The sequence below is a fragment of the Pelecanus crispus genome, chromosome 9 (assembly GCF_030463565.1).
Source record: "Pelecanus crispus isolate bPelCri1 chromosome 9, bPelCri1.pri, whole genome shotgun sequence".
Taxonomy (NCBI): Eukaryota; Metazoa; Chordata; class Aves; order Pelecaniformes; family Pelecanidae; genus Pelecanus; species Pelecanus crispus.
In genome coordinates this window covers 30,604,150-30,671,563 of record NC_134651.1, presented here as the reverse complement: position 1 = coordinate 30,671,563, position 67,414 = coordinate 30,604,150, and the positions used below count along the sequence as shown (strand labels likewise).

Sequence of the window (67,414 nt, the reverse complement as noted above, 5' to 3'; positions counted from 1 at the left end):
GCTGGTGGTGGGGCAGCTCACCCAGGTGCAGGGACAGCCCACGCTCGTGGCTGCCCATGCCGGCGGCAGCGGTGGCTGGCAGGAGCTTGTCTGGAGGCAGCCGTGAGTCACCACTCCGATCCCCCCACCCTGCTAGGAGCTGCTGCCACATAATTAAGACATTGACCGGCGGGGGCTCTGTGGGACGGGATCAGCAGCTTAAGTTTGCAAAGCAAAGGTATCAAGATGCCAGGAACCCGCCGAGTTTGGAAGGTCACCGCCACCACACTGGGGACCGGACCAGCAAGGTGCGGCTCTGCAGCTTGGGAAACCAGGGAGGGCTTGTCACTGCCTGTGTCCCCTGTGGAGCTCCAGCCAAACTCACCTGGCAACTGAGGGCTGAGCAGGGACCCGGAGGATATCTTTGAAGAGCCCGAGGAGTTGTGAGCAGAAGGGGTGCCTGTGGTGGACTTCTGGGAGGATGACCTGGACCAGCTGGGGGAGGCGTTGGGGACTGATGCTGGGGTGAGGGACGCTGGCTGTGGCTCAGCCACGCTGGTGTGGCAGCTCCTGGGCTCAGGAGTGTGTCGTCCCAGGGCACTTAGGAGAGTTTTCCCATTGATCCCTGCAAAGCAAACATATGCCCATGGGTAGTGTGATAGCAGGGTGCCTGTGCCTGGCAAACCCCTTCCTCCAGGACCCCCACCTGGGTGCTAGTCGCTCATTCTGGGTCCTCTTTGCTAGCCCAAAAGCAGGCTGGCATCCCGGCCCCAGGACTTTCCGAGGGGCGCTGTGGGCAGCCCCTCACCCTCCTGCCTGGCCCAGTGGCTCCCAGCAGCACTCCAGTCCCCAAGGGCTGGCTGCCACAGTGCTCGGGACCAGGTGGGGAGGACACGGTCCCCCGCCACCATGCCCCAATGCTGCAGCCGAGTGCCCAGGGAGGGTTCTCCCTTTACTTTTGCAGTTTATAGTCCTTTCAGCAGATGTCTCCACACGCTGTGAATCCACGCAGGCAGGGGCTGGGGGAGGCAGAAGCTTACCAAGGGTGTTGAGCTGCAAGACGCTGGGGCTCTGGCGCTGGGTCTCGGGGGAGGCTTGGCATATCTTACGCTTGAAGGAGGTGAAGAGGTGTTGGCAAAGCTCTTCGGGCACATCCGCCTCCAGGTAGGTCTTCATAAAGAGGCAAAAGCCCTCGTAGTCTATGGGCTGGGGAGGGAACAGAGGAGGGTGATGGAGGTGCTCCAGGCACGCCATGGGGGTGCAGAGCTGCCAACAGGGATGGTCCCATGCCCTGGGTCCCCCTCACCAGGCACATCAGCTGCAGAGCCCTCCCCAAAACCACTGGTTTCCCAAATCCCAGTGGTGGGATATAACCCAAAGGGACCCAGAGGCAGCAGGGCCAGAAATCCCCATTGCCAGCTGGCTGCTGGGGGCCAGCATGGCTGAGACAGGCCAGTGGCATCGCGAGCAGGGATGGGAGCCGCGGCAGCTGGGGTAGGAGCTGGGGGAGCGGCAGGGAAGGGCAGAGCTGCAGTGGGACAGCACTTGTGGCAGTGGGGCAGCAGCCAGCTTGCCTGCTGGGGGGTCTGCAGCTGGAGCACCCCCACAGATGGCAGGCAGCTCGCTGGAGGGGCAGGAGGCTCTTACAGTGCTGGGTGCTCAGCCCCTGGCAAATGATTGAGGAACTAAATACAGACGTTCTGGCACAGCCAAAGGAGGCTGGGGGTGTTAGAGGCAGAGGGGTGTAACAAGCTGTGCTCTGAAAGCCTCCCGCTCCCCAGAGCAGCAGGACCCTCCAGCCTGCCCCCAGCCCCTAGGGACTATTGTCCTCCCAAGGTCTCCTCGCCTCCTCCTTCCCTGCTGGGCATCCCCCATCACATCGGGACACTGCCTTCCCGATGGCTTTTGCAGCCCCAGCTGGAACGAGGGTCCCATCGTGCCCTTGAATAGCGGGGTAGTTTTGCTGCCCCTCCTCACCATGTTCAGCCCACTGATTTTTTTTTCGTGTTTCGCCTCATTTCTAGTGATTATGGTCCCCATGAAAGCCTCTGTCCTGCTGGCACACTAATAGGTCTCTCTGCAAGCACCACTTGGAAAAAATAACCCCAGCCTTCCCCAGGCAAGAGCAAGAAGGCACAGGGCCTTCCCCTGTCCCCACGCTGGCAACAGCAAAGTCATTTGCTTTGGGTGGAAGAGAAAGTAAATCTCTCCCAGCTTCTGTCTGGCAAGGAGACGCCCCAAAACGCTCTCAGCAAGGTAGCCTGCAGCCAGCACAGGATGGCAGTGTGGCTGTGGGGTCCCTGCAGCATCAGTGGGATGGGGTGGGATGGCCACGCAGCAAGCCTGGTCCCCGGAATGGCTGGGGGGATGTGGCTGCAGGCTGGGAAAGATGCTCCCCATCTGTGGGAGCATCTTTCCCAGTCTTGGGAGCACAACCATGGGGAGAGGCGGAGGGGTGGACAGACAGACCTGCCTTCTCCCGGCTGCTTTTAGCTGCGGGAGCTGGGCTGGGGGAGCCAGCGGGGGGCCGGGAGCTGCCAGCAGCATGGGGGGAAGCTCAAGGGGACAGGGCCATACCTGTTCAGGGTTGTACCTCGAGAGGACGCCATCACCGTGGAACTCCTCCAGGACATCCTTGAGCTTCTTGGTAGAGTCTGGGGAAACAAAGGCATTGCACTGAGCACAGTGCTGGTGAGCTCCCATTGCTGTTAGACCACCATTCAGGATGGTAGAGACAAGTTTATCTGCTGGATATACAATTTCTGGTCCCCTCCATGCCTGGGAAGGGGCCACCCATGCCCTGCTTCCCCCCCCACACACACACTTTGGAGTGCAGGGTATATATGTTGCTGGCAGGGACGGGTCCTCTTCCTCCTACCTATATGAAAATAAACGCAGACCCAGAGCAAAGCTGTGGCACTGGGCAAGGAAAGCCTAGACCACTCCTGGGTCCTGGCTGCTCCGGGGGCAATGCTGAGCACAAAGCTTGGCCGTCCCTGCCCCGGCCCCTCCACACAGGCTTTGGGTGGCTGCCCCTGCGCTGGGAGCTGGTGTCTGCTGGCACCCCCTCAGCAGCCCAAGCCATCCCCAGAGCCTGCCCTGGGCTGCCCATCAGCATCTCCAGGAGGTGCCAGGAGGGAGAAATAGAAAGGTATTGCTCTGTACAAACTTCCACACAAACAGTAAATGGCCTGTGAGTTTCCCTGGCTGGATGCCCTCAGGGCTGGAGTGTCTGGAGGGACATCAGTCCTTCCAAAATTGAGAAACAAGGGAAAAACAGAAAAAAAAGATCAAGGGGAGGGAACGTTAAGCCCTAACCTTCAGACACATATCTCTGGGCATGTCGATTTAAAAGGCTCTTGGACACGCCAGCCCTGTTAATTACTGTGAAATTGTGAAATCCTCTCTCCAAGTGGGGGGTTGTGCTGGCTCCTGCTACCCCCAGCCCTCCACTGGGGATGCTGGGGATGGAGCTTGGTTGCTGGACCACAACTGTCTGGGATGCCTGGGGCAGGCCTGGGGGTCACAGAGCACAACCAGGGGCCAGCACGCGCTCGAGGAGGGCACTCCTGGACCCAGGACTGGGGAGGACCTGTGGGAGGGCCCCCAAGCCCTGCTCCCTGGCCGAGTGCCAGTCCACCCTCCGGGGAGGAGGCAGCTGCCCGCGCTGCAGCCTTGCTTGCCAAATTTTGATTAATGAAACGAAGGTGCTGTACGTGTTCTGAGCTCAGCATTACAGATGGTGTTTTGTGGTCTGTGATTCAAGAAAGCAGAGCCCAGTCTGCAGAGAGGCAGGATGAGATGCAGACAGTGATGCCATGCACAAACCTCTGCCCGCAGCCTTGCCTACCCCTACCTGGGATGTCTGGCAGGCAGGCACGGGGCTGGGGGCAGCTTGCACCAGGCTGTCTGGATTGGAAGATTGTGCCTCCCCATGCTGGCAGCCCTGACCCAGTTCACCTCACCACTACAATGTGCAGCAACCCTGAGGACACTGCCGGGGGCTCATGGGGTCCCCTTTGCTCCCAGTCCTCTCCCGTGCAGCCGCAGGAGCCTGCTTACCCTGGGGCTGTGCCATCCCTGCAAAGCAATGCCCCTGAGATTTTACAGCCCTTCTTCCCATGGTCCTGACTGGGCTTTTCTGCCCACCCTGCCCCACTCTCAGCACGTCCCCAGGCTGCACCACCTCTCCATTGCCCGCCACAAGGAGCATGCCCACACGCTGGCTTTCTGGCAGGCAGGACCTCAAGGACCTGGTTTCGGACCCCTGGGCTTTGCCCAGGCTCCCTCCCCAGCTGCTTGCAGCCCCAGGACCCCATGGCACTGCCACCAACCTCCTCTCCTCAGCAGGAGCTGCAGGAGAGGGTTACTCTGCAGAAGCACCAAGTAAAATTACCGCAGAGGGTTGGCAACTCGAGGCGAGCTGTGGAGCAGCTCCACGTGTTTAGGAAAAGCCAGTCTGCTTTCCTCGCTGGCATTTCACTTTGCTAACGAATGTGGGAGCCAGCCGCCTTCAGAGGGACCAAGCTGTGCTCACATGTGCGTCCCCCAAAGCAAGGGGGGGGGGGAAGCTCATGCTCAGCTAAATCCTCCTGGGTGCACAGGCATGGGGACTCCTCTGCCACACCCCACCAGCCAGTGCTGGGGGTTGGGGACATTCCCAGCCTCCCCACCCAAAACCTAAGAAGTCATCTAGTTCTCCAGGAGGACACCAAGGATGCGTAGGATACCAGTCTGGCACAGATCAACAGGACTTTTAAAATGCCTCTCCCTGTCCCAGGGGGCGGGATGCACTGAGTGCGCAGGGTACTCACAGTCCGTGTACTGCTGGAGCTGGGCAAACTCGGTAGGGCTGAGCGAGATCCACCCGCCATCACTCATCTTTGGGTGGCAGGGCCCACTTGGGGGGGCCACGAGCTGCTGCGCTGCCTGTGCTGGGCTCGGTGCCACAGGTCCCAGCCGGCCGCTCAGTCACATCAGCACCATGAGAGGTGCAGGGGGCTCTTGGCTGGCTGGCATCATCCCGCTGAGCCCGTGGGCAGCAAACCCCAGAACCAGGTCAGCACCTTGTTCCCTAGAGCGGGGATAGAAGGAGAGGAGGGGGTCAGCGGTGCCCTACCTGCAGCAGGCAGAGGCTGGCTCCTGCCTGCACATGCTGCCCTGCCACAGCTTCCCCCAGGAGAGAGTTGCCTGCTGTAGCAGTGGTCACTCGGGCTGGAACAGGGGGTGTGTGAGCTTGGAAATGGGGTGCAAGGGTGCTTTCCCAGCTGGGGAGGGCCTCCTGACGCAGACGTGGGGGACCCCTGCTCCAGGCGCCCCACAGGAATGGAGAGGGGAATGCATTGGCCACAGCAGGGGGGGCTGGCAGAAAGGGGCGGTGAGCGCAAGGAGGAACATGGAGCACGTCACTGTGTGACCATCCCCAGGGCTCCGCGTCCCCAGGGGAGCCCCTCTGCCATGGAGCCGATGCAGTACCACCCACAACAGCCACAGCTCTCGGCAGCTGGAGGATGTGGCTTGACAGAAGCAAGTCAAACGCTGCGGGCAGGGAAAGGAGCTTGTCGCCGTATTTACCCCCAACAATTTCCAGGGGAACCCAGCATGATAGGAACAGAAGGAAGGACACAAATAATTAAGGAAGACACAGTGCCTGGGGGCAGGGGATCTGAATGAGTGGAAACTCCCAGCTCGCACCTTCATCTCCAAAGCTGGTGGTGATCTTTAGCTGGCTCCGCCACTGAGAATTATTGTAAATTAAAATCTACGTCCAAAATTGGGTGAGAGGGAACCTTCTCGGGCTGGAAAAACCTGTGCTGCAGAGGAAAATGTCAGACGGCCTCCAACCAAGCAGCTCTCTCCAGCCCATCCATTTGTGGGCTTCAAAATTGATTAGCTTCTTCACTTAACCAAATCGGTCATGGGGTAAAGGGAGTTTCCTGAGGAGGTGGTTGTTCTTCAAGGAGCGGATGAGAGCAATTTGATCTCGATTTTAGGCCCATCTCCTTGCTAAATGTTGGCTCCCGGTTTCCATCAGTCTGAGCTGACGGACTAGAGAAAGCAGAGCATGGGCGAGCTGGGAAAGGCCGTGCAACTTGGGGCGATGCTCAGGGAGCACCCACACCCTCCATGGCTGGCTGGGCTGCCCACAGCCCCTCTTTACTAGCAGGAAAAGGCATTTGATTAAGGCGAGAGAGTCATTTTGGGGAGCTGCCAGGTCCCATGTTCCACACCATCCCCAGCCTGTGTCCCTAGGGATGGTCGCACATGGGGGGCGGCAGGGCCAGGCACTTAACCCCTCATCCTCAGGACTTTTCCCCCACAGCCTGTCTCTGGGATAGACCTTCTCCTACACCCCAGCATTGGCAAGGAGATGTGACCACCTTCACGGGGCCTTTGGGATGTGATCAGGGAAGCATTGCTGCTTGGTCCCCAGAGAAATCAATTTTCTTTACTAACGTTATTTTGGCTTTAAATCCAGCAGCTGCAAGTACTCCAGGGTGCGACATGGCCCAAGGGCAAAGTCCTGTGTTGGCGGAGCAGGGAGTGCTGCAAACTCCTCCTTGGGGCTACAGGGGGGATGGTGACCCCTGAGTGAGCAGCACAGGGCTGAGCATCCACCCAGATGGCTGCTGAGGGTTCTCCCTCGTCACTGCCTGGGAGCTGCTCCAGCCCTGTGCTGTGCGGAGCTGTCCGGCAGGCAGGGGGGATTTGCCTTGTGGCGAATTTTGCTGGGTATGAAGCCATGCTCTGCCACGGATGCTGCTGCCCAAGGATGCTCTTTGAGAGCTGAGCAGATGCTGCTGCCCAGAAAAACTCCTGCCCCTCTCCCCCATGGCTCCCCCTTCCCTCTGCTAGCAGGAGACAGCCCTGCGGGGCACAGCTTGCTGGGGCTCTTGTCCTCGGCAATCCTGTCCCATGGCCTGGGGTTTCTTGGCTGCAGCACAACATGACTCTGAGGCTGCAGGGAGCGCAGCGGGGGCTAAGCTGGCAGAGGCTTGGGGACCCCCCAAGATGCTTCTGCTGCTCCTGCCCAGGGCAGTGGGGGGGACAGCTGCCCCAGGGCTGGGGGTGACGATGCCATGTGCTTGCACTGCTCTGCCCTTGGGGCACTTGTGTGGGGACAACACACAACCCAGAGGGAAATGTCACCTCCCCACCCTCACCAGGGCCCTGCCAGCCCCATGGCAACTTGCCTTCAGCCTACAGCCGTCCCAGCTCATCCCAGCAGCTCTTTGTCTCCATGCCACCAACTGGGGACAAGCTGGACACAACAGTTTTAGGGCTAGAAAAAAAATATCCAATATCTTCCCACACTGGCATTGGTTTTCTGGGGATCTTCATCTCAAGGAAAGGACAAGCAGGAATACCGTGTTTGCACCTTTTCAGGATGAAGGGTTTCTCCCAAGGTACCTCTGAGGCTGGTCCAGAAGAACTCAGTCTGTAAGAAACCCCCCAGGAGTGCACACAGCCTTTCTGTTTCCTGGCAAATGAGCTGTTTGGTTTGACTAGAACCTATTTTTTATCCTAAATTTGTACAAGGAGAGGCTAAGAGAGCAGAGCTAGCTCAGCCTGCAGAAGAAAAGGCAAAAAAAAAAAAAAAAAAGGCAGCTTTGCCAGCTGCCCAAAGGATTTCGGGTGCACTGAGCCCTCCTGCAACGGATGGCAGCAAAAATATCCCTTGCTTCTTTCAACAGCAGGTTATGAGGTGGCACAAAGCAATAGAAGGAAAGCAAAGCAGAGCTAATTGGGCCATCCCAAGGGGCTTTCCCCCAGCAATTGCTGGAATAACAAATGACACTTCTGGCATGTAAGCCTTGGATTTCAGGAAGGGCAGAAAAAAGCCTCCTTAGGAATCCAGCTGCTGCTCGTTTGGCCATCCTCCGAATTGTCAGCGGCAAATTATGTTCTATTAAATCAAATTTGCCTCTCTCTAAAAATAGCTCCCCTACTAGTGTTACAAATAACACCGGATTACCCTGCCTGAAAGCGCTTACCGGGACACGGCCCCTCTCCCCCTCCTTGCTCCATGCCCGCCAGCCACATGCGTTAGCTTTGCCATTCTGCCGGCACCGGTGGCGCAATGTGACTCAGTGCAGCTGAAGTGGCTGGGGGAGGATGGAGAGGGGGGAGCTGAGAGGGCTCCATGTGCCTCCCAAACCCCCCTGAGGGATTAGATGGTGCTGGAGCCCTCAGGAAGCCCCCACAAGGAGCATCCTGCCAGCCCCGGGGCCAGGTGAGGGAGCTCAGGGCTGGGTGAGAGGTAATGAAGGAGGCACCGTGGGGAGCATCGCTGGGCGCGGGCAGCTTGGTGGGAGCCAGGCCATGGCCATGTAGGGCCTGAAACGCTCACATCAACACAGGAGATGCCAGGCTGAAGCTGGCAATGGGCCAGGCCCCACCAGCGAGCAGGGCCCAGGCAGGCAGTGGCAGGGCCAAGCCATGGGCAGTGGGCATGTCTCAGTATCCATGAGAAGGGGCTGCCCATGGGCACCCCCACTGTCCAGGGCTGGGGGGGTTCCTAGGAACAGCAATGGCAGGGCAGAGGAGCTGTTTTTCCAACCAGCCATCCCTGCCCACGAGCCTCCCAGCCATCCCCTGGCCACCCGGTGCTGCCGAGGACAGAGGACCCAGCTCCTGGGCTGCTCCCCTGGCATGCAGCACAGTGCCATGGGACTCGCTGTGGGTTTGGGAGGGCTTGTTCCACCAGTACCCGCCTGCCCTCCCTGGGACTGGAGCTAGTGATGGAGACCTAATTCTGCGCAAGCTGGGGCAGAGCAACTGCGGGCAGTGGGACAGCAGCCTCCAGGTGCCAGCAGAAGAGCGGCCGCTCTCGCAGAGCCTCCAGCCTTTAACTGTCTCCACAGGGACATGCAGATGGGGCTGCAAGCGCATGCCCTGCCCGCAGGAGATTTCTGCTTCAGGTGCCCTTTGGGAAGGAAAAACATCAACTCCTAGAGCTTCTGGAGAGGTGTGAGGACGGAAAGCTCCTGCTGTGCATATGCACACTTGCACATGCAGAGGCTGTAGCTCTCCGACAGCAGCAGGGTATGGCACCACCTGAAGCCGGGCTCTTCCCTGCATCCCTGGCTGGGCCCACAGAAAGCCACAGTCACTCACAACATCTTCCCCCAGGGCAGAAGCACGGTGGGTCCCTGCAGGAATGGCATTTTCCAGCCCGCCTGCCCCATCTTTTGGAAAGATCAGCCTATTTTTGTGCTGCTCGGGGAGAGGCCCCTGAGGTGGTGGGTGGAGTGTAAATCCCTCCTGTCCCACTGCAGCAAACAAACCCTAACCAAGTCACGCTCAAACTATTTTCTGCAATGACAGGAGAATGAACTTTTCTGCATTTTGCCAGCCCAAGAGGACACTGGGGATCTGCTTTTTCCATTCTCCCTCCCTGCTGCTCTCTACACATTCCCTCAGTCCTTTGCCCATCCACCCACCCACACAGAGCCAGGCATGCTGTCCAGGCATCTTGCACCAACTTTGCTTTGGGTGCCGAGCACCCTCGCAGCACTCCAGCAATGAAATGTGCTGGCAGGGGTGCCTGGAGCACCCAGGCAGGCAGCTGCCCATAAGCCCCTGCCTGCCAGCCCCGAGCACCTCTCATGGGAGGAGAGGTGCTCCTTCCCACCTGGAGTAGCTGCTTTGAGGTGTGTGGTGCTGGCTGCCTGCTCCTCTGCCTTTGGCAGCAGTCCAGCAAACACAGAGACAGTTGTTGGTGCACAACCCGAAACCCTGCATGCACACATCTGCCACGAGCACCTTGCTGGGCCTCTGCCCCCGCTCCTGGCTGCAGGGCATCCTCCCCCGGCAGCTTTTAAGCAAGCAAACAGCGTTCTGCTAAGAGATGCTTCCCTCTCCTCGACCGCTGTGTCGAGGACCAGCAAAGAGGGAGAGAAGAGACATCTGCCACCACCGTGACCAGCTCTTGCGTGGCACATGCTCTCTCCCACACAACCAGGCAGTGACACAGGAAGAGGAGGGTGGCCGTGGCCAGCCCTCTGGCCGTGGAGTTGGGCTGCAGATGTACCAACTCCCACCTGGGAGCTGGGAGAGCTTGGCTCAGCCCAGCCGCGTGGGGACAGCGGGGACCCAGCACGGCCCCCCTGGAGCTCACCCCCCCGTCAGCTCACCAGGGCCAGGCCAGCTTGGCTTACACCCTAGGGACAGCAACAACTTCCCAACTTACTATGGTTGCCTTTTTAGAGAATAATTTTGCTGGCTAAGTTCAGAGCAGACTGGATCAGAGCTAGGATGCCTTCTGAGTGAGATCTGTCCCCCTCACCACCTCTCCTGCAGGTCCCAGCCAACCCAGAGCTTGTCTTGCAGAAAGGCCCCCTCCCATGGCAGACAGGGGAGGCAGTGGCTGGCCCTGCAGCCTGGGAGCTGGGATCCTCCCCAGGCTCCAAGCTCCATCGCCTTGCACCTACAAATCCTGGGCTTCCTGCTGCCGGCACAGGGAAGCCCCGGCTCTCCCCCCATGCGAATCCTGCAGCAGTGAGTCCCATGGGTTAACTGCACCTTGCGTGGGATAACACTGCTTTCCAGTAGCTTTGAAATATGTGCTTCTCCCCTTTCATCCCCCAAAACAACCAGAGCAACAAGTTGCAGACAGCCTCCTCCCACAGGCCAGGCATGCTGAACACCTCCTTGGTCCTCCTGCCCTCCAAAGCAAACAGCCCCAGCAATTTTTACCCAAGGAGAAAGACACTAACGAGCTTTTCTGGCCTGGCAATGCAGGGGAATGGCTGACTCGGGCTGTTTCTCTGCCCGTCAAAAGGGTGTGTGGTTTCATAGCAAAGCTGAGAACGAACACATGCTGAGACACCAGTGAAGATTGCGTAGCCTCCCCAGGCTGTGTTAAAGGCTCGGTGGCAGCCATCTTCTCCACCCTGGGGGACAAGGGCATGCTGCCCCGTCCTTCCCGACCCTTAGGGCAGATTTCCCCCCTCCCTGGGCACCCGGGGACCCCAGCTCCCATGCCCCAGCGCTGCCCCGCTCCTTGAATGCGTGTCCCCGCTCCCCAAACTGCTACAAAGCCGGCCCAAAGACCTCGGGACGGGGTCGGGACCGGCCCCAGGGGCGTCGCGGGCTCCGAGGGCACCGTGCGGGGCGCGGGGAGCCGGGCGGGGGCGAGCGGGGCGAGCGCCGCCGAGTCGGTCCCGGCCGGGGCAGGAGGTCGCGGCTGGGCGAGCGGCGGTCCACGCGGGGGTCGGGGCATTTTCCCACGGCTGGAAATGGGCCAGCCCACGGCGGGTCCCCGGTCCCCCCCCCTTGCCGCAGCCCCGCGTGCCCCCGCCACTGTCCCCTTACTTGGAGGCGGCAGCGCGGTGCCATCGGCGGCGGCCAGCGGAGCGCCGGCGGAACGGCGGGGCTGGGCCAGGTCGCTCCGGCGGCGGCGGCTCCGGGGCTGCCGGTTGCCGGCCTCGCTGGGCAGCCCGGCAGCTCCCCGCTCCCTCGGCGAGGCGGAGCCGGGCGGGCGGCGCGGGGGGATGCGAGCGGGCCCAGCCCGCGCCGCTCCGCTCCGCCCGCCTCCGCCGGCACCGGCGGGCGGCCGGGGGGGAGGGGGGGAGGAGGGGGAGGAGGGGGAGGAGGAGGAGGAGGAGGAGGAGGAGGAGTTGGAGGGAAGAGCCCGGCGGTCCCCACCGCGCCCCCGCCCCTCCCCGGGCCCGGGGCAGCGCCGGGAGGCGCCGTGGCGGGCAGCAGCCGACCTGCGGGGAGGGCCGGGAGCCGCGTTTCCATGATAAAACTCATTTATGATGAATTCCCACCCCCCGCACCCCTCACAGCGGCCGGACTTTCCCCACCTCCCACCGGCCCCGCACCGTGCCCCGCAGCCCCGCCGCTCCTCGTCCCCATCCCCGTCCCGCTCTCTTCCCCGGGGCTTTTTACCCCCCCTGCACCTCGGTCTCTTCTGCTTTTGAGCGGTTTCACCCATAGCAAAGGTTGCTCTTTCCTGAGGAACGGAAAAAAAACGCCAAAACCAACCAAACAAAAAAATGCCAAAACGGATAAAAAGCATTTTTATTTTCTTTCCATGACGCGTACACTTGCCTGCTCGGGGGTGACACTATTTCAGGCATGTCTATTATTTATGTTTCGCTATATTTATATTAATTAGAGATGCCATCCTTGTACATAGTTCTCCAACTTCAAAAAAAGCAGAAGGGGACTGACAACTGAGATTGAACTTTCTCGAGAGAAACAGACAAAAGAGCAGAGTACACAGCTATAGCTGAACTGTGCGTGAGAGTCCTATATGACATTCCTTGTCTGTGTCTGGGATCTCTCCAGTCCCAGCCCCGCTTTCCTTCCCTCCCTCCTGGCAGGGTCCCTGGAGACGTGGTCGGGGCTCCTGGCTTCCCAGGATGACTGAGTCCCCAGTCATGCCAGTTTTAGGGGAGATGGTGGCACTCATGTCATTTGTTCCTGGGCAGGAGGAGCATCCCTTCAAAGCACCCACCAGCCCATGGTGATGGGCTGTGGCAAAGCACAGAGGACTCACCTTGCAGAGCAGTGGAAAGAGAGCCCTGAGCTGCCCTGCTCCCGACCATGCTGGCTGTCTCCCTTAGAGGTTGTAACCTGTGCTGATGCACCTACCCAAGGCAGGTGACCTCTCCTCTCCCCTGAGATGAGCATCCCAGCCCTGTCCTTGTCCTGACTCTCCACAAGGATGTGGCGGTTTGCCAAACGTGGGTGAGAGGAGGAGGAGAATGGGGAAAGCCCCGGCAAGACACCTGCTGCTGCCTTTGCCCAGGGTACCAGGGCACACTGGCTCCGGGCTGAGCAGGCAGACCCAGCCAGAGCTGGTGAAATACCTGGTGCTGGCAGACACGGAATCCTTTTCCCAGAAAGAAACCTTGCACCAGATGAAACCTTGCCCAGCTCAGGGCTCACCCTGACCCTTGTGGGAGCAACACACTCGGGATGTACTATTACTTCCAGCAATGCTCTCTGGCTGGCAATGGCCCCCCAGGGCTTTCCAGATGGCTAGGAGCTCCTGCAGCTTTTGTCAGGGGTTGGAAATGGCCCTGCATGAGTAGTGCATGAACATTTTTTTCAGGCAAGGAGTCCAGCTCAACCATGAGAAGCCAATGGTCCAGCCGAGATGCTGTACTCCCCCACTCTGCATTGGGTTTGCTAATGCTCTGCCCAGACTACTGGTGAAACACTCCCAGCACACCCAGATGAAAGAGTTTCATTTTTTCCCCGCATCCAAGTAGGTATTCCTTTGAGGTATCAATTAGTAAATTAAAAAGGGAGAAAGACAAAATTATTATGAGTAAGCACAAGCCCTGGTGATGATGTCTCTCTCTCTTACAGATCTGCATGCTACATCCCAGCACATTCCCACCTCCCTTGAAGAGCTGTGGGCAGCAGATTCACCCCCTGCATTGATTCCTTTAGTGGAAAAGACACTGGGGTGAGGGTTTGGACAGATGAGAGCTACCTATGGGTGCCTTAAACACTGATCCTCAGGCCCGAAAGCCCTGACCATGCTGCCTGCTGGGGCAGCAGTGACTGTAGTCTGGGGCTGCTGGCAGCAGCTGCGAAGCCTCTGAGCGCTGCCTCTGCGTATGCTGGAGGAGGAAAAGCCCAGTCTGGAGAATTGGGAAGGGCAATGTGCCAGCGTGGCGATTCTGCCCTGTTTCATAATCTACCTCCCTGGGGATTCGTAGCTTCTCCCCGGTCCCCATCAGTTTACGAATACTCTCCTTGCCGTGCAGATGGCTCCCTGCTGCGGATTGCTGATGACCCACCACCCGCCAGAGACCCTGCAGCCACAGCTGCCCATGCCTCCTCAGCAAAGTGCTCCTGCCAAGCCCTGCGCCTCGAGGCCGGGGCTGGCTGAGCTTTGCTCTCCAGATTAATGCAAGCAATGTGCTGAAAGCTGGACTGATTAGAGCTGCAGCCCTGTTTTCTAGTCCCATCCAAAAAAGCCACCACATTTTGCCTGGCAAAAATTGTCCTTCTTAAACCTGAGTCACTTACAATTCCTTGTTCTGATGGTCAGTAATTTTTTTTTTTTCACTGGTTCCCCCTGGCAGGGCCCAAACCCCAGCAGCGATCAGCAGGCAAAAGGGTGGGCAAAGCCGTAGGGCAGAAAGCACAGGTCCCTGTGGCTTTGGGGACTTCCCTGCCTGCTCTGCCCAGCACCCATGGGACTTGGGTGCCCAGGCTCCCAAGGAGATAGTTGCTCTGCAAAGCCATTGCCCTCCAGGGGGGCACTGACAGGCAGCCCTCACTGCTCCTGGAGGCGTGGGCAGAGGCACAGAAGCAGGGCAAGCCTCGTTTTGGGGCCACCCAAAGGGAAGAGGATGCTTTTCTCAGTGCAACAAGCAAAGGAGAAGTTAAAAGTGTCTTTACATTGTCTGGGCAGATTTGGGGGATTTTTATCAGCTCTCTTCTTGCTTTAACTCTGGTTAATTGGCTCTTGAAATGTTGACCCAAGGCAATGTTGAGGTTTGCTGCTAACTCAGTTGTAGTGCCACCTCCTCTACCTGGGCTCTGTTATGTAGGGAAGAAGGAGTCCCTAGCAATTATAACTTGATTATTTTATTGAATGTGTGATTACAAATGGGAACCGCAGAGCCCATTAGGGGTCTGAGTAATGAGCACCATAGCACCAAGACATAATTAAATGAGCCCAGGCTCCCCCGGCCCCAGCTCTTGCTCCAAAGACAAGCAGGCTGCTTGCAAAGACATTTGCCTGCCCTTCGCACCCCCCCCACCCACTCCACCCCGAGTTATTTCTCAGTGACCAGAGGAAAGATGATAAATTTCAAAGGGGAAAATAAACCCCCAAAAGACACTTAAAAAATTTCCAGGCTGATTTTTTTTTTTTTTTACAGTTTTCATTCTGCTCTGTGGCAGTACCCTGGGGACAGGCAGGGAGAAGGATGAGCTATCCTGCTCCTGCCCGCGGGTGGTCGCCAGCCTTATATTAAGTCGCGGTGAGCCTGGAGAGTGGCAGATTAGGCTGGATATTAGAAAACACGGCAGGGGTGGGATGTCCCCTGAAACGGACTCAGCCGCTGAGCCAGGAGACACCAGTGTGACTGAACTGGTCCCTTCCCAGCTGCTGGTCATGGTGATGTGGGGTGTCCTGGAGCATCATGCTGGGTCTCCTGCGCCCAGCGAGCTGAGCCCACGGCAGGGCAGGACGGACAGCCACTCAGCCACTTGCCCACTTTCATTACTGTGTGTTTTCCCAAAGAACCTGGTGTCATCCCAGCGGGCTTTTCCCAGCCTCTTGCCTGGGGGTGCTGCACATCGGGCCAGGGGGAATCAACAACATCTCTGCTGCTGGCTGCCGGCTGACTCCATCCCTGCCTCCTGCACCTGGAAGCCAAACTGCCCGGCTCTCCCTTAGAGCACAATTTTTAGTCAGGATGACATTCTGGAGGGTGAAATATTTCTGATTTTGGGATCTATGGGGCTGGCATGTCACATGGGCTGGCAGCCAGTAAGTGAGATCTGCAGCGATGCAGTCAGAGGGAAGATGCACAGCAGTGCCAGCAGCAGCTCTCCAAGGCTGTGCAGCTCTTGCCCAAGCCCAGCTTCTGCATGGAGCCAGCCTGCTGTTGGGGAAAGATGGTGTGAGTCAGAGATTTGGGTGAAGCAACGTTCTCCCCAAGGCTGGAGGAGGACCCCGTGCTGAGATGGTGACCGACAGCATGGAGCCTGCAAGCCACCGGCTCCCTCTGAGCCCAGGATCTCAGTACAGGCTGGGGAAATCCAGGTAGGAAGGAGCTGGGCGACCAACAGCAGTGCTATGGGATGAGTCAGAGCACCCATGGGTGCTCTGCTAAACATCAACCCTGCTCTGTTTCCTCTTGAGTGACCTTGAGTCTGCAGAAGACAATGACCACAGTGACAATGCAACAGCTTGGAAAGGGATGGCATCATAGCATCTTGGCATCAGAAGCTGTCAGAAGAGAGCCCCAGTGATGGCCGCACAGCTGAAATGCAGGGTGCAACATCGCACCTTCCCATCCAAGTCTGAACCACATTACTCCCCAATATTACTTCTTGGCAGTGTAAATGCAGAGCAAAGACATAAGGGATGCTTCAGCACAGCCGTGCAGGAGGTGCTCTGCCTGTGCCTCCTAATGCTGGTGTGATATTATTATTATTATTAAATACATTATTAAAATGTGTAGGAAACTGTGCTGTAGACTGCCATATCTATGCTCCCAGCGGATATTTTAACTCAAGTAAATAGCATAGTGGAAAAATAACACATTCAACCAAACATATGGAAAAACTCTCTTCTATACAGATATCAATGTATCATCTGCAACCTCAGGTGGCTGATGCTGTGGGTGACAATTCATTGTACACACCTGCATGCAGCTGGGTGCCTCCAGCAAAAGGGAGGTGGAAGGAGGAGGGCAGGTGAGGAACATGAAGCAAATCTGGGGTGTGGGAGCCCATGCTGAGGAAGAGCCCTGGCCCCGTGCCCTTGGGGCAGGCATGGGAACAGCAGGCTCCTGCCTCCCCTTGGTTCTCAGCTCAAGCTGCTGCCTTGCTCAGAGCACACGGAGCAAAGCAGGGAAATGAGTCAAAGAGCTGTCAGGTGTTGTTAGCGGTGTGACATCTCTTAATAAGGCCCGTCTGGTTGGAAGGCACCAGATCCGGCAGGATTTCTGCAGACCTGATGGCAAATGCTTTTGCCAAGGTTTTACAATCAGCATCAATAAATATGCTGGGGCGGCGTTTGGCACCGTGAGCTCAAACTTCACAGGCTGAGACTGAGAAAAAACAGAATTACAGCAAAAAATCCTTGCTGCACAGCACAGCTCCTGGGCGACTCATTCCACCTTCTGGGATGTGCAGATCCCGCACAGCCTGCAAACACCCACGCAGCTGCGGGTCACTTCTGGTGGGGTAGCTGGTTCCCACGGACGCCTCACCTTGCTGGGAGTGCGTGCACGGATCCTGCATTCTTAACCAAACAGCTGGCTGGGCTGTCCAGGTTTTCTACCAGCCTTTCATCCCCGAAGAGCCACTGGACCACAGTAGAATCTCCATCCTTCTCATCCTGCATCACTGCACCACAAAGGACACAGGTGGCTGCGTGGGGTGACAACCACAGCGTGGAAATGTCTGTCTTCCAGGAAGAGGGCTTGTGGGGACACTGTGTGGATCAAACCTGTGTCTCACCTAAAGGCAGCACATGTCATGCCGGCAGCGGGCACTTTTAAAGCAGGATGGCACTATATAGAAAGTGTCTGGGCGGGAACAGCTGGACCCGTAGGTGTGTAACAGTGGCAGAAAAAGCCCATGTGATTTAGGGAAATGCCACATTGGGGAAGATGAAAGGGTAGAGCTGAACTGAGTGGCTGTCGATGAATCACAGGGCCTGAGGGAACATGCTAATGGGTGTTTAAACTACTCTGGGGCCTTGGACCTGCTGGGGAAGCACGGAGGAGACGGCTGCTACTGCATGGGGTCAGAAGGAGCTGGCTGTTCTTCGTTTGTGCTCATTAACACGAGTTGCCGTCTTTTCTGCTCCTGTCTGTGCCTGCCAGACCTCCAGTCCCAGCATGCTGCAGCGGCGCTTAAGGTACAAGGAAGGCGAGGAGCAGCAAGGCTGGGGTGGTGTGAGACACCAGTACCCCCAAGGCACCCTGGCACCCCCGAGGCATCCCTCTGCTCCTGCCCACACCTGGCTGGGGGCTTGGCCACCCCCAGTTCCTGGGCCCTGCAGAGCCCTGAACGGTCCCTCCGGTGCTTTAGCCTCTCTTAAGTGAGCAGGACTAAATTAGCCTTGTTAGAAACCCTATCAGGCTGAGCAGTCTGGAGTGCCAGGCTGCAGGAGACACCAAGTCTCCCCATGGCAGGCTTCACAGGGCTGCCGGTGGGGACAGGGGTGTCCCCGAATCAAACTGCCTCAAAGGCGTTGATCCTGCACGCCCCTGCAGATGCCCTTCACGTTATTCCCGCAGGTGGTCCAGACCATGTCTCCACTGTGGCTGCTCTTACCCAGGGTAGTGGTGCTGGGTTGTAGGTCTCTCCCCAAAGCCTGCCCCATTTTCCCTGAGGGCTGGCTGGAGCGCTCCTTGCTGTGAGCGATAAGAAGAATCGCTTTAAGTATATACTTCCTTAAATCCCTTGAACTCTTGAATTAAAATAAGGATGTGGGATTTAACTTGGAAGGTTTTGAAGCAGATATTTTTGTTATACATCATCATGCATGTCACGAGTCTAAAATATTTGGAAGGGCTTTGTAAATAGCCATTTGATCACCTTTTCTCAGCTGGCTCCTGCTTCCCTCTATCTCATAGCTGCTCTGGAGCAGGGAGACACGCGTGGCACTTGGGAACTTGCAGTTTTACTTTCAGTTACTTTCAGTGTTTCCAAGAGAGATGCTGTCACAAGCCTTGTTTCATCCAAAATATATGAGGAGAGGAGAGGACAGGACAGGACAGGACCAGGGCATGTGAGGATGCTGCTTCCCCGAGCATCACTCAGACAGCCGCATACTGTCGGGATAAAATTGTTGGCACTGAAACGCCGTCATGTTACTGGGAATTACACAGTATACTGGGTGATCATTGTATTGTCTCAATCCCAGAATTCCCAGCATGTGAAATGGGAATTTTCATGTCATTTTCAGTGGAGAGAGGAGCCAGCAGCCGTTTCCTACTTGACAGCTGAACCAGCTGGGGAGACATGGGGGTATGGTTTGGGGTGCCCCACATCATGCTCCCCATTGCCCTGCTCCCAGGCATCACCCCAGGCCAGTGGCTGGTAGAGATGTGCTGAGGTCTGCATCCCAAAAATGCCCGCCAGGCACTGAGGGCCGGGGCTGGGGGCAGCTCTGACACTCCCAGAGTTTTGTTTTTCTAAAGCTACATCAAGAAGATGTTTCTATTAAAAGACTTTCTGGGCCTAAGATGTGAATCCACAATGACAGCCAGCCAGCTTGTCTCGGTTTCAGCTTAAAACCCTCTGCTGCTGGGCTGCCGGAGTCAGTGCCGCAGCCACCAGGAGATGAGAAACATTTGCCATATGCTGAGGGATTACTGTATAAAACTGAGATGCTTGGCTGCATGCCAAGGTACAGGGTTTCCAAATAGAGTCTGAATCCTGGACAGAAAAGTTCCAACTAAATATAGCCATGACAGCCTTGGAGTTGACTTCTTTTTTGGGGGGGTTGAGTTCATTTAAAATAGCCTGTTCTTTTTTTTTTTTTTTTTCTGTGCACTGCCAAGGGGGCAGGTAGAGGCGTGTTTACAAACAGAGGTACAAACCCAAGGAGATGGCAGGAGGGGGAACCTCGCCCTTCCTCCCACCTGCCCTGGGATGCTCCCAAGGGATGGAGGGGATGTGGGTGCGGGGACCCTGGGCTGCCTCCAGCCACTGAGGAGGAGGAACAACCAGGGGAGGCAGCTCTGTCCTCCTCTTCCTCATGCCCTGCCCAGGAAAGGGCTATCTGCCTAAAACCCATTGCAGGGAACCAAAAAAGCTGGGGGGGGCCATGACGACATGGGGGACAAGAGACAAGTGGATGGCTTTGGAGAAAGGCTGGCACCTGTGGGGGCTCGCTCACACGTAACTCAGCAAAAAGGAACTTTGCCAGATAGCTTCAGCGGAGCCGGTCGTGCTGCTGGGAGCCAGGAGCAATGGGAGGCTGAGAAAAACTCGGCAAGAGATAGTGCTTTCACTTGGAAAATGCAATTTGGATTTTCTGGGCTTCCAGCCCTGCTTACACCTTTCTGAGACGTGGGATGGATTACACAGCCATAGACCCACCAGCAAATGCAGAAACAAAACTAAAGCCCAGCACCAGGACAGAGCAAGGGACCAGGATTTCAGCAGTGCTGTATGCTGGCCAAGCCAGCCCTCCACTTTGGGATGGAGCAGCTCTGGGTGCAGTAAGTGAAATACTTTTTGCAAAAGCCTATAGAAAAAGAAACAAAGCCTAAATATCTGGGGTTGGAAGGCAGGCATCAGATGCAGTCCTTATGCTGAGCACAGTGCACTGGGAGGAAGCACTGAAGAGAAAGTGGAGCAAATTCATCCTCAGCAACACAACCAGCATCACTCCTGCTTACAAGCCAGCCACATGCGCTCGAGGCAGCAGGATGCTGAAACTTTTTAAAAGGGTTGGGGGAGAAAACTCCCAGAAAGCCATAAGTCATTGGCTATATAATTTCATATATATAATATAATATATATAATAAGACATTGTTAATAACCTTGATGAGAAAAAGGAGGTGAGACAAGCACCTACATGCGCATTGGCTTGCACGGTATCTGCAAGAGCTTTCCAGCACCTTTGCATTGCAGGCAGTATTTTATTTAAGGGTTCACAACTCCTAGGACAGCTGATAGGGATAAAAATTAAGCAGATGCCTGAGACAGGCCTTAAATGAGGGCAGCCCTAGAAAACACAGGACATCTCAGATGGGCAAGTATTGAATAATCAGAAGTTGCCCAAAAGAAAAAAAAAAATGGTTTATAAATTCTTATAAAAAGGCAGGAAAGCGGCCTGAGGTGTGATCCCGCCTCAGCAGAGGAGCTGCTGGGAGGCAGAAGTCTGGCTCTGCAAAATTCATGTTCCTAAACAATGGCGTTGGGGAGGTCGGTGACATGGGGGAGGTACGGCTAATAATAACAAATACTGCCAGAGTTATACCTTACATAGATAAAACTACCGCTGGAACTGGCTTTCTGAGAGCCCAGTGAAAAGCTTTTGTTTAATTTATGGGGCTCAGGCTATATTTAGCCAGCAGATCCTCGGGGTTTTATCTGGGATCGCTGCTCCGAGCCAGAAGCTGGAACATTTTAATTGTTTGCTCTGGGTTTGGGGTTTTCTTTCCAAAGGGAGAAAAAGGAAAGCAGGTGCCAGCATCTGACCCCACTGGCCTCCCGACACCCTTAGCAGCACCTCCTGGGGCAGGGAGGGCAAACGGGCCTCAGGGTGACTCTCTGCCTCCTGGGAGACTTTCTGGGGTGGTGCTGGGGGGTTCACAGGTTGAGTCCCTGTCTTCCAACCTGGCCGGCTGGCGGGGGCTGCACCTGCTGGGACCCCGTGTTCATCCCCAGCCCCTGTCAAAGGGCAGTGATCAGCAGGTGAGAGCACAAGGGGACTTCAGCACACTGTGTCTCCCCACCCTCTGGCTGCTCCCACAATTTAAAAATAGCCTGGGCAGCCCAGCGAAGTGACCGCATCCCCTTCTTCCAGGAAAGTGAGAAGCGCTGCTCCAGGCCTGGGAACGTGCCTGTGTTCAGTGAGGGTTTTATTTGTTAGGAGAGCCCTTTGGTATCTGCCTGGAGCGTGGATGTGAGAGGAGCCATCTGCTTGGGGATGGGCAGTGTTTACTCCTCTGTGCCAGCCTGGGCAGAGATGGGCTCTGCAGACACCTCATCCCCAGCTCCCATCATGCCGCTGGCACCTCTGCCCTGCTCTGCCCTGGTGATGAATGTCTCTGTTAGGAAAACACCAGCTCTGCCGCTCCGGGATCTCCCACAGCAGCTCAGAAATCCCCCCCTGGCTGGTGGCTGACAAGAGCCGGCGCAGCAGAGTGGCACCTGGGACAGCTGTCCTCATCCCTGCCATGCAGCAGCCCCTCTTTGGGGATGTGCTCTGCTGCCGAGCACAGTGTGGCCAGAGGAGCCCAGGCGGGCAGGGGGCTGGAGGGGTCGATGGGCTGGGGCCCATGGCAGAGCCACCACCCTTGCAGGCAGCCCTGGTTTGGGGGACACCACAGCACAGATGGTGTTTCAGGGGTTCCTGCTCCACCACCGACTCTCAGGGCTGCAGGCAGGCACCTCTCCCTGGGCTCAGGTGAAGGTGTTGGTGAGTTGATGAGACAGAAAGGCAATTAAAAGCAAAATGAAGCACCTCGGCCATGCACATGCTCCCAGGAGAGGCTGGCTCAGGCTCAGCCACCTTTGGCCCAGCACTGAGGGTGCTCCAGGACACCCATCTGCCTGTGCCGACCAGAGGGGACGTGGGGTTGGGACTAAAGGGAAAACTTTGAAGAAGGACAAGAAAAAGTGACTATTTTCAACCTTACTTTTTTTCCCCACCCCTTTTTTTTTTCTTTTTCTCCTTGCAGAATAAATCTTTTTTGTTTGGACCCTGCTGACACAAACAAGCCCAGGTTTTGCACTGAAATGCTGGCAATCACCCCTTTCCATTGCTAGCCGGCATCACGAGCTAATTTTATCCTCCCCTGCCCCACACCATCTCCTGGAGATTGTCCTGTTGCAGCCAGGGAGAGCTAGAAAATGGCACATTGCCCATTCATCCAGCCTCCTTCAAGGGAAATATTTATATTATGCCAAAGAAAGGGTTTCCATGGCAGTGATGACTAGTACTGTTGCCTTGGAAACCACTTGAGGCCATCTTGAAGGGTTTGAAAATACCCTTCAGAGACAAATAAGGAGAGGGGAGTGGAAAAGCCAGTGGGATTAGAGCATCGTTTTGGTCTCCTCCGGCTTGCCCGTTGGCACCTTGCCTGCTCTTGCTGGCTGGGTGCCCACCTGCGGGTGCTTGCTCCAGGTCCCTGCCCATGCCACCAGGATGCTCTGTAGCCCAAGTGTTGCTTCATGAATGAACCCAGAACAAATGAACAAGGCACTTTGCAAACAGAAATGGTTTGATAAATGCTTCCTCCGGCCTCCCAAGCCGGCCAGCAGCAGCTCTGGTGCCAGGGCATTGCTCAGCAAGTGTGAAGGAGCTGCCTCCAGTCCAGGAGGTGGCTTCGGGGAGACTTCCCTGGGCCTGCTAACTGATGACAGTGCCTGCCCAGCCTCGAGTGCTAGCTGCTTTTGAGTGAAAAAACACACAGGTCCCATGTCTTTTCAGCAGTCCCCAAGTCCCCGCTACATGCAAGGAAAGAGCCCTGTGTTTCTCCAGAGGAGCTGCCAAAATCTGAACCACCTTCAAGAGGTGGCTGCTGGTGTCAGAGCCAGCAGGGGCAAAATCAAGAGGCCCATTCCCTCCTCTGCATCGCACATCTCAGCCCCAACATTCATGGTTTAGCTGGCCTAATGCTATCGGCCATTTACTCTCCCAGCGTGCACAAGCTCTGTCACCAGCAGCCAGCCCATCTGGCTCTCAAGGACACCGGGAACACGGCAGGGAGAGCAAAGCTTTCAGAGTAGACGGACAATGAGCTCCACAATGAAGCTGGCGGCAGCAGGGGCGGCCAGCAATGCTGCCTGCTCAAGCTACAGGATTGCTTTCTTCAGGTTTCATTCTCCATTTTGCTGAAAAATATTAGCCGCCTTCTTAACTTAGTTTAGGGCAATCCAAAATACATTTTTATTCCTTCTCCCCAAGCTGCCTTCATGCTGGGGAGTCAGTTATTCACCAAGCCAGAGCTCTGCCCTCGGCACCCACGTTCAGCTCTGCAGTGCATCTCCAGCACTGCCTTCTGCGTCCCATCCATGGGCTCCTTCATGCCGCCCCGTGCCTGCCCCATGGCTGAAATCAGTCAGCCACAAACAACTCAGCCAGCTTTCCCACAGAGAAACAGCTGCGCGGTGCTTAGTCCCTCCATGGGATCCCAAGGGTGTACGTGGCCACAGTGCCAGTGTGGGGGTAGCTTGTGTCTTCCCATCCTGCTGCCTGTGCCAGGCTGCCTGCTCCTGCTTGCACCTCGAGGGTGGCAAGGTGAGATTCAGGGGTGCTGATGGAGTCAGGGCATGACACCCTCTAGGGATTTTGCAGCCATGCGTCTGCCTGAAAAGGCTTGGTCTTGTTCTGAATCAGCCTGGCCTGAGCGTGCCTTTATGCTGGAGCCTGATGCCCACCCAGCTTCAAGGACGGTAGCTTCAGCCATCACTGCAGAGCAGGGAAGCAGTGGCTGGTGGGGATACAGCACCCTGCGGTACCCATGGGGGCCCGGGCGCAGGATTGCAAGCCGGGATGGGTGCACTTGTAGGAACAGCGGTTTTGCCCTGCTGCTGCCAAGAAGTCCACGCGCGTGTAGTGATACTCTTACCCCATTCCCAAGGGATCTAGGGTAAAACCAGGTCCCAGAGTAACCCCACGCAGGCAGCATCGCAACCCTCCTCGCAGTGACAGTTGGAAACCCATTTCTTTTGGGCTCTCTGCATCACTGGGCATGAATCAAGTGGTGCGGAGCTCTTTGGCTCCAGCACAGGAAAGCACTCAGCTGTATTCTTGACCTACAGCATGTGAAAATCCCTGTTTATCTTGATGCAGCTTCTCACGTCTCAAACATTGAACATGTGGGCTTGAGGCCAGTGGGCTTCTTGCTTTGCCTAGGAGGGAGACCCCAGCACCCCGTGTGTCACAAAAATTCACACCTGGCCCGTGCTGACCAAAGAGAGAGGCTATGACGCAAAGCATAGAATTACGAGGGTGAATATTTATTCATGTGCATGAGGTGTCCTAGCCAAATCAGGGCACCTGAATGTGGTTTTACAGGGTTCTTACACTCTTCAAACAATCAGGTACAACACGATTGGCCTGATCACTAACACCCACACTACCAGTTGCTAATCACAGTACAACTTTGCAAAGCCACTCTATTTCTGCAGCATTCTTGCCGCTTGTCCATTGATCCAGGTGTCCCTGGAGCCAGTCTTGCTCGAGTTACTGATTTGTGATGCCAGACAATGCTGGGAGGGTTTTAAAGACGCGTCAGAGGGGCTAGGATGCTGGCATTACTGTGGTTGTCCTGGGTTATCTTTTATCCTTCATGGACAGCTCTAAGCTACCACGAAGCAAAGTCTTTCTTTCCCAGGGCCAGGCTGTCCTTTCGTTTGCTTTACCTAAGCATGAACAGTACCAGTGTCTCCAGTGAAATTCCACTGCCACATTACATCACAGTGTATCAGGTGAACTGATATATATATTAACAAAGTTAATGCACTTTCATGCTGTTAAGACTGACGTAACAGCAAGGGAAGGGGATCTGGGGACCCTCTGGGGGTTAGTTCGCGCAGGGGGCAGGAGAAGGGTCTTCCTTGCAGGCTGGCACTATCCAAACCCGGACGGTTTTGAAAGAGGGCAGGTGCCTCCGCAGCCTCCCGCCGCTCGCTCCTCCTCCCGCGGGGGTCTGGCCCCCTCCTGCGGCCGGGCGCGGGGCTGCGCGGGGGGCGGCGGGCGGTTCCTCGCCCTGGGGGGCTCCGGCAGCCCCGGGGGTCTCTCCGCCCGCTTTGCGGGGAGGGATAGCCGGCCGAGCAGCTCCTCCAGTCACCGCACCGGCTGCCTCTGGTCCCACAGCTCTTCCTTCTCCTCCAGCCGGCTCCTCCGCCGCCGCCGGCTCCGTGCGCCCGTCCCCCGGGCCCGCCAGGGACGGGGCGGGAGGGGCCGCCCCCGGCCCGCCCCCGCGCTCGGCCCTACATAGGCGGTGGCGCCCGCCCCGTCGGCTCCTGCCCGCCCCGCTCGGCTCCGCCATGGCTCCGGCGCTCCGGCTCGGCGCCGCCCTGGCCCTGGCGCTGCTGCCCGCCGCCGCCGCGCAGGTCGTGGCGGGAGGTAAGCGCGGCCCCGGCCCCGGGCTCGGCGCTGGCGGGGGCCCGGCCCGGCTCCGCCGGTCCCGGCACCCTGACGGCCCCCGTCGGGATCGGGGGCTCTGAGCCCTGCGGTCCCGGCCCTGCTGGGCGCTTCCCCCCGCGCCGCAGGGGATGGGGAGGAGGACCGAGGCCTGGCAGCAAGTGCTCCTCGCAGAGCACGCCAAAATCATGGCTTTGCAGTTACTTTGGGTCCCGCTTTTGTGGGACGTCTGATGCTTGAAGCAGCCTGGTGCAGGCTGTCGCCCCGTGGGCACGGGGTGGCCGCTGGTCAGGGCCCTGTGGCCACTCAGGATGGGCATGGGCAGTGGGAGCCGGGAGGGCAGGTCCCATCCTTGCTGGGCGCTCTGCAGGGTGTTATCAAGTGCAGCACAGGGTTCTGTCACGTCCCTCTGAGGTCTGGAAGATGGGGTGCGGGGAAGAGAGGCTTTGCTTGCCACGTTTCCAGCTGCTGCTTGCAATATAACTGCTTTTAGTGATGTTAATGGCTTGGCCAGGTCTCAGCCAGGAGCTGGGTACCTGTCCTGGGCCAGGGGGTACTGCTGGGCAGCCAGGCCCGCACTGATGGCACTTCAGATGAGCTCCTCCTTCAGTCCAGGGAGCCCCCTTCAGCTGGGGGAGCCTCAGGCTGAGAGCTTCAGACCGGGAAGAAGATGGGTGCCTTCAGTTCTGTGTGAGGAGCAGTGGGTGGCTGACTGCTTCTCCTTGGTGGGTGGAGGATGTAGCATAGCCCCATGGGTGCCATGCCAGGTAGAGGAGAAGCTCTAGCAAAGGGTGGGGACAGCTCCCTTCAGGGGTGTCCCAAAAAGTCTGCCTACTCTTCCGAGCAAGGAACTGTTCTCCACATGATGACCAGCCTTCTGACAGCGGCATGGTGGCTCTGGCTGGGAGGAGAGTGAACACTAGCATGTCTTTTGCTGTCTTCCTTCTGCCCTGAGCCATTCGCCTCACTTGCCTTGTAGCCTAGTGGCAAAAGCATTATCCAGGAGGCTTCTAGCATAAGAAGAGCTGCTCTCCCACCTCTGTCCCTGAGGACTGTGATGCTTCCCATGCTCAGAGGATGAACCCCACCTGGGGGTGCCAGGAGAGGGGACACCCAGGGCGAAAGCAGGGTGTCAGTAGGAAGCCTGGTTAAAACCGCAGGTTCTCCTTTTGCCTGCTGATGGCCTCTGGTGGTGTGAGAGGCCTGTTTTATGACTCCTTGTAAGCAAACAGTCTTGGGGGCAGCACAGGCACTGTGATGCTTTTCTGGCCTCAGCTGGAGAAATAGGGAGGACACAGCTTCCTAGAGTGTTTAAAATCTGCAATCTCAACCTCTCTGGGTGGTGTGTAAACACCCTTATCTGAGCTATGTTAATAAGTGGTCCAGTTGTTTGGAGGGCTGCACAGAGCATGTGACTGTTGACAGCTGAGGTTTCCTGCCAGCTGGAGGGAGAAAATGCAGCTTTGCTGCTTGTGAGTGTGGAAAACAGGCACCTCTGGGACTGATTTTTTTCCTGATTAAGGTGTTGCAAAGCAGTGATCCTTCTTCCACCAGTTACTGAATAGTCAGGCAAATTGATTTGTGTTGTGTTTTGGTTTGTTTTTTTTATTTTTTTTTTTTAAACCACAGTCAAACAGGCTGATGCTTAGGCTCTTTAGGTAGGGGTAAGGTTTAAATGGCTGATCCTCAAGGGCTGGCAGACCACCTTTCCTGAGGATCTGGGGGAGCATACCAGTAAAATGGCAGGTGTGTATCCTGTAGGAAGACTCTGCTGAAGAGCTAGTGCTGTTGCGAGCTGCAGGCAAGCCCAGGAAGGCAGCTGGACTGGGCCACCTTGTGCTGTGTGTTCAGACCTGATCCATTCTCCCCACCCAGCTGACCTGCATTCCCTGGGGATGCTGTCATCCACAGTGGCACTGGTGCTGAGAGCCTCCCATGTCTATAGAGTGGGGGTCTTCCTCTGCCAAATAGGGGTGGAAACAGGCTCTGAGCATGGGTGCAGATTTCTGCTGTGATACTGTTCCTGTCATCTGGAGTGTTTCTTGCTGAAGGAGGCTTTGGATGAATTGGCTGGGGCATGTGCCCTCATGTGCAGTGGGAGGGTACAGGTTCCCACGGGGACTGTAGCTGCATGTCTCCCTCCTTGTGCTCCTCTGCTTCTGCTCTTCCTGGTAGTATCTTCCTTGTCTGGGGCCTGTTTGCTTGAGCTGCTCCGTCATCCTGTGATACAGAACTGCACCACCTGCCCAATGCTTGTCCTTGCAGGGTCCCTCTGGACTGATTCCAGCTGTGTCAAGCTGTCCCACTGCCTGCTGGCCACAGCAGATGGTCAGGCTTTTAGGGAAATAAGACCCAGGGAGAGGAACTCACAGCTCTGGGCCTTGGGTCAGCATGGGCAAGGCAGATGACTTCCATTTGCATTTGGGCTTCCCACTGTGACACCGAGTGTGTTTTGAAGCTGGCAGCTCTTGCAGCAGCATTAAGCTGCGTTGCCCCTGGTCCAACGGGAGTGACAGCGTCCTGGAGCAGGCAAAGCATTGGGCAGGAGCAGGCTCTGAGGAGCCTGGAGTTCTAAACCACCAAGAAGCTCTTCAAAGTACTGAAGTGTCTTTTTTCCTTCCTGTAGATTGTCGCCAGTATACTAACAAGACCTGTGAGGAGTGTCTGAAAAATGTCACTGTAAGTAGCAGCAGTAAAACTCCCAGTCTCTTGCAATGCCTGAAAACTTAGCATGGGCTTTGTGGGGCTGTTAGGGAGCAGTTTCCCTCCTGGAAGCGGGGCTGCTCCCCTGCCTTTGTCCTGAACATGCTGCAAATGCCACCCACCCATGACGGTGAGAGGGCTAACACCCCTCAGTGCTCTGGGAAGAGGTTGCTAGAAACTGCTTGGGTTTTGTTGTATGCTTTTTCAGTAGAGTAATGGAGCTCCTCCTTGTGGATGGGAGACACTGTCAGGGGGACATGCATGGTGAAGGAGCTGAAAGGGCTGGACTGGCTGGTCAAGCTGCCCCTCCACCAGTCTGTGGGTGCCGTGGCACTGGGTGGATGCAGGGATGCGTACCCGGGTCCTGCCAACCTCTGCTGCTTTATCTCTGATATCAGCAAACTTGAACTTAAGTCAGATCTCACAGCTGACTTAGCCAGAACCAGTTTGACCAAACCCAGCCGAATGCTGGTGTTGGGGATTGGAGCCACCAGGAGAGGAAGGTGCAAAGCTGCTGCAGGTAGTCTGGCTGGGAAAGACTAGTGAGGGCACATACAAACCTCTCCTGCTCATCAGCTCTGTGTTGAGTCGCTTGTCTCAAAGGCTTTCTTGTTGTTCCAAAAATGCTGCACAGAATAAACAGGAAGGATTTGGTGATTACTACCATCATGCAAGCCAGGAGAAGAGTTCTCAGCATCTTTACTTGCTCTAGAAATCTGCACTCTCCTCGCCTGCCTCTCCTGGCACAGGCAAGCCTGATGCAGCCTGTGCTGACTGAACACAACTGTTACTCCCAAGCATCCCATTGCTGTTGGGTGGTACCTGGTCCTTGGGAGCAGGTGGCAGTGGCCCTGTTGCTACAGCTAACTGGCAGTATTGCCATGCACCAGTAACACTGTGCTGCCTGGTTCCTGTGTCCCAGTGCCTGTGGTGTGCCAGCAGTGGGAGGTGCATGGACTACCCTGTCCGAAGAGTCCTCCCCCCTGCCGATCTCTGTGAGCTCCGCTCTGCGCGCTGGGGAGTCTGCTGGGGTAAGTGGATCATGCTTGATCATGCATTTAATGCTTGCTGCTAAACGGCACTGACTGCCGCTTGGGCTAATGGTAATGAGAAGTTTCCCTTGCCTCCCTTTCTCACTGCTGGTGTGGCAATGACATGCTGAAGTCAATCGGGGTTCTCAAAACTTCCTGAATCATGGGTGAGAGAGTGGAGTGTGAGCAGTCCTTGCCTTCTGGCAAGAAGGACCTGCGGGGCATTAGCTACTCTGAATACATTCGTCATGCTCTGGTGTGATGGAGGCTTCCACATGTGGCCAGCACCTACGAACAAGAGTTGAAGGTCCTCTGTGAGCAGCTGCTTGTGCAAACCTTCCTGGCACTCAAAGTGTGCACACCAGCGTCTGACTCTTTGGCAGCTCTTTCCTCTCTGCACCCCATGCATTGTTCCTTGCACGACTTCTGGCTCTTCACCTTTAGCGGTGTGGCTGCTGTCCCAGGCAGGCTGTTAAAATTCATGGAGCCTCTTGGAACCAGAAGTGAGGTGACTTCTGTGGAGGCCTGCATGGGCTTCTAGTGCTGAGCGTGCCGTGGTCCTGCTCAGTTCTTACCCACCTGAGAAAATACCCTCTTACAAAACTAGCCCTGCATAAGCTGTGCTGCAGCTGGCTGCCTGCAGCCAGGTCACCTCTGGGAGCTTTTCCTGGCTAACAGCTGACTGTTGGCTGCCTTTCCTTCTTGGTGCTCTGTTTCCTGGTGGGTTTCTGGAGAAATGAGCATCTTATTTAGACCAAGCTTGGTGCATGGTCATGCTCAGACAGGACCCAGCTTTTGGGGGCTGGGACAGCTAGGAAGCAAGCTGGGGCTTGATTTCTCTCACCTGTCCCCTTGATGGGGAACTTGGAGTTGAATTGTGGTCACCTGACATCTATTGCGCTTGAGGCTGGGCTCTCTACCCACAAGAGAGTTAAAACTGCTCCTGTTCCTTGTGGAGGAAGAATCTCCTCTTTGTTAGCACTACAGTATGCTTTTCTGAAACTTGTGTAAGACGTTGAAATACTAGTTTGTATGCGAGTAGCTTCACAAAAGGTTTCATTATAGAAGAACACATTCCTTAGCTTGTAAAACTTGCTTTAGAGGAGATTAATCCTGTGGGAGATTAGCTCTTAAATGAGTCTGCATTTTTGGGGTGTGTGACTTAAGCCTTTATCATCAGGTGGAGGAGTGCCCAGTGCTCTGCCACAGACCTCTCTCTGTGGGAAGGGGCGATCTGAACCCCAGGCTCATCCTGAAAGCCAAGGTTTCAGAAACAGCAATACAGACAAGTGCTGGTGGAGAAACTCCCTTTTGAGCTGAAGAGCCTGTTTGGGTTTGTCTCACCCCCACTGGGCCAACTTCTGATCCTTGGTTTTTGGGCTGTTCGCTACATGACTCTGGGTGTGCCGCAGTACAGCCAGCGAAAGCTTCACATTGCTCTGAGGCAAGACAGTGACATGGACAGTCAGGTCTCAAATACCATCTTTCTCAAAGCCTTACTGGGAATGTGGACCTGCAGACCTCCCTGCTGCTTGGGTGACTGCTGGAGAGGCTGCATGAGCCCACCTGTGGGGACAAATGCAAGTGTCTGCAAGATGATGGCTTGCTGACTTCTGGTCTCACTGGTGACCTGCTAGGCCATGGCAGCTGTCTGGCACCACATTCCTTTCATGGTGCTTGCCATGGTAGCCTGGGTAGGGATGCAGCATGATTTGAGAGTCAGATGGCACAGTTGTTGGCAGCAGTGAAGCTCTCCACTGGGAGCAGGAGCTGGAGGCTTTGAAAGCAACTTCAGTGGTGGAGTCAGCTCAGTCTGGAGCACCCCAGTAAGCCTGCTACTGCTGAGTCCCTGCAGCGAGGGGACAGGCAGGCATCTTCTGAAATGCCCTGAAATGCACCATGTGTGGTGCTCAGGGCGTTCTGCTGGGCTCATGGTCTGAGCTGCATGGAGCAGATGGGATCAGAAGTGCTCTGAGCAGGCTCAGGTGCACCAGGATTTCTGTAATGTGGCTGCTGTGTGAAGTGGCTCCTAAACAAATATTTCCACAGGCCCAAGTCTCTGAAGAGTCTGAATCATACTTGGAAGAACCCCCTCTTTGTTGCAAAGGATTTCAGGTGATGTCTAGATATGTCTGTTTTGGCTGGTGTCTCTACTGTTATTACTGCAGGAGCAGAGTAGGATGACTGCCTCCCTGGGACCAGGACTCAAGGCCGCTGCTTCACCACCATGTCCCAGCAGGTTTTGTGCTGTGCATGGGCAAGCAGATCCCCCAAGTCCTGGGGAGACGTGGTGGTGGGGTGCATGAAGCAGCCCTCTGCCTTCAGCTGCTTCAGCAGCACTGCTGACCCCAAACTGATAAATCCCAACAGATCTTGTCTCACTTTGTCTCTCGCCAGAGGACTCCAGACACCCATAAGTGCCTCCAGTCCACTGTCATCTCATCTTAGATGACTTCTGAGGCTGGCTCCTGTGGGCAGTAACTCCAGTGCTAGCCGTGGCCTCTCTGTCAGAGGTAGCTCCTCAGCACTGAAGCCTCCAGGTTTTTTTTCCCCTTGATGGGTTACTGTTCACCTGGATTAGTGATTAAGACAGCTTTGCTCCTGTTTCTGCCAGAGGAGTTTGACCTGAGCGCGTTTGTTCTTGCCTTCTTCATAGCCAGTAACTGAGCGCTATAGTTAGTAGCTACGTATACTCTGTTGGTGTGTATGTGCTGTTGCCAACAGTTGGTATACCTATAGATAACGATGTCCATCTTGCTTTCCTAGGCTGTTACACGTGTCTCCAGCCCAGTGACTGAAGCTGCTGGTGACAGTAGCTGTATGCTTGCAAATATTGTAACTCCAGGCAGCCATGTATTTGTGTGCTAAATGTGTTTTGTCGAATCCTTTAGTGAACTTTGAAGCCCTGATCATTGCGATGTCTGTGGTGGGAGGAACAATCCTTATCACGTTGGGGGTCTGCTGCTGCTGCTGTTGTAAGAAAAAGAGTAAAAAGCAAGTATCGGAGGGGTTCCCTGTTCTCTCTGAGTAGCTCAGATGCAACCGTGTGCTGTTGCAGAACTGAGTGCTGAATGCTGCTAATGGGCTCTTCTGTCTGTCAGGCCAGACAAGGATGATGAGAGAGCAGCCAGGGAGCGGGAGAAGAGGCGGGTGCGGCAGGAGGAGAGGTGAGATTGCCCAGCAGCCCCTGCTCCCCTGTGAGTAGGCCACACTGCCTTAGGCTGCAGAACAATTTGGCTCCTGTCTGTATAGTCAAATGTGATGCCAGGAGGCATGTGGGGCTCCACATGTGCAGCCAGTGGCTGCTTCAACCTCAGTATGAACATAAACCTCATGAGCAGCATCTTTCTGGGGTGACTCATGGATACAGCATCGCAATGGTGATCCGACTCCCTGAGGGCTGCTGACATGTGCAGGCTCTGTTGGTCCCCAGTGCCTCCAGGAGGTGGGTGGCAGGGGGCTGAGCAAACCTCGCATCCTGGAGCTCTCTGGGTTGGGAAGAAGCAAGGAGCTGTAGCTCCTCTTGCTTGGTTTTGTATCATGAGTTACTGACTTGTGGGTTTTCTGTTTGCTTCTTGCAGGAGAGCAGAGATGAAATCACGGCATGATGAAATCCGAAGAAAATATGGTACAGTGCTGATGCAAGTGATTCAAACTAAGCTTTAGATTGAGCAGTCTCAGTAACTGTGTTCCTTGCTATGGATACAGCTGCAGAGGAGGCCTGGCCAGCAGGGAAAACGCAGTATCTGCTCCCCTCGTCTCAGTGAATTGCTCTCTTGCCCTTTGGGAGCAGGAGTAGAGATGCTCGGGTTGTGGTGCGTGACCCCACACAAGTGCTGCTCCTCTTGGGCAGGGAAGAGGGAGTGTTTAACACTCCCTGGGACCTGTGTCCTCAGAACTCACCACATGTGAGAAGCTGCTGGGGCTTGAGTGGAGGGGAGAAGCAGAAGCTGGTAGACACAGCACCAGCTGTAATGCTGCTGCCCTTCAGGCATGGCCCTCTGGCAGCCCTCACTGAGTGGCCAACAGCGTGGGGTGGAGGGCCAGGTGGGAGCCCACAGCTGCAGGAGCACAGAGCAGGCACCAGCCTGACCACAGCGACAGTCTTGTGTGCCAGCAGCAGTTCCCAGAGAGGTGGCTCAGTCCCCTGGGTTCAGGGAGTGCACAGCCTCCTTCCTGTGGCTGGACTGTCCTTCAAGTGAGTCTTATGGCCCCAGGGCAGGTGGGGACCTGCCTGAGGGGGCACAGCAGCCAGTTGCTCAGAGCTGGTGGAGGGGTTTCTTCTGCCTGGCTGTCAGGGCTGCCAGAGGCTCTCCCAGGGTGGCTGTGGAGCCGGGAGCAGTTGGGCTCAGGCACACTGAGCATGGTGGTCTCTGGCTTTGGGGAGGGGTGGGGGTTGTAGGGAAAGCTGGAGACCTTTCCTCTGCCTGCAGCTGCTGCCCACTGCAGGCCCAGGTTGGGTGGAGATCTGGGGGTCTCTGGCAGGGCTGGCTCCTCTGGGGGAGGAAGAGCAGGCAAAGCTGTGCCTGAAGGCCCAGTCAGTGGGGGAAGCTCCTCGTGGAAGTGGAGGAGCTGTGCTCCAGGACTGTCTTGCCATGCCAGGGCTCTGTCTTGCTGCAGCCTGACTGCAGAGTTTGCAGTCTCATCCTTTCTGGCTGTTCCTCAAAAGTGTTGGGCTGGGGCTGGGAAAACAGCCAGCAGAGTGGCATGGGGGCTTGTCACTGGCCCAGAAGTCAGCCCTGTATCCTTGCTCTGCTGTCTCTCAGTCTGTGGATGTAGGAGCAGGGAGCAGGTCTAAGGACAGCTTGAATTTAATTTGGGGCTCTCTGCTTCTGAGTCCAGTGCAACAGAAGGAGTGTGCAGAAGGGGTGCCCTGGAAGATCAGTCATGCTGTTTTACCTGGACTTTATATGGAGTGCCTGGGAGAGGAGTTTGCTATTAGGTCAAGCTTCTTAATGGATCTCTCCTCCTGTGCAGAGGAGAGTGAAATAGTGCTGACTGCATGCACGGTTCAAGTAAGAGCAGGTCTTTTGGAAGGTCTGCAGCACAGGAGCCTGGATGAAGCGTGAATGACAAAGTTGTAACCAAGAACTAGGTTTCTTGCTGGCTGTGACCAGCATGGCTGCTGCTGTCTGAATGAATCTCTCTTCTCTCCTAGGCCTGTTCAAGGAAGAGAACCCTTACGCAAAATTTGACAATTAGCACCTCCAGACCTGCTCACCCCAGTGCACAGTGCTTTCCTGCAGAGCCCCAGGACTCCATGCTTCCCCCACCATGAGGAGACAACTGTGGTGCCACTTCCCACTTCAGCTGCCACAGAAGATGAGCCAAATGCTTGGTGGCACCATTGTCCCCACTCCGGATGCTCAGTTTGCTCCAGAGCTTTGCTCTTGCTCTGCTGGTGCAGGAAAATGTGGTGGCAATACTGGAGAACAGGTTTCTTCTCACTCACCCCTGGGGTGGTAATGGAGTCCAAAGCAATGCAAGTAACAGTCCTTGTCCCTGGCCAACAACAAAAGCAACCTTATGCATCTTTCTTGCTCCTGCCTCACTGAATACCCTTCACACACACACAGAGCCAGGCTCTTCTGTCTTTCTTTTTTTATCTGTTTTTTCTTTTAGCATAGGGAAAAGCCAGCAAGAGTTTCTTGAGTAGTCGGTCAGCAGGATGCCTTGGCTGTTACTCCAGGTGCCTGTACTTGTCCCAGTGCATTAGCATTCCTTTCAAAAAGCACAAATTTCTGGTTATCTTGGGCCTCTAGGAGGAAGGTCCCATGTGCACGTTCTCACTTGAAACTAATCTGGGAAAATGCCCCAACTCTCCTACCTCTCTATGCCTTTCTAGAAAGGTAGTCTCCTGGGCTTGATGGCCATGGCTGATAGCAATACTGTAGGATTCAGATGCCTTTACAATATGTTGACTATATATTAAATGGATTTGATTACTATCCTAGTCTGAAAGAGTTTAATTCTGCTTCCACATCAGGTAGGGGTTGGCAGCGATGGCTGCTGGAGTTGTCACTGTTACGTGGTCCTAGCTTGTCAGGCCCTGATGGGGTAGGCTGAGGGAGGCAGAAGCAAGGCTGCCTTGAACTCTTGCTGGGCTTGAAAGGAGGAGTCTGTTCCTGGAGATGTTCAGTTGTTAGGAAAAGCTGGGTGGTGGAAGTAATGCTGCTCTCTAAGAAAGGAGCTGGGTCTTTCTGCAAGAGCTTGGCCCATGTCCCCTAGCACCCCTGAGGACCCTTGTGTAAGTGGGGTGGCCTGGGAACTCCTGGCAGCATTGGGCACAGACTAAACCCTGTGCTGTGCTACCTATGTAAGGGACAGAGGGGTGGGGAAAGGAGGATGGGAGCTGACTGCTCTTACATGGTCCTATAATTGACCAAAATTGGCTTTGCAGTATGAAGGAGCCTTGCATGCAAGCAATACATCTACCTTGATAGTTTTGTCTAAGAAAAGCTGCCTATTTTCTTCTGCCAGGTAGGGTGACTCGCTCTGGGTTCTAGATGGTAGCGTTTCTGTGGGCTTGCACAAAATGCTTCATTTGCGTTGCCAGGCTTATGGCCCTCGGACACAAAGTGCTTGAGCTGAACTTCTGAAGCTAAACCAGCTATGAAACCTTGCTGCTGCTACTGCCTGAGCTGTGTGCTGGCTGCCAGAATCTGGCTGGCTTTTGCCAGGATGGTCAAAGATGCAAGACTTGCAGGTGACTTTTAATCTAGGCTGTCTTTGGCTGCTGCCAGGAGATACTTGGCTTCAGGTGGTAGGAACAAAGCAAATGACTCTGCCAATGCTGAATAAGCATCTGGTCTATAACCTGTGCTCCTGTTAGTGTAAACTAGGCTGCAGTGCTGGGAGGAGGGCTGAAAGAGTAGGGTCAGGCTGCCAAGCTCTCCTGGGTGCCCTCCCATCTTCTGTCCTAGTCTGTTGGACTGTCGTGGTTTAGCCCCGGCCAGCAACTAAGCACCACGCAGCCGCTCGCTCACTCCCCCTACCCCGATGGGATCGGGGAGAGAATTGGAGGAGTAAGAGTGAGAAACACTCCTGGGTTGAGATAACAACAGTTTAATAATTGAAATAAAAGAGTAATGATGATAATAACAATATACAAAGCAAGTGATGCACAATGCAATCGCTCACCACCCGCCGACCAATACCCAGACAGTTCCCGAGCAGCAATTGCTGCTCCCCGGCCAACCCCCCCCCAGTTTATATACTGAGCATGACGTCATATGGTATGGAACAGCCCTTTGGTCAGTTTGGATCAACTATTCTGGCTGTGCCCCCTCCCAGTTTCTTGTGCACCTGGCAGAGCATGGGAAGCTGAAAAGTCCTTGACTAGCATAAGCAGTACTCAGCAACAACTAAAAACATCAGCATGTTATCAACATTCTTCTCCTACTAAATCCAAAACACAGCACTGTGCCTGCTACTAGGAAGAAAATTATCCCAGCCAAAACCGGGACATGGAGTGGCTGGGCAGGGGCTGCATCCCAGTGCTGCCAGTCAAGAGCTGTGGGAGGTGGTGACAGCATCTTATCCAGCTGTGCATGGCTGGGAGATGATACTTTAGAGAAATCCCCAGTGCCCTGCCTTTGGTTTGGAGTTCCTTGCACAAACTGCCCTGTGCGTGTGGAAAACAAAGTGCAGAGCCCTGTAAGGAGAAGTGAAAATGTTGATAAAGATCCTGGTTGTGTCCTGTGCGTTACTGGGTATGCTGGCCTGGAGGGGCTGTGGTCTCCCTGCCAACCAAAGGTATGGGGGATCCTGTGGGAGCTTTGTTTAAGAACAAGCAATGTATGGGGGCAGCTGGTGCTAAACCACAAAGCTGCTAGAGCTGCCTTTACCCGTCCTGGGCTGCAATGGGCTCTGGGTCCCATCCTGCCCTGGGGACTAAGCCCAGTATAATCCCTTTGGGCTACTTTGGGAAGTGAGGACTTCCACTGGCCCCGCTCCCAGCACTAAGGGGTGGTGCGTCCAAAACCATCAGGGATGGGGGACCCCTGCAAGCAGATTCCCCTCACTAGGACCCCACTTGTTACAGGCTCTGTCCTCCTCTGCTGAACCACGGCAGCAGAGGGACCTGCTCCACCTGGGGAACCGGGTCCCTGCCTGGATGGAGCATAACTGTGCCCTGGGGACAAGCAGAAGGCATGCTGTGCTGCCAGGGCAGCGCTGGTTATCGCTGAGCAGAAGTGCTGAGTTCTCTGCTCGCATCCTAGGCTCCAGCATCCCTGGCCTGCTGGCTGCTTTCCATAGCCTGTGATGGAGCTTCTGCTAATTTTTCTAATTACTACTGTGAAGGTTGCTGTGTGCAGGTATTGTGGGGCTGATGCACTGCAAAGCTGGGGATCCCTTTGGTTCGGCTGGCCCTTGGTGGGGTGGTGAAGCTGGGTCCTTGGGTGGCTGAAATGCCTGCCCAGGTCCGGGAAGAAACACACCTGCACTGTAACAGAGAGCTGAGCCTGGCATCTAAAAAGACCCTTCATGAGGATTAATTAGTCCTTTGTGAGGCCACCACGCTGGGAAGGCTGCCCTGCTTGGGGCAGGGGGAGCAGCTGGCGATGGGCACCGCACAGCTCAGGGGTGGGACAGTGTGCCTCACTGCCCACAGGGTGCACGGCCAAGGACGATGGGCACTTGGAGGATGCATGAGGGAACTTGGAAAGAAGGGGTTAATGGAGTGTAATGGGGAGCTTGGCTTTGAGCCACAGGACAGTCACACATACAGGGTGCTGTGATTGTGGGACAGCCCTGCACAGAAAGGCCAGACAAAGCTAGCACTGGGCTGATTCCCAGGGCAGGACATGGACACTCTGCCATGTAATAGGAAAGGTGGGAAAAACAGCCAATGCCCTGAGGGAGGTGAAATCGCTGGGTAAAGACTGAGCTGTGAGCACGGGCCTCCCCCCTGCAGGTGGAGGATGACCATGCTGGGGTGGCCTGCCATCGCTGCTTCAATCCCTACTCAGGGCCGGGGCCATGGCAGCAGGGGCAGCAGCAGCAGCAGCAGGGCCCCGGAGGTCCCTGGCACTGGAGATTCTCTGCTGAGCATGGGGAACACAGCCCCGACATGCCCCGCCAAGAGGCTGTGTGACAACTGTGAGCCAACGGGCAGCAGGAGAAACTGTGAACAGTGGGGATCAATCTCAGCAGTTCTCAGGGGTCATGATGCAGCCTTTGACCTTCATGAAATCTGTCATTGAGTCCCTCAGCAGTGAAGGAGGCAAAGGTCCAGCACTGCTTCTGGTCTACAGCCAAGGTAGGAGAGAGTTCTGGCTGCGTTTCTCCATCGATTGTCTCCAAAGGCTTTCTGTGATGGGTGCGTGGCTCTAGGGAAGGCCTTGGTGGTGACACTTCTTTCTCGCAAGCTTTCTGATGCCAACCATTTTGCAGAAACTGTGCATGAGGGCACGACGGGTCTGGTTTGCACCTGGAGCTTCCTTTGGGACCCAGGACCCACCTTGGCCAAAGGGATTTAAAACCTTTGGGGTTTTAGAAATGTCTGCTCTGGTGGCTCCCTGAGCTTCTCTGAGCTTCATGGTGGCGTCCTCGGTGTATTTGCAGAGAGCACAAAATGCTTCAGATAGGCAGTTTCAGCGTGTAGTGCTACAGCGGTATTTTCAGGAAAAGTGGAGGAGGCAAACAATGCAGCAGATCCTACATTATATTCCAGAGTTGCTGTATTTGAAGATGAAAATGCTAACTGGGGCCAATAAATGATAGCACAGAAACTTCTCATGGTTTTGGAGATAGCGGAAGGCTTGGGGAAGGTCGAACTTTGCAAATAGTCTCTGATCTGTGCAGAAGTGATTTTGAATGTTGATGCTCTAGGTCTTGAAGTAGAGGGTGTTGATCAGTGGCATGAAGCCTAGGTGGAGACTGATCATTTGCGGTGTACTCCAACAGTCAATACTGGGTCTGATCCTCTTCACTAGTGATCTGGATGATGGGGTACAGTGCACCCTCAGCAAGTTTGCTGATGATCCCACACTGGGAGGAATGGCTGAGACACCAGGAGATCGCGCTGCCACCCAGAGGGACCACAGCAGGCTGGAGAAATCGGCGGATGGGAACGTCCTGAAGTTCAACCAAGGGACATGCAAAGTCCTGCCCCTGGGGAGGAACAGCCCCAGGCACCAGGGCACGCTGGGGGGGCCTGGCTGGAAAGCAGCTCTGCAGAGAAGGTCCTGGCGGACAGCCACTTCTGAGCCAGCAAAGAAGGCCAACGGTGTCCTGGACTGCACGAGGAGGAGTGTTGCCAGCAGGTCAAGGGAGGAGATGGTTCCCCTCTGCTCAGCAGTGGTGAGGCCACCCCTGGAGGGCTGTGTCCAGTGCTGGGCTCCCTGGGACAAGAGAGACGGGGACAGACTGGAGAGAGCCCAGCAAAGGGCCACGAAGATGGGGAACGGACTGGAACATCTCTCCAGTCCTCACCGGAGATGGGCTGAAGAGAGCTGGGACTGTTCAGCCTGGAGAAGAGAAGGCTTGGGGGATCTTCTCCATAGATATGTCTGAAGGGAGGGTGCAGAGAAGATGGAGCCTGGCTCTTTTCAGCGGTGCCCAGGGTCCAGCTGGCTCAGGGTGGCCCTCCTTCAGCAGGGGCTTGGACCAGATGACCTCTGGAGGTCCCTGCCAACCCCAACCGCTCTGTGAGTGTGTGATGCTGGCACAACCACCACCAACAGGGACTGAAAGGGGCCTGAGCAAACGCAGAGGTGTGAAGCATGCTGCCAGATGGGTTTTGCATCACAGGGTCTGTCTCAGGCTGGGGCAACAACTCCTGGGTGCGCCCCCGGGTGCACTCCCCAGAGCCTTGTGATGTCACCAGAGAGTCACAGTTACCCTGCGATGTCACTTGCGGTGGGCAGCTATATATGCCAGCGTCGCGTACTGCCAGTGGCACACTGGATGTCAAGTCCTGTGGGCAGCATCCGAGCCATCGAGTCCTGCCAACAGCACACCAGACATTGTGACCTGCCAGCAGCTGAGGAGCCACAGAGTCCCGCCAGTGGCACCCATCAATTCCTGCCAGCGGCAGACAAAACATCAAGTCCCACCAGCAGCTGACAGGACACTGAGTCCCAGCAGCAGCACTGGAGGCGTCCAGGAATGAGCCGGTGGTGCCGGGAGCTGACAGGAGCTCCCGGCGGGGGGACACCTGCCCCATCTGCTTGGATCCCTACCAAGGCCCCGCTGGCGTGGACCCATGCGGGCACGTTTTCTGCCACGCCTGCATCCAGCGCTGGGCTGCCACCGCCGTAGCTGCCAGCTGCCCGATCTGCCGGCGGCCCATCGTGGCTACCCGCAGCCTGCAGGTCGAGGATGATCATGCTGGGGTGGCCCGCCGTCGCCGCAGCCGCTTCCATCCCTACGCAGGGCCGGGGCAGGGGCGACAGCAGCAGCAGCAGCAGCAGCAGGGCCCCGGAGGTCCCCGGCGCCGGAGATTCTCTGCTGAGAGCAGGGAGCGCAGCCCCGCCGTGCCCCGCCAGCGTGTGCGGAGCCTGTCCTGGCAGTGGGACAGCGATGGGCACAGGCGGCTCCACTACCCGCTGGTGACCAGGGAAGATCCATCATGGCTGCGGAGGGTCCAGGAGGACGAGGCGGGCTCAGGGGACCACACGCGCCGCCTCCCCTGGCTCCGGTTCTGAGTGGGGCAGCCAGACCCGCCGGGGTCCCTCTGAAATAAAAACACTGGGGATACTGAGAGTGGCCACGCCTGGTTTCTTCCATGCCAGTTTGCTCATCCCTGCAGGGATGGACCCCTGGAAGGGGAAGGGACTCTTCCAAGTCCCCTGGGACTCTTCCAAGCAGATCCCCGATGGGGCCAGTGTCTGCTCTCCTGAAGGCCAGGGTGGGGAAGGATGCTGAGATGGAGGTTTGGGGGAGACCCTTCTCTCCTCTCCTGGTCCCACACACCCCCATGCTGTGGAGGGCTGCGATCCCGCAGGGGGGCTCTCCGGGCTGGGGGAAGCAGCCCTGGCACAGCCGCCTGCTGAAGGGCAGCTGCCTGCACTGCCCACGGGAGAAGCGTCCCCAGCCGGGATGTGCCTTGTATTTAGGGATTCTCTTCTTCAGGGAAACCCGGAGCCCTTCCCCACTCCTCTCCAGCAGGGTCTCCTCTCTCCAGCAGCGGTAAGCTCCTGCCCTCCCGGCTGCTCAGCCCCAGGCCCTCGGCAGTAGGCCGGGCTGGGCAGGGCCGTGCCGGGAGGCTCCTGGACAGGCCCGGAATGGAGCCGCCACCCGGGCTGTGCTTTGGGTCCGGAAGTCTTCTGGGCCTCCCTCGGCGTCCGCCCGGTCCCCCTGCCGGCAGCACGGCAGATGCAGCTGCTCGGGGTGGCCGCCCTAGCTGCTGCTCCGGGCGGGCGGCCTGCGGTCAGGGGGAAGCCCCGGCCTGCCGTCGCACGGGCCGCTCTAAGCGTTGCGGCGGAGCGCCCGGGCGGGCGGAGCACGGCGCCCCCGTGCGGCTCGGCGGGGACACGGCTGCCCTCGGCCCCGCCCCTACGCCTGCGTCCCCGTGGCCGTGGCCCCGCCCCATGGCCCCACCCCTCCTACCGCGACGCTTCCGGTTCCCCGTGACGCACTTTCCAGAGCCGCCCGGGGAGGTGCGCGCGGTCGCCTTCCCCGCCCCTGGCCGCTACGGGCCGCCCCTCACGTGACCTAGCCCGGACAGCCAATGGGCGCGCGGGGCGGCTGGCGCGGCGGCAGGGTGGGGGTGGGGCCGGGGCCGGGGCCGAGGCGCGCGCTCTCGCGGGCGGCAGGCGGCGGCGGGAGCCGAGGCGGGAGCCGAGCGCGCGGGCCGCTCCCTCAGCGCGCGCGCGCCGTCCCCTCCCCTCCCCCCGCCCCGTCCCCGCCGCCATGTCGGAGGAGAAGCCCAAGGTGAGGCGCGGCGGAGCTGAGGCAGCTGCGGTGTGGCGAGGCCCAGGGCGGGGGGGAGAGGCCTCTCCGCCGGGCCCTGGGGCAGGGCTGCCGGTGGGGCCCCGCCCCGCCCGGCGGCGTGCGGCGGCCAAGATGGCGGGGTGGGCCGGGCGGGCGCGCGGCAGGAGGAGAAGGAGGCCGAGGCCGAGGCCCCGCGGAGTCCCGGGCCCTGTCGCCCTGGGGGAGACCGCCCAGCCTCCGCAGGCCGCAGCGGGTGGCGTCCTGCCCGAGGACGATCTCCGCCCCGCCTCGAGGGTGGCGGCGGCGGCGGGGCCGCTGCTTGCGGGGCCGGGAGCTCGCGTGGGGGCGCGGCGGGGCTCACCCGGAGCACGGCTCGCCTGGTCGGGCTCTGAACCCGCTTCTTCCTCCCCCTTTTCATCCAGGAAGGCGTGAAAACGGAGAACGATCACATCAACCTGAAAGTGGCGGGGCAGGACGGCTCCGTGGTGCAGTTCAAAATCAAGCGGCACACCCCGCTCAGCAAGCTGATGAAGGCCTACTGCGAGCGGCAGGTAGGCACGGCTCCACGGGGCTGCTCCTGCCGCTCCCGGCTCGCCGCCTTCCATAGGGAAGAGTCCTGGGAATGGTGGGAACTTTGCTGCTTTTCTGTCTGAAACAGTAAAAACACCAGTGCGTGGGGGTGAACACATCCAGGCGTGTCGGAGAGTGAGGACTCGGGATGCTGTCAACTCTTAAGTGTTAGAGTTTTTCTCTTCAGTTAATGAAAACTGCTTGTTCCTTACCAGGCACTCCCAGAGCTCTAACCATGTCCCATGACAGCGTTATCAAAATTTCCTGAATTCTGATCCTGTGAGACCAATTCTGATCCTGTGAGACCAATTCACTCTGAATTTTTACCCTCATAACTGTCAGTTCTGTCATCTTTGAAAACTTCGTCAACTTTATACAGAGTGTATTTTCTGTTCAGGAAATGGCACAAACCAAATTCTCCTTTGCTATGACTTTGTTGTGGCTTCTTTCCTCCTCCCTTCAAGGGTCTCTCCCATTGCCCGCTATGCAGTTTGGACTGCTGTATTCTGCAGGTGGCGGCCTCGTGCTCTGTGTTGGAGGCCGTTCCTCAGTGCAACCCTGAGCTAAACAGGAGAGGGATTTATCCCCATAGCCCAGTTCCTGAGGCTGTAGCCCTCAGTGCCTGCTCTTCTGCACTGTGTTAGGTGGTGTAGAGCAGAGGGCGGGGATGCGAATGGCTTTCGGAAGTGGAGTTAGGGTTTGTTGCCGGCATTTCCCCTTGTCCATTACGTGCGGGATCCTTTCTTTGCTTACTTGAACCTTAGGCTCTGCCCTGTCCCATGCCTGATGTAGCATATGGGTTAGGAACGAGAACTGAATACATATGGCCTTCAGAGAGGTGCGGGGAGTTTTTGCGTTCATGTGGCTCTGTGTATGACTGGAAGTGTGAATTGTGCAGGGACCTTGTGCAAAGACCTTGTTCCCTGAGGCAAGGAATAAAGGCTGCCTTGTGTGATTAAACACTATCAAAACAGGATTCAGTTGTGAATTCAGCTTGGGTTTTAAGGGCAACGTTAACTTACTAATATTAGACCCTAGCATTTTTCCAATAAACCTTGCAAGGGAAAATCTGTGTCAAGTCTTGCAAGTTCTTTTTTCCTCAAAGCGTCTTCTTTATGGTTCCTTTTTTCATCAGAAGATAAGGAACTAGAACTGGGAGCAGATGCCTGGCATGAGTGAATACTTGTCTTAACTATATGGGTAGTCGGTGCTGATAGCTAGTTACACAAAACAGTAGTTTTTTCAGATTCTTTTAAAATGTTTTCCTTTGAGTCAACTTAATCTACCATTACTTCTCTGACTGCTGCTCCTTCCTGACATGTCCTCTGAGGCTTTATAGAATGGTGTATTGATCGATTTCTTCTTAAATTATCTTTGTAAATTAACTTTTGATATTTGTGCCTTGCAGAGCAGGATCAGAACCAGGTGCCAAACCCACACCTGTGGTTCCATATAGAGTCCTTGCTGTGACAGCAGCGCAGCGGGATGTCACTCAAACAAAACAGCTCCGCTTCCTCAATTTATGTAGCAAGACAGATGTGCTGTTTCCTGCCTGGTTAAATCTTTTGAGTCTTAATTTTGTTAATATTTGTTCTGACAGTAAATCCGTAAATGTTTTGTTTGGATTCAGAAACAAAAATGTGGTTTCTCATATTAATTACTTTAAACTTGCAGGGCTTGTCGATGAGGCAGATTAGATTCAGATTTGATGGACAACCAATTAATGAAGCAGACACACCTGCACAGGTATGAAAAATACTTTTACTGCAAATTGCTATACAAATATTTTGATGTCTATGTGTAGATCAAAGGTGTTTGAAATCAAAATGATTCTGAAATAGTTGCTGGAGGTTTAGCACATTCCAAATAATTTGTCTAGGGGGGATTTTTGTTTTCCCCCTTGAATGTTTTCACTGTTTGGGGGGAACATAGAAGAGCATCAGTGCTGAACAAGCTGGCACTGGAGTGCTGGTGTGAAAAGGACCCCTGGCAAGTGCTGGCGTTTTCGGCTCTATCCTACTTCTGCGTCAGCCTGTTCAGAGCCGGCACTGAAGCTGCAGGCTGTAGCTGCCATCAGCACCGGCAGTGCTGAGAATGTGGGGAATTTCTTGGGCTGGCAAGGAACAGAGGAGATGCTTGGCTGGGTGATTTGTTGTGGAAGACACTAAACTGCTGAGTTTGTTCTGACTGACAAGCATGCCTCTGAAACCCAGTTCAGTGTTGGCGATGCTCTGATTGGAGAGACGATGGAGTGCCCACTCTGGAGTGTCTGACAGAAAGTGTTTCATGCATTAATTAATTAAAATTACACCTTAAATGCTCTTTTACTGGTACTGGTTAGGAGTAGAGAGCTAAGTGCTTTTGTAACCATGTGTATTTCAAGTCTTACATTTTCCATATTACTCTTAACAGCTGGAGATGGAAGATGAAGACACTATCGATGTGTTCCAACAGCAGACAGGTGGAGTGTGTTAAGACATGCTGTCATTTTGAGAAGAGGAGTTTAAGGATCCTCATCACACCTCACTCTCTCATCTGTCGTTGGATTTGCTATTAAATAGTAAACAAATGAACATGCCAATCACACAGGATTCTTCTAAACTTAGAGGACATTTACCAAAATTGTTTGTTGTCTTTGACGTACTGCGTGTGCAAGTCAAAACAGTATCTGCAGGGATTAATCTATATCTTAAATTGGGCCAATTTGATTTAAGTTCAGATTAAGTAATATGTGTTGTCTCTCTGCTGTTATCTTTTTTTTTTTTCTTTAAACCTGTGGCCTAAATATTCATCCATGTGTTCGGATATGGAGTGTTCATTCCTGGCTCTTGTTGGTCTTGCCCCTCTGTTTAATTCTAATCATGTAAATAATTCAGTATATTTTCATGCCAGTTGTGAGCGTTAAAAGTTTCCTTTTAAGATATGCCTGAGAGAAGGAACAGAGATGCTGATTTTAAGTTTTTAGCACGTGTTGCAAACACAGTTACTTCAGAAGCGTTAAGCCTATGACACAAGGCTGGTACATGCAGATACAATGCTTAGCATAGAGTCAGAGTTCAAAATATTGCAGATTTACATGTGCTTTGTCATATTATGATAAAGTCATCTGAAATACACTTTTTTTAATGCAGGAATTAGATTTGTCCTGAATTATTGTCAAAAACAAGAGTTAGCAGAGCAGCTGGTCCAAAACCTAATGCTTGTGATAGAGCAGCAGTATTTTTTGTTGTGCAAGCTCATAAAAAGAAACCTGTCACTGCAGCTTCATCTGTTTGTCAGGTGATGGGCAGAATCTGTCACCTTTCTCCTGCTCCCCGTAGTACGTTTCTTTTTTTTCTCAGTGGGTACTAGAAGTGTGTGGCCTCAGGTTTCTTTTTAATACTTGTTTTTGGTAGAGAAACTTGATAAATGAGGGGAAAAAGCGCCTTTTAATGTCACCAAGCTGTATGCGCAGAAGAGCTGTCAACCTGGTGAGCAAGAAAAGAGATAGATGAGTGTGTGTGTACGTGTGTTCAAAAAAATGATAATCTGCTCTACTGCCTCCCAAAACTTACTGAATTTTAAATGCATTTGTGTGATGGGTTTGAGCTCCACGTGAAGTATGGAGTCTGTTCCAGATGAATTTGTATGAAGGCCATCCTGTTGTCCCTTGATAGGTTGTCAGCTGCTGCTCCATGGGATCGTTATCTACCTTTTATATTTACACAACCCAGTTGGCCATGCTAGATCACTTCCCACTTGCTGGAAATCTTGCTGGAAAGGCCCTTGTTTTCTTTTTCGTTTTCTTGTATGTGGGCTGGGGTGGGATGTCCTGTAGATCTCATTGTTTATTCACCAATTTGTACATTTATTTGTTGTCCTTTACTATTGTATACAGTAAATATAGTTTGGTACTCTGTCTCATGCCTTACGCTTAATACGGCCGCGCTCCCCTCGCTTTGGCTGCTTGCTTCCCTTCCTGGTGGGGAAGTGTATGTGGCAGCGGTGCTTCAGATGTCCACCTCGGAGACTCTTGAGGTAGCAGAAGTACGTGGCCAGGTGTCAGTCTCCGTTAGCAGCAAAACCCACCCTCCCGGCGGCGCTGCGCCACACAACAAAACTTTTTGCACTTTTTTTCTCCCTCCTCCCTTCCCTACGGAGCAGTTGTAGTTTCTCCCTCTGTGCCTGCGGCCCGTTTCCTAAAGGATGGCCGCCGGGACCGGGTGTTCCCGCTGCCCGCGCGGCCCCGCCGAGCCCCCGGCCCGGCCTGAGCGCTTCTGCGCGGGGGTGCTCGGCGCTGCGCACGGCGGGTGCCGCTCTGCGCATGCGCGGCCCCGCCGCCCCGCCCGGCGCTGGCAGGGCTGGGCGCGCACCAGAGGAGGAGCGCGCGGCGGCCCTCCTCTCCAGCCGCCCGCCCGGGAGCGGCGGCGGGGCCGCGCTATGGCGGGGACGGCGCTCAAGCGGCTGATGGCCGAGTACAAGCGTGAGTCGGGGAAGCGGTGGGGCCCGGCACTCCTTGGTCTTCTCCGCCGCTGCCGCCTCCTGACGGGATCCTTCTCAAAGCCCGGGAGGGCCGGAGGCCGCGGGCCGGGCAGGGGTGGTGACGGCGGCGGGCAGGCCGCGGGCCTCCCTCCCTCTCTCCCTCCCTCCACCTGGCGCGCCTCCCTTTGCCCCGCCGGCCACGGTTTCCCAGCCCCCGCCGGCTGCTCCGCTCCGCTCGACCCGCAGAGCTCTCCCTGCGTCCCCTCGGAGACGCCGGGGCGGGGGCTTAGGGGGGCACTGGGGTCTTTGAAGTGCGGCTGCGGACGAGGGGAGTCATGGGTGGCACCGCTTCCCGCTGCGAGGTTGTTCTCGCCGTTGCTGTATGCCTAGGTGGGAAACCATTCTGCGCACCGACCCTGGCTGTGAGCCCCGGCTGTGTAGGCTGGGACACCGAGGGGCGGTTTGTGCGCGGTTGGCACGTCTGGGAATCCGTGGCACGGGGAGCTTAGTCATGGGGGAGGCCTGGGAATCCTGGGCAAGTGGCCAGTTCTTTTTAATTTTTTGCCGGTTAAATTTTCCAGGTGGAACAAAATGCAGCCACGGAAGCCTCTGTTGCAGAGCTTTGTTACCTCAAAGATAATTAGAGGTGTTTGTCAAGACCTTAACGGAAGCGTGGTGGTTAAAAAATCTGTGTGAGATGTGACTTGCAGGGAGCAGCGAGCTGCGTGTGATCTTTGCCGATCCCACTGGAGGGAGCAGGGACGTGCTGCTGTCGGCTGGGTCCCTCTGCGACATCCCATTTCTCCCGGGGTGGGTGAACTGCTCCCTGGTGAGCTTGCAAGGTGTCTGAAGGTGCCTTTTTTTGGCAAGAAATACTTTTGGGGTTTTTGTTTGTTTGTTTGTTTACCTAGTTGCTTTTGGTCTCTGATGTTCTGGCTTTTATTTAAGGCAAAGAAGTAGAATGGGGGGGAAAAAAGAAGTGTTTGGTAGGTGAAGGATAGCATTAGGCTGTAAGAACTGGCCTCCTGCTCCAGTGAAGGTCATTTACAGAGCTCCTGAGGTTGGCCAGAGATGAGGAGTTGTTTGTCACTTTACTGTCATTAGTGGAAGACTCCATCTATAAAATAGAGTATTTATAGATGTATGTTCCCTGACAAAATACCACATTTATTCTCAGGCTGCTCTGCAGAGCACAGGTCTCTAAACTGAACCGTCGTGCAGGTGTTTGCGAGGGCTAGGGCTGGCCTGGGCCCCACCGCCGCTCAGGCTGCTGCTGGTAGCTGCTCGGGGCAGCCACCAGTGCCATTATGTGATTAAAGCTTGTGCTGATGGTGTGTCCTAGAAACTTGCATTTTTCTATTGTAATCCAGAAGCACTGACCTGAAACGTAGCTGCAAAAAGACTTGATTCTGCTTTTATCTGTTCTCTTACATAAATCCCCTTAGTCCCAAAACACATTTTTGATCCTTTGTTGTTGAGAAGCTCTGAGATCCTACTAGAATGTCTTGTATGAATGAGTTCTGTAGGAAAAAGTGATATTAAATAGCATCAAGAATAATTTGACTTAATGCTGCAGGCAGAGGTTACGTGAATCTTCTCCACATAGTTACCCAGAGTAACACTTACCATGAACTGAAATAACATCTTGTTTGTGATCTTCCTTTATAAATACTTTCCTCACTCTAATAAAACAGTGTTGTAAAAAATTGAACGTAATCTACACTGACTAAGTGTACAATGCTTTTATTTCTGGAAACCTGAGTTACAGAAGTAGAGTAAGCCAGACTTTTATTTCTGTGGCCACCTGGATTACCCTGTGCTGTATGTGCATATCCAGGGTTGTTACTTTGCTTTAGTGGGTGCACTCATCAAACTTGGCTACTAAACTCGGAATCGAGCCTGAACTACAACCCTTCCCTAGTGTTTCACAAAAGATTGGGCAGTTAGTTGTAGCTCTTCAGAAGCTGTTTTGCCCTGTAGAAATTTTCAGCAAAAGTTATTTTGAAAAGTAAAAATAGTTCCTAGTCATAGGTAGTTCTGCTGCCTCTTTTTGCAGAAAAAGAGAGTCTTGTCTTGGAACAGGGCTGTAGTCTGAGGTTCAGCTTTGCATGAACTTTCAGCTCCCTCCTGACGATGCGTGTTCCTGGTTTGTGTTCCCAGTGTGAGTGTAAGCACTGCGTGGCCCTGGGTGAATGGGAATGGGGAGACGACTTTAAATGACCCCTTCCTCCTGGCTGCCCACCTTGGCTGAAATCTTGTATATATCTATGTATATATTTGTGCATACAATTTTTTTTTCTTTCATTTTCCTCTTTGTTCTTCTCTATCTCTTCCCTTTAGTTACTTCTAGTCATGACAGAGATGTTTGGCAGTCAGTGCCTTGCTGGTGGGTGTATTTTGTTTACCAGATTTCTAATTCTTTCCTTACTTTTTTTTTTTTAGTTTTGGTCTTTGATTTTCTCTATGTATGTGTGCACACATGTTTAAATCTTTAAATAAAGGTTTGTTGTTACCTTATGTGAAAAATGCTTGATGTTGTGAGGAGTTTCTACCTGTTGGAGCCCAAATACGTTATTCCATTTTGGGAGAGGCTGTGAAATTGCACTGTTTCCCCTTCCTTGTGGAGAAGGAAGGGAAGGTGGCTATGGCAGCCAGATGAGATGGATTGGGGTTTTGTCCTCATTTAGATCTTTGTTTGCATGTTTGGAGTGTGATGACTTTTTGTTGTCTCATATTTATTCAAGTATTTTTCTACTCTGCCAGAACTACTTTAGGTAAAACTTTCAAAAAAAATCAGGTATCAAAAAGGGCATAATTTCTGTTAGAGCATATGTTTGCTATTAATTCTAGACTTAGAATATTTAATAGCATTAAAGCCTGAAATTAGTCTCTCAATAGCAGCTTATGCTTGTGAGAGCTAAGAGATGGAAATCTTTTTCTACATTTACTGTTTCCTGGCTGCATGATCACTGGCTGGACTTTTTAAATCTAGAATGGGTTATTTTGAAAGTATTAAATCTGTAGAGATGCAAGTATTGTAGTGCCTACTTGTATGCACTGTATTTCCTTTCTGGTACAAACAGGTAACAGAGCAGTGGATTGTAATGCTGAGAGGTATCATTGGGAGTGCTGTCAGGTTAAAAATAGGAGATTTAACTTAATTCTGAGATTTCAGAATTCAAAGAAAAAATACACCTTTGTTGTACAGAACAAAATCTGGCAGCACTTCAGTTGATGTTTCCTGTCCTTGTTGCTTGGAGAGAGTTTGTGTGAGCTGCAAGAAAACTCCCGCTGTGGTTGGGGTGGGTTGTGATGAGCTGCTCTCTCCGGGGGAACGAGAGGGATGAACATTTGTGGTAGGCCTCTGCAGCTGTCCCTGTTAAACCTGCTTTGAAAATGATCTTTCTGAAGCATGACACTTCGGAAATATCTCAGACACACACTGCACTGTGTGTCTGCATGAGCTCAAACTGCCTTGTACCAATTGGATGCTACGTCAGAGAAGAGAGAAGGAAACAGAATTTCTGGCAGAGTAGAAAGAGCAAGATTCTGGTTTCAAGCATCTCAGTCCAGATGCTGTCAGATACTGAAGTGTGTACGTGCCCTTAATATTTCCTGAGTCTTGTGCATTTAATCACCTTGGAGATACGCTAAATTGATACAGTTTTTAGAAAGCATACCATTGAACTTCTCTTTTAAGAATGTGATCAGTCTTTTTGCTAACTGCTTTAAAAAGAAGGTATGTTTTCAGTTCTCCTCCTTTTGGCCAAGGCATATTTGGCCTATAATGACTCCATAATGAGCAGTGGAATGAAAAGGGAGGCATTGATTGTATGTGCACCCAAATCTGCCCCAAGTTCCTAACAGATGTGTTGCACTTCTAGTGTCAGCTCCGTTTCATTCGGTCTCAGCTTACAAGCAAAGGTTTACAGTAAGGTTTAGCTGTGGTGCTACAAGCTGGGACTTCATTGCATTTTGATTTCAAAGCAAATCCCCTGACTGCGTGCAGCAAAACCACCCTGCAAACTGAACAGGATGCCTCGTGGAGGATGTGAAGATGGAAACTGCTCCAAATGCTCTTCAGTGCTGAAGAGAGATGTTGCTCTGAATCAGGTGGTGGGCTGCACCACCATGGGCTCCTCCAGCATGCACCCAGCACGTGTGTCTGAGTGGAGAGCTCCCCACAACTGCCCAGACCCTGGGGCAGCCCAAGTGGTTGTGGTGATGTATAGGTGACTTGGTGCCTATACATCACCACAACCTTCCCTTCCAGTAGCAGCTGCCAGCCTCAGCTTCTCCTCGTGACTCTGCTGCTCCCTTTTTTTTCTGCAGACTTTTCTTGGCCTTCCACTTTACCTCTTTCAAAACTCATTCCTTTTCTGGCTTTCTGTTTTATCCTTTTTCCCCACATTGACTGCTTGTCCTTCCACCCCTTGGAATCCCTTAATAGGACATTGATGCTTGTGTGTTTGCTCTGTAGGAACCCTGAAGGCTTGCCTGGCAGTAGGGTACTCTGTGGGCACGTTGGGAGGTTGCTTTATCCCATGGCTACTGCTGATGGCAGCTCTGGTAGTTGGCACTGTGTAGAATACCTGCACAGGAAGGTGGTGGCCTGGCTCTACCTGCCCCAAAGCAGTTAGCTGCCCACTGGTAGCACGGGGAAGTTGTGATGCTCTGCAGAATGGGGGCTGCGCTCCAACACAGGCATGGGGTCCCACAGCTCCAGGTGAGGGTGACAGAGCTGTAGTGCCAGCGTGGCAGGAGGGCCCCTCTGTGTCTGAGAGCTCCGCTCCCAACTCAGTTGTCCCATGGATTGTAAGGTTCCACTCCTCGGAGGTTCTTTCCTGGACCTGCAGTCACCGGTCAGCCATAGGCAAGGACCTGCTGCATCAAGGCCTCCTGCAAAGTCTTTCTGTGGTCTTGCCCCTTGGAGAAAGGGAATCGAGGGACATGGCGCTCAGTTTGTGCAAGCTGCCTCTCTCAGGTTAGCTGGCGTAGCTTCAGGATCCCCATTTCCCTCATCAACACGTGTTGGATGCTGTCCATGCTCAGCACGGGCAGAGGGCTCAGCTCTTTGCTATCATTGGGAAATAGTGCACACAGGGACATAAACGGTACATCAGTGTTTGAGGCCGTTGGGTGATGGTGCCTGGGGTGTGGGTGTGTGCTGGCATGCTGCTGTCGTGGGTGGACAGGCAAGAGGACAGTGTGGCGTGGCCCTTGCAGAGGAGGAGAGCTTTCCTTGGAAAAGCTTTAAACCATGCATGTAGAAGGGTCTTGCAGGCCAGGAGGCCAGACTCAGGCTAGCCAGAAGTTATCCCCAGGCTGGATGCCCCTGGAGAGTGGAGGGTGGGCTGTTTCATCTGCTGATGTGCTCCTGTTGTGCCACATGACTTGCTTGGGAGAACAGCCACAGAGGGGTGCAGTGGCAGAGGAGAGTGGAGTAGGAGGCGATTTGGCCTAGCTGACTTGTGAAAGTCATTCTGCAGTGAAAGGTTAAAACAGATGCTCTGATTATATGCTTTTTGCTGCTCGCTTAAAAGTAATCAGAAAAAATTTCCCCCTGACTTTCCATTAAAATGACCCTATTTTGGAGGCTCTGGGGAGACTGAAGCAGCGGATGCTGTGTCAGTTACTGGCAATTCATGCTGTGTAGCTCCCAAAAGCTGTGCTCCCAATTTGCCTTTGAAGGGCTCCAGAGAAATCACGTGGTAGGATGTGACCATCCGCATGGAAAAGGGTTTTTAAACTTCCTCAGTGACCAGGTATAGTAACAGCCACTCAGAAATGAAAGTTCATGTGCCCCGGCACTGCCCAGTTACTGCTTTGCCTGATCCTTAAGGATGGAAACCTCTTTTGCCTATCTCCAAGGGGAGAGCTGAGCAAGGTGGAGAATTGAACCTCCATCCTTGTAAAAACCCTTTGCTCATCAGGGTTTGGCTCTTAATTCCTGTCACCCCGGTTTTCCTTGGGGGTGGAGAGCTGTACAGCACACCTCAGCATGGCTGCCCATTGCAGGGGACGTGCAGATGCTGCCACCGAGCAGTCGCAAGGGCTGTCTGCCAGCTCAGGGTCTGAAATGAAAATGCTCCTGGGGTTTTCAAGGCAAATCATGGGAAATATGAGAGGGATTTTCTTCTTAGAGAGAGCCACAAGATGGAGCAAAATGATTCCAGGAGCTACTGGGTTTGACGTCTCCCTCTTTCTGTCTAAAAACATCAACAAGAAAAGCTGTTAGAGACCCACTATCAAGCTGGAAAAACCTGCTCCTTAATGATCAGGACGTCATGGGAAACCGTAATGCTGAGTTTCAATCTTCTGCTGTGCTTTTTGAACTTCAGTTGGAGAGGTCTGTACCAAAGTTAATAGCAATGTGAGTGAACTGAAGAGTTTTGCCATCTTTCCTGTCAGTGTATCTTGGCATGTTTTTTAATCCAACAGTAACTTAACTGTTTTAAGACAAAAAAATATGTGTGCAGCGCTACCCACAATTTTCACATATAGCTTAACAGATTAGGTCAAGAGTCTCGTTTATGGGTTTGTGACTTCCCATCTTCCCCGGGTCTGCGTTTGTGCTTGTTTTCATGTATGGGAATGCGTGTGGTGTTTCCTGTGCCTGCGTTTTGTGTGTTACAGGTCACTAGTAGTCTGCAGGCCATTGATTAGGAAACACTGTTCTAGATAAGCAGCTCTTACTTAAGTTGGCCTAATTACCATCACCTCCTCTGGTCTGACACCCTTGGAGCATCACCTCCTGCTGCCAGTCCTGCTAGCTGCCCTGTGTCTTGCCCAGAGCTGTGGGGCTGGTGTTCAGCCCCCCAGGGATTGCACGTCCGCTGGTTGCCTGTGCATGGCTGAACTTTGCATCTCCAGCTGCTAACACCCTGCAGGACTGTGGAAACTGGAAGTTGGTGGTCATTGCACTAGGCAGTAGAAAAACTGGTTATTATTTTATCAGCGTACAGAGTGCTGGGCTTCAGCAGGCTTTGAAATGAGGTACTGATGCTGAAGGTTACTGTACGAATTGGGAATTGTACCAGTTTCCTACAGAAAGTGAGGGTTGATGGACCCAAACTTGTGGTGTGCAACCATGGCTGCTTTATTGCTGCTGCTTTTTTTACTTTCATTTTCCAGGCCACACAGGGGGAGTCAGACTGAATTCAAGGAGTAGAGCCGCTTGTCAAATCTCTCTTGCTTCTCCTTCTCCAACTTTTTGCGTCATTTTGGGTTTTGTATTGAGATGCTGTTAAGTCTGAACTGGTGCAGAGATGTTACAGGAATACAACGTGTTTTCTCTTCAGGCTGTTGAGTTTGGACCTGCAGATACTGCAGTGCTCCAAGAGGAAAGTGTTTCCCATGCTTTGTGGAAAGAGATTTTTTTCTTCCTTCTCAGTTTTATATTGCTGCCCCTGGGAAGACTAGTTTTGGGACCCTGAAAAAGCACAAAATGACAAATAATTTTGTCTAGAAAACTGTCTTGCATGAAGAAGTTAAGTTGTCAGCATTGAGATACTGGGCATTGTGGAGTGGAGTTTTGCCCAGTAAAGCACGGCCGGAAGGCTCTTCCCATGGTGTCCTCAAGCTTTTCTCCAAGGGCGTTTGCTGGTGGGGCCTCTGTGCTAAGCTGTGGCCACCCAAACACTAGCTGGAATGCTGGGGCTGGTGGGTCATGTTAACCTTCCTTGTGTTTTTGTTTTTACAGAGCTGACCCTGAACCCACCAGAAGGGATAGTAGCAGGTGAGGAGCTGAGCAGGGTTTGTGCACTGTGAAGTTGTAGCTTTGCATTCAGGTAGTGCTAAGCATTGTTTTGTTTTTTCTTAATAGGACCCATGAATGAAGAGAACTTCTTTGAATGGGAAGCTCTGATTATGTGAGTTAATGCTATTTTGTATCTGAAATCAGCACTTACATGCTATGATTAGCTTCTAGGAGACAAGAATGTAAAACAATATCAGTTCTGCATGACGTTGACCTTGGCCTGCCTTTGGCTGGGAACTTCTTTTCTGACCTAAACAGGGAATTATATTTGGAATTTAAACAGTGTGACAGAGGCAACATTGGGACTTAAGTGATCATTTGTTGTACAGGTGTCACTATAATAAACAACATTCAGCATAAGTAACTTGCATATTTGACAGGAATCCTCATTTGGGCTCCCTTGGGTATATGTTGTATATACAAGCACTGTAGGAAACAATGAATTGCTTGTAGATCACACAAACCTGTTGGGAACATTACTCAACTGCAAGTACAGGACAGGTTTTTCTCATGTTTTAAGTGGAGCAAAATACACAGGTTATCAGTGACGGGAGAAAAAAATCAATGTCTAAAATTAGTTTACTTACTGCTCAAATTTTTTTTGGAAGGGGATTGATCTGAGAAGGTATTCAAATTTTTTAAAAAAATTATTTTTAAATTCTTCACACTTCATGAATTGGCTGGTGTTGTAAAGATGTTGGGTGCAGTAGTTCTGTGTAGAAAGCTCTTCTGTTGTTGAATATCTGATCTCTACCTGTTGTGTTTTGGGGGGTGACAAAGACTTCTTTACAAAGCTGTGTCCTCCCCCTTCCACTCCTGAACTGATGGGTTACAGTTGTTTGTAGCAAAACTTGCCATGAAAAGACAAAATCTTCTTGCCCAGTATCTTACAAGTTGTCTTCTCTCTTGCTTGTACTCTCCTACTCGTGCTGTACTCTTATTTGGGAACTTTGAGTACATGGAATAAATGGTGACTTTTACAAAATAAAGTTCTAAAATGGTAGGGGAGAGGAAAAGAAAGTCTGTCACTCGGGTTTGACAATGTATGCAAATGCTACAGAATTAAAAGATGAAGAAGCTCCAAACTGCCAAGTCTGTCTTGAAGCTGATGGTCTGTTGTTAGGGTAGATCCAGGCTCTGTATTTCAAGATTCCTTTACTAAGAGTTGGTGGTTTCCTTTCCTTCAGTGATGCCCAGGGGGTCCCAGAGGACACTGGGGGCAGCAGGCGGTGGCTGTGGCCCAACTCACACCATGTCTGCTATGCTCTTGGCAGGTTTTCACAGCAACCACCAGTGCTGACTTATGAGATTCTCAACTAGTGTGGGTGGCAGAATTTTCCTAGCTGTTGACTAGGGATGAAAAACAAGATTTCTGTCTCTTGGGATCAGGCATGCAACCCAATACAAAAGCATTCCGAGCTGTAGCATATCACCTATTCCACACAAGCTGGCTGCATGAGTGATCCTACTTTATGGCAAGCGTGAGCATCTGAGTTATTTTAGGCCTTGGTAAATGGAGGTTTGGATTACCCCTCCTTTTTTTTGTTTTTTTGTTTGCTGATTGATATGAAGAGTTGGCAAATGCCTCTGCTTATGTGCAGCAATTTATCCTGTGATGAACAGGTTCCTGGTAGCTCAGTCCCCTGAAAATAAACACTTGGCATGGAAGTAGGTAATTTGTTGCCTGACACCAAAGATTTTGGCTGCAATGTCTTAACGCTTTCTCTTTCTGCACGTGGGATAGTTATGAGTCTTCTGAAACATGTGCTTTGTAATGTACCAAATTTCAGTTCAGATGGATGTGCATTGCTTGGAGTGTAGGAATCCCAGGGGATTTAATGCACTTCTTGGAATATGGAAGGAAATTCCTGCCTATCATTTGTCATAGCAGAGATTGTGTGGTTGAGCAGAGCTTTCATGGGGGACACACAGAAGTACTTTTGGATTTGATTCATTACCTAGAAAATAGATGTCCCATAACAAATTCTTAAACAGCAGAGGAGCTGCCTGCAGACTTGAAAGACCTTTAAAGTGCTGAGTATTGAGCTTCAGGTCTTTGTCAGCACAAAATGAGAGGCGGAGGTGCTTTAATTTTGGTTTCTGTATCGTGTGTGTCATAATCAAATTATATTTTAAGATCTGCTAAATTCTGAAGCTGTGGTACAATAGAGACATGTTTACCCTAAACATGTTTGGTTATTTTCATCTCTTTACAAAACTCTATTAGTAGAAGTGTTTGCATACATTTGGAAAGCAAGCTAAATGACTTGTTTATATTTGTCTGTGTAATCTTCTTGAACGTTTTGTAATCTCAAATGTGTTGTGTGAGATTCTGGGAAAGAAAGAAGTGCAGATGAAATTAAAGTGAAGTTGGCTTCAAATTTTTAGACAGATGAGGCGCAAAAGGTAAGTAAGTAGCATAATAATGAAGCGAACAGAACACTTTTTTTTTTTCCTTCATCCAATTTATATAGAGCTAGAGCACATGTAATGGCAAATAAATACAAAAAAATGAGACCTAAGAGGCAGAAGACATCACCCATTTATCAGGTCAGAGGTGGGCTGGGTAATGTTACAGAGATTGACATAAGCACTTGGCTCGAGTATAAAATAATGCCTTTCAAAATAACGGTAATAATAATTTCTATTTCCAGTGTTTTTGCCTGCAGCAGCAGTGCTGGATAAATGTTAAACACACAAAGGTTAAGGCTGTATTGACATGTCTGAATGATAGAACAGTTCCTACGCTCCCAAAGGGAGTGTAATAGATCCAAAACTGAAAATACAATGTGGTAACCTTTCTGAACAGGGGAGGTTTTAAGCCTGGTGTAAAATGCACCCTTTCAATAAGTCATCAAACAGTAGTTGAATTAGGGTATTTATGAAAGCCAAATCTTTGCAACAGGGTGACTTACTCATCATGATAAATAGCCCCAGCATGTCAAGAGAGTTTACCATAACGTTGCTCAATTCCTTAGCTCTGCGTGAGGTCCTGTAGGCTGCATTGTGTTGTGCAAGTTCGTGAATTTAACATTTCAAGACCAAATTTTGCCATCTTTGGTTGGCATATACAAGTGTGTACTGCTATTAAAGTTTATCCCCAAGAGACACAAAACCATGTAATTGTTAAGAACTTTATTAGGCTAAAGATTGCTTGAAAACTAAACATTATAAATTTAAGTCAACTTATCAAAAACCTGTCTAGAAAGGTAATTAGATCTATAATTAGGCTTGTGACTTCTGTGTAGCATGGAATTCCCCTTTTCGGCATCTGATGTCTGGGTTTTGGTCTTTTTCCAGCATCTTTTTACAAATAAGAAGCCATTTACAAATGTACATGAAGTTACGATTATAGAATTAATTGTTCTTGTCAGTGTGCTTTTCCCTCCTATTTTGGCGGATACCTGCCATCCTTTTCTTCCCCTTGCCTAAGTAATAGGCAGCTCATGTTGCTCAGAGCTCCTTATTTTCATGCTATGTCTTATGTCAACAGAGTTGTTCATAACACCTCTCGCACAACTAAACAGTCTGGTTGTCTAGCAAGTCATTTAATGCCATGTAATGGCTGGAGGAGAACTGATGTCCACTCCTCAATGCTTTAGGAAGTCTGTAGAATAGTATCATGTGCAGAAAAAGATGGAGAGGCTGCCTGCTCTGCTGGCTATAAAGAATCTTAGAAGGAGCAGGTTTAGGACAAGGGGTTTTTTAAGAGTTATATGCCTCAGCCTGTGCAGAATGAGTGCCCTTTGTGTGCACATGGTTAGTGATGGCAAGTGCTTTGTCTTTCCTGGGGTATGGGAGCTGCTTAAGGCAACTGGCCTGTTGGTTCGGTGCTCTTTGTTGAGTGGGCCTAGTGTCACCACTGCATGGGCTGGGTGTTTCTTGGAGAAACCCTAATTGAATACTGGGTAGTTTGGACTTCAACTAGCATAGCAGCTCAGACGAGATCATGGCATAAGGCACAGAGTCTTTCAACTGGTATACTTGGTATACAATATGGTATACTTCAAAATCTTTGCAGAGCAGGTGGTGTGATTGCAAAAGGTGCTGTGCTCTTTACCTCTCTGGCCCAGCCGATGTCCTTTTTGAACTGAAAGTAATGCTGTCAAGTTTAAATGTTGCAGCCTCCTGAGTGTTTTGTAGTTGCAAATGCTGTCTTGGATTAACTTTAGCAATTTCTTTGAAGTTGATCCTGGCACCAATGAATGGCTAAAACAAAAGCATTTTGCTCACATAATACAGGGCCTAAAATGGAGCATGTTGGGTTAACCTATTTGACAGAAGAGCCCTTAAGGCTGTGTGTTTGCTCTCAAAACAGAACATAAGACACCCACCAGCTTTTCATTGCATGTATGTACATACTCTTAGAAGTTCAACAATAAGCCTTTAAAATGCAGCTGGAATTAAAATGTTAATGAAAAAATGCATTCAGTTTACTCTCAGATGTGAATTGAATCCTGACTAAATTTAGGGAAAAGGCCAGAAAGTGAACAAAATGGTTGAGCTTTCATTCTTGCAGTATGTTGATGCATTTCTCTAATCTTACCTGCCAGTGCCAATATTCAGGTTTAAATCATGTAGTTCTTGTGTTTATCTACCAGCTCAGTCTTTTGAATCCCAAAGTTTAAGAGGGAGCGTCCTAGGGCTTTAGGTTTTGCTGGTCTCATTTTTCTTTTTCTGTACGTTGCCAACTGCAGTCTTAACTGTTAGGAGTCCTTGAACTTCTGTGTTCTTTTTGGCATGGAGAACGTGGATTGGGAGGAGGAGGAGGCATGAATATATTCCTAAACCTTATTTCCCAGACAGTATGATCTTTGTTTGAGGAGCTTTTTCCTAAATACGTGAGGTTTCCTTGGCTAAGATTTTCAGTGATGAAGCTTGTTTCGTGATCTTTCCAATCAGGGGAGATCGTGTTTGTGTTGTAACTTCCAGATGGTTCATCCAGTTTGAATAAATCACGTGTAATAAACTTTTTTGCTCACCTTCCAAAAATGTTTTATGTAGGGAGGGTAGAACAGTTGTCTTTATATTCTCGACTTGATTGCACTTTGAACTAGATGATGAACACAATAAGGAAATGTTTCTACAAGAACCCTGATGAAGCCATTTGTTCTCCGTGTGCACTTGAGGGAGTGCAAACTAAATACCTTAAGTCTGCAAAGAAACATCGTTGTCCTGCATCTAGCAATTGTGGTCCCTGAGCTGTGTTTTTATTTTTACAAAACATTGATGTGTTTTTTGCATCAGATAGTGATAAGCGTTTATGTGTGGTTATGCTCAATACTGGCAATTTGAATCTCCATAGGTTTTATAAATTATTTTTGAGCTACAGCATTTGACATCTCTGTCTTGTGCAGCATAACAGTATCTTCAAAGGCACAGCAGTCCCACACCTGCCTCTGCTTTCTCTTAACGTGCAGACACTCAAATCCTGGAACATGCCTTGGAGCCAGATACTCCAATTATATGCAGACACACCCTGCTAATTAAGCAGTGTTGTGACCTTCCTAGTAATTTAGTGTGCAAGCTTTGATTTCCCCCTTCCCTCCCAAACCCCATATTTGGATTTAAGTTTATGAGGTGTGGGGTAACAGTGCGTTAACTCTTTGTTTTCTGGAGAAGATGATATAACCCAAACATCAAATGTCTCATTAGACAAGAATTTGGGTAAAAGCACTATTTAAAACTCTGGTGAATAGCTTTTTATCTGTTTCTAGGGGTCCTGAAGACACCTGTTTCGAGTATGGGGTTTTCCCTGCTATTCTAAGCTTTCCACTCGACTACCCGTTAAGTCCTCCGAAGATGAGGTTCACATGCGAGATGTTCCATCCAAACAGTGAGTCTGATGCAGCAGGACGTATGGGGGAGTGGGTTGTATGTGTACCTTAAAACCAAACTTTTGCAGCAGAAGAGCTGGCATCTTTACCAAGGGTGGTTCTCTCCCTTTCCAACCTTGAGTATGCAGTAGGAGTGTTCAGCTGTCCAACAGTTTTGTTCTGTCACAGTGTCACTTTATCACATGATTCCTCATATACCTTTTGGTCATGAACAGTCCAATAAAGATTCCAACAATTTCACTGCCTTTAAGATCACTCCAGGAATACTTGTAACTATTGTATTAATAGTTTAAAGATAAATCTTCTGTACGTGATGTGAGATTTAGTGAATTGATACAGACTCTTTCCAGTCTTGCTCTGTGGCTTGTATTTAGGTAGTTTTGTGTTATTTTAATGAGTAAAAATTTGTTCATATTCATCAAAGTTTGGATGCAGCTTTATTTGGCAGCATGGCTTCTTCCCCATTAAGTCATGGGTTTGCTCACATTTCTGATGTGATCTCTCTGAAATACAGAGTGCTGTGTCCAAGCAGATGACACATTTGCAGGCATTTTAATATTAAGACTTTGCTGGCTTTTTCTCTGCAATTCTGATGGTGACAATATTATCTTAAGACTTTTCAGTGGAAGTAACTGAAGTAACAAGAAGTCAGCTAACAAGTTTGAGCCTTGGACAGGTAAAAACCTTAAAGCCCCCTTTCACAGCCTAGAGCTCTACTTTCTGGAATCAGCCTTGGCATTCTTTGTAAAATTGTTGCTTATGACATCTGCTAAATCAACATGGATTGTGTAAAGATTGTTTATCATCACCCAGATTTGATGGGCTGGATCTGTATTCTAGGCTATTAGGTCTCTGCCACTTGAGAGCAATAAAAGGAAAATGGTGCCCTCCTGCCTAGTGTTTCCTTCCCAGCTGACATTCCTGCACTTGCATGACATAAATCTTAATCTTGGCTGGGAACAGATTTATCTCATCCTATCCCAAGGAATTTTGCAATTTCTTGAAGATCCTCTGTTCTTCCCTTCTCAGAACACCACTGATGCAGATTCTTGCCCATTTAATCCACAAGCAAGCTCATCTTTCTGTTCTCCTGTGGAGGACACACCTGCATGTCACAGTGTAGAACTGTGCGGATGTGCCCAAGGCAGTGTAGTATCACCTCTGAAGCTCTGATGTCTGCAGCAGTGCAGCATTTGGCACCTGGAAGAAGTGTAGCCGCATCAGCACCTTGCTCCAGCTGGACTAATTCACCCAAACTTCTTGGCAGGATTCGTCTCCATGAACAAATCCATGTCCACACAATATGCTGCAGCTCCAGTTCTGGCCTAGGCTTGAGGTTCACTGCTTGCAGCTGCTTTGTGTGCAGCATGGCTAGGAGTAGGGTGCGGAGAAGCACAAACTGCCTGACTCTTGTCTTACAGAATGGTTCTACATGCGGGCGCTTCCTTGGTGGGGTTAACTGGAACATACTGGATGATCAGCTCAGCTCTTTAAAGTCCTGTGACTGTGGGTCGTGTTAATCTAAAGTTGAGATCACCAAAAGTAGACACCTGAATCTTTCTTCTCAGGTGCGATTGTGATGGTCTGATTATACCCAGAAAGGCTGTAGAAATGGGTGGCCGTGCTGTGCTTTTTCTCTTCTTTAAGTGCTTATTCCTCTACCTGTGAGGAATTGCAAGGAAAATGTTTAAAAAGTCTGCTGTGTTACCTTGTCTTTGCAGTTTGTGTTATGTACAGGGGGAATTGAGACCACCGAGCTATCTTCTCTTAAAATAAAATTATGTTCATGGACGCTCTGGCAAAGATAACTTCAAAGTAGTGATTAATGGCAAGTCTTGCATTAGCACTTAGTGACAAAGTGTGAAGATGCATATGTCTTCCTGGAATCAGCCTCTGCTGTCTTGACTGTGCCGCTGTGGCCCAGCTGTTTTAAATGACACACTGCATAAAAACATTAGAGTAACTTACAAGTGACATACCTTCTACTAGTGTGTTCCTAACTTGCAAGGGGAAGTGCTGATTCAGCACGTGCTGTTTTCATCTCTTCCAGGTACGGCTAGACCAGCCTGAGTCCCCAGCCTGGGGCTGCAGGAGGGGATGTAAATAAAAGTCTTCCAAAGCGCTTACGTGTTGCAGGCTTGTGCAGACATTAGCTGGGTAAATGGAAGGAACTGGAAATCAGCACAACTGCTTCCAGCGGTCATTCCCTCCATTTGTTTTTGTCTTGTTTTCCTGGCAATGGCACAGGTTTGGTCACCCGAGGAATAGAAGCACTGAAAGTACTGGGCTAAAGTTGTCATTCCTTGGGGGGCTGCAGAATTAGGCCATGTTGCTAAAGCAGTGTTTCAAACTCCATTCTCTTTGTGTTGCCTCTTCAACTTTTCTCTGGCCTCATTATCAAGTCAGTGGAGTCCAGTGTCTGTGAAGATGATTTCTACTGTTGCAGATTCTATGCTTTGCTTATGCTAAAGGTAGGAGGGGAGGGTGTCTGTATCCTTAATTGGTAGGCTACCTTGTTTCCATGTGCTTTAATGCAGCTGAGCTTTAAGCAAAACTAAAGTGTGAACTCTTCCGGTTGCACCTCAGTAATGTTCAAAATAAGATCAATTATATTGTTTATAACATACCACTTTTCCCTCCTTGCTGCAGCAGAGCAAGTTTGCTTAATTCTTTTTATGGTCATGGTCCAGCGGAGGACTCCAACGTGCATTCAGTGCTGTGTGACTGTTACCCTTCGATTTCAGTAGGACTGGTTACCTACTTGGAGCTGTGTCTGTGCATAAATAATTGCCTTGTTCCACCAGGCTGCATCTCTTTATTTTTTCCATGGAGTCTGTCACTGGTTATTAAATGACACAAGTGCTCCCAGCAGGCTTCTGTTGGAGAAGGATGACCCAAGTTTTTTGCTTAAAGGAAATTTTTGCTAGATTTTTGTCTTTCAGATTTTGTGTCCTCTTGCCTTTGGAAGAGGAAATTTAAAACTGGGTTTAGCTTTAGTCATACAAAGGCCAAGGCTAAACATTCATCTGTGCTAAAGATCTAGAGAGGCCAGGTGTTTCCACTGAGTAACAATCAATGCCCTGTACTTCTTGTCCAGTTTACCCAGATGGGAGAGTTTGCATCTCTATTCTTCATGCTCCTGGGGATGATCCTATGGGATATGAGAGCAGTGCTGAGCGGTGGAGTCCCGTGCAGAGTGTGGAGAAGATCCTCTTGTCGGTTGTTAGCATGCTGGCAGGTAAGGACTGCTGTTTTATTAGCAGTAGCTCAGATAGCAGTTATGGAGTTAGCTAGAGCTGCTTCTTGCTGTTTGATTTGTTAAGGGAGCAAAGGACATTTAAGGCTGCTCAGCAGAAGCCACAGTTCTTAAAGCCCTAGTATTTATTTATTAATAAACCAGATCTCTGAAAATAATTGGAAAATATAAGACCAAAGTAGTAAACAGGTGTTTCAGCTTTGCAAGCGACTGCACTGCTTTCCTTCCAGGTCAGCAGCAACCAAGCAGATGGTGATGGTCAGGTGGATCCAGAGGCTCGGCTGGTCACTGCTCCTGCACAAAACCTGTGCTCCATCTTTGTATTTGCTATGATGTCTGTTCAGCTCTTGTGTCTTAAAGCTATTGATTGCAGCCTGTGTTGGATTTGGCTTTAGCAGGTGAAGGGTTACTAGCCAGATCTAACCAGTATGGTAAACTGAAGTCCATGGCCTCTGTGATTCGCAAGCCAGCACCCTCCGTTTCTGTTTGTTATGTGCCAGCCTGGGAATGTACCCCATTCTGCCATCTCTGGTTCAGTGGAAGGCTTCTTGAGAAGAGGGGTGAGGTGAAAAACTTTTTGTGCAGCCTTTTAAATGTTTTTCCCTAAATCCAGCAAGGGCTGTGGATTAGCTCTGTCATGTACAGCTCCCTGAAAGGTGGATCCTTTTCCATGTAGTGAACAGAGCCACTGAACTGCCTGAAAAGGGCAGACCCATGTCCCTTAAAAGAGTTTTGAATGATAAAAGATTTTAGACAGTTCGGAGGGTTTAGAAGCAGCAAAGTTGATCAAAGAGCAAGCAACAGATTCTTATATGGGACCGTTTTAGCTTCAGAATAGTAATCTACTGTTGGTAAGCTGTACAAACAGTACCTCACTGGGCTTCCTGTGGCCTCCAAGAACTTGGTTTGTGGTGCAGCCTTACCTAGACTGGTTAGTGTGGGAGTCACCTGGTCTCTCTTGTTCTCTGCCTTTCCCATGGCTTTTGGAGGAATTAGTCTAAAACATCAGTGGTCGGCTTCTTTCAGGCTGCTCGCAAACTTTTGGCTCTGGCTTTGCAGATAGTGTAAGCCCAAGATTGCCAAACTGGGTGACCTGGATATCTACTGACTTTTAAGGGAGGACCATCAGCATTGTGTCGAGAAAGGCATGATCCCAAGATGTCTGCCGTGAACTGGGCTGGGGTGGATTTGGACTAGTGTGTGAAGCAAAATGGGTAGAGTACAATCTGTCTTAGTGACTTGTGTAATCCTGTGACAGTTGTCCTGCTGTATGCTGACCATGAGCCTGCTAAAGCTTACCTCTGCACAGAATGAAGCGTTGGAGTCACAGGGGCTTAAATGTACTTTATGAAGTGCTCCAAAATCCTTGGATGAAAGATGTTGCAGAAATGAAAGCATTCTATGGGTTTTCTTGGCTTGTTTTGTTGTTTTTTAATAGAACAAGCCATCCCAAAGAGTGTCAGAGCCTGTTTGGGTGGCCTGGTTGGGAGGGCTTTGTGTTTGTGAAGCCGCAGAACCAGAAAAAACATTTTGCAGGGAGCAGTGTGCAGTTATAAAAATCCTTGATGGCACTGGTGGTGCCGTATTGTGTTGTTCCATGTGCATGCTGGGACTCAACTGCTGAAAGCACAAACAAAAGACAGTCTCTCTCCTCTGCCACTTGTTTCTTACCTAAACATGACCTTGCTGTGATACTCTCTTGTGATCAGTTAAATCGGAACTGTTCGGGAATCCAGCAGCTGTCATTGGATTTTCTTTAGTGGTGTTTCTCTAGTCCCAAGCAGGGGAAGTATGCCAAAGCCACAGGGAAGTGGCAGTATAGAGACAGTATTGAAAAAGTGAAAGGGTCTTGCTCCATTGCCTGCCTGCCCACCTATCTTTCAGTGTTTCTCGTTTCAGAGCCAAATGATGAAAGTGGAGCCAATGTAGACGCTTCCAAGATGTGGCGGGAAGATAGAGAACAATTTAACAAAATTGCCAAGCAGATTGTGCAGAAGTCACTTGGACTTTGAGGTCACAAAGAGACTGAAGTGTTTTGTATTTCTCTCCACCTGAAAACGAGCAGTGCTCAGTGCTGGTACCAAAAAGGAGAACTTTGCAAAACTATTGGCGTAGTTGTTCTTATTATTCATTATTTATTTACCATCTCTTTTCTTCTGCTACTGCTGCAGAGAAGCCTCTAGTTCACTCACTAAATTGTGTGGAAATGGGATTTAATACTAAGGAAAAATACAGAGATAGTGCTGCTTCAAAGGCTGCTTGTTGCTACCTCACTTCACGGTATGGAAAGCTTGGAGACTTTGCAGTCTGCAGCCCACCTTCGTCAATCTTCTGTTTGAGAACACAGCTGGTTTGGATCACCTGCTGGAAGAATTAGTTGTATGTTTTTTGTAGGTAGCATTGCATCTGGAGCACCAGTAGACTGGAAATAATCTATCGATTTTACGATACTCGCTAAGTTAAGGACAGCATTTGTCAGAACTAATTTGAAGACCATAGTTAGCAAGAGAGGCTATAGAACAAGGTTATAGTCAGGATACGTTAGCAAAGAAAGTGATTGTGCAGCATGTAACTTCAAGAGAAGATCTAGGGAGTTGTCAGTGACTGGCTGGGTGCCTGGAATGGGCTGATGTTCCCATGTAACACTGTGAGTTTGTACTGAGCCTTTGAGTCAGCGTTTGCTTGGAAGAAATCCCAAGAGCTGCTTTATTACTTCTTAAAGACACTCAATTGTAAACTTTACATTCAATTAGAGGTGCAAGATGTAAAGACTGGATTCTTAAACACTTTAGTCAGGTTCACCATGGGCAAGGTAGGTCATTGGCAGCCTGAAAATCCAGTGAGAATGTGTCTGCTCCGCTGGGCATGTAAAATACCTCTGCAATAATGTCAGCTCTTTTTCTGTTGACATTTGGGTGGTAAGAGGATTAGGCACTGCTGCCCTTTGCCATTACAGCCCAGGTCACCCATTTTTCAGGTGAACAAGCAAAGATGAATGTGATGAATTTTGTAAAATTAACTGTAACACTTCTTTATGCTGACTGCTCTTGTGTATTTAAATATGAGTCAGAGAAGACACCAACTGTGTTTTCTAGAGGTTGGTATGATGCATGTTTAGAACTGCAGAGTATTGTAGATTGTAGCTGACTGCTGGTGTTGGAGGGTGCAGGAAGTACCAGCTGCAATGATCAGTTTGTAAAACTGCTTGGGGGCCACTGATGACCTTTGTGCTTTGCAAGCAAATCTCTTGTATAGGTCCAAATCTTTTCCAATTTACTACAAGCAATAATATGTCCATTGATAGCACATGGAATCAAATTTTGTTGGCAGCTTTAAACAGGCTAAATTTGAGAAGGGCTTTTTTTTTTTCTTTCCTGTGAGAAGTGTGTGACATAGAAGGAGTCGCACCATTGAGAAAGCTTTACGGAGGTGATTGTGTGCATGCGTGTG

At 52.2% G+C, this 67,414-nt stretch overlaps 3 protein-coding genes across 11 annotated transcripts; all 3 read left to right on the top strand.

The window, feature by feature from the left end:
* The first annotated feature begins 25,371 nt into the window (after positions 1–25,371).
* PTTG1IP (PTTG1 interacting protein) lies at positions 25,372–34,404 on the top strand. The gene is made up of 7 exons (XM_075717002.1): positions 25,372–25,450; positions 28,095–28,147; positions 29,094–29,202; positions 32,094–32,196; positions 32,304–32,369; positions 32,784–32,830; positions 34,361–34,404. The coding sequence occupies exons 1-7, from the start codon at positions 25,372–25,374 to the stop codon at positions 34,402–34,404; spliced, it is 501 nt and encodes a 166-aa protein (XP_075573117.1).
* Positions 34,405–42,029: 7,625 nt separating this feature from the next.
* On the top strand, positions 42,030–46,549 carry SUMO3 (small ubiquitin like modifier 3). Of its 2 annotated transcripts, XM_075716661.1 has the most exons (4): positions 42,030–42,081; positions 42,504–42,632; positions 44,326–44,397; positions 45,064–46,549. In XM_075716661.1, the coding sequence occupies exons 1-4, from the start codon at positions 42,061–42,063 to the stop codon at positions 45,124–45,126; spliced, it is 285 nt and encodes a 94-aa protein (XP_075572776.1). In that variant the 5' UTR covers positions 42,030–42,060; the 3' UTR covers positions 45,127–46,549. The 2 variants fall into 2 exon arrangements, with proteins under 2 accessions (XP_075572776.1, XP_075572777.1); XM_075716662.1 differs by lacking the exon at positions 44,326–44,397.
* A 515-nt stretch (positions 46,550–47,064) lies between these two features.
* On the top strand, positions 47,065–67,129 carry UBE2G2 (ubiquitin conjugating enzyme E2 G2). 8 transcript variants are annotated; one of them, XR_012831309.1, is made up of 8 exons: positions 47,065–47,113; positions 53,339–53,461; positions 54,815–54,850; positions 54,938–54,983; positions 60,589–60,707; positions 63,806–63,946; positions 64,195–64,524; positions 65,849–65,875. XR_012831309.1 is itself a non-coding variant. In XM_075716518.1 (7 exons), exons 1-7 carry the CDS (start codon positions 47,071–47,073, stop codon positions 65,974–65,976), a joined length of 621 nt encoding a protein of 206 aa, XP_075572633.1. In that variant the 5' UTR covers positions 47,065–47,070; the 3' UTR covers positions 65,977–67,129. The 8 variants fall into 8 exon arrangements, 6 of the variants coding, with proteins under 6 accessions (XP_075572633.1, XP_075572632.1, XP_075572637.1 ...); XR_012831308.1 differs by lacking the exon at positions 65,849–65,875 and adding an exon at positions 65,024–65,840; XM_075716518.1 differs by lacking the exon at positions 64,195–64,524 and having other exon boundaries at positions 65,864–67,129.
* Positions 67,130–67,414: the final 285 nt, after the last annotated feature.

Excerpts from the sequence above, each read along its gene's own strand:
- SUMO3 (XM_075716661.1), top strand. The coding sequence starts at position 42,061 with ATGTCGGAGGAGAAGCCCAAG. Across the intron at positions 42,082-42,503 it reads TGTCGGAGGAGAAGCCCAAG|GAAGGCGTGAAAACGGAGAA; the intron begins GTGAGGCGCGGC and ends CTTTTCATCCAG. Across the intron at positions 44,398-45,063 it reads AAGCAGACACACCTGCACAG|CTGGAGATGGAAGATGAAGA; the intron begins GTATGAAAAATA and ends TACTCTTAACAG.
- UBE2G2 (XM_075716517.1), top strand. The coding sequence starts at position 47,071 with ATGGCGGGGACGGCGCTCAAGCGGCTGATGGCCGAGTACAAGC. Across the intron at positions 54,851-54,937 it reads ACCAGAAGGGATAGTAGCAG|GACCCATGAATGAAGAGAAC; the intron begins GTGAGGAGCTGA and ends TTTTCTTAATAG. Across the intron at positions 54,984-60,588 it reads GAATGGGAAGCTCTGATTAT|GGGTCCTGAAGACACCTGTT; the intron begins GTGAGTTAATGC and ends ATCTGTTTCTAG.
- PTTG1IP (XM_075717002.1), top strand. The coding sequence starts at position 25,372 with ATGGCTCCGGCGCTCCGGCTCGGCGCCGCCCTGGCCCTGGCGCTGCTG. Across the intron at positions 25,451-28,094 it reads CGCGCAGGTCGTGGCGGGAG|ATTGTCGCCAGTATACTAAC; the intron begins GTAAGCGCGGCC and ends TCCTTCCTGTAG. Across the intron at positions 32,370-32,783 it reads CGGGTGCGGCAGGAGGAGAG|GAGAGCAGAGATGAAATCAC; the intron begins GTGAGATTGCCC and ends TGCTTCTTGCAG.